This window comes from Peromyscus leucopus, chromosome 12 (assembly GCF_004664715.2).
Source record: "Peromyscus leucopus breed LL Stock chromosome 12, UCI_PerLeu_2.1, whole genome shotgun sequence".
NCBI lineage: Eukaryota > Metazoa > Chordata > Mammalia > Rodentia > Cricetidae > Peromyscus > Peromyscus leucopus.
The window spans coordinates 22,071,226-22,143,314 of NC_051073.1; positions in this window are offsets into that span (position 1 = coordinate 22,071,226).

Consider the following 72,089-nt stretch of genomic DNA (forward strand, 5'->3'; position numbering starts at 1 on the left):
GAAGACCATTTAATGGAACAAAGCATGCATTTCATGATGGACAAGGAGGCAGGGAGGGAGGGAGAGACAGAGACTGAGAGACGAATAATATGGAGGCAAGAGATCCCATTCTAGGGCACACCCCAGTGACCCACTTTCTCCAGTGAGCCCCTACCTCTGAGAGTTTTCCCTGCCTATGAAGAATATCCCACTTATATTAGGAATATCAGTAGCTCAGAGCCTTCCTGATCTAATGATCCTCCACCTCTTAACATTGCTGAATTGGAAACCCAGGGCCTCAACATGTGAGCCCCAAGGGGATATTCCAAACTCAAACCACAAGATTCATCATATCAGCTTTCTCTCTAGCTTTAAAGCTGGCACCGGAGCATCTTCAAACCCATCTTCCCCTCACCTCTCTCTCTTTCTCATATACCCATACACATTAAAAGATTTTTTTTTTTAAAAAAAAAAAGGAAAAGAGAGGGACGAAAAGTCTTCAGTGGGAAGGACCTATAGGTTTCTTTAGTGAAAAAATACATTACTAGGGGGAAGGAATTAAAGCTATGACCATTGATGATAACATTGATTTACAAAGCTGCAAAGAGTCTTTTTCCACATTCCCCAGAGCCATAAATCTCACTGAGGGAGAGGATTTAGGATAATTGAATTCTTCTGGGATTTTCCATTATTAGAAAGAAAGTTTTATTGTTTCCCGATTATCCCATCAGAGGCTGATCTCTGTGTTTCTCAGATGGGTAGCTGAGTGTCTGATATATCCCACTGGGCCAAGCCTACCTTTCACACTAGAGACGAGTCTCTCCAGTTAAACAGTTTTGCATTTCAGGAGGTGGCATGAATTGGGATAAGGCATATGCCAAAGTTGGACTTTATATGATAGGAACCGTTAGTCATTTAACAAGGGACTTTTTTTTTTTTTTTTTTTTTTTTTTTTTTTTTTTTTTGGTTTTTCAAGACAGGGTTTCTCTGTGTAGCTTTGCGCCTCTCCTGGGACTCACTTGGTAGTCCAGGCTGACCTCGAACTCACAGAGATCCGCCTGGCTCTGCCTCCCGAGTGCTGGATTAAAAGGCGTGCGCCACCACCGCCCGGCCAACAAGGGACATTTCTAAAGACAAAAAAGAAAAAGAAAGATTAGTGGTTGGAGCAGACTCTAAACCAGTCTATTTGTCGTACTGAGTCCCAGAAGGCAGCTGATTGAAGACAAGGGTAGATGTAGGTCCCTAGTGTACCTAGATAGCAGGGTGAGGATAGTAACAGTACAGCCACAACCGGAGTAAATTCTAGAATTAGAGAATAGAAGATACACACTGTGGTTAAGGTTCTGGGTGGCTACACTGTGGCGATCCTTCAATTATATCAAGCTGCCCAGTGTCAGCTGACCAAGTTTCAGGAGAAACTTGTAGTTGTAGCTCTCCATGATAAGTCAGAAGAGTGGGGGATAAACTGGGAATATTAGTATGTTTGTTACAATTTCCCATTATAAAAGATTTCTCTTTCACTCCCGTTTCAATAAAACTAATTAAAGTAATATTATCAATTTCATGACATAACCTGATGATTTATTAAAAATGCAACAAAATGGGTAATTGGCCAAACAGCTATTTTTGAGTTTGCTTTGTTGGAGTTTAATAAGGAATCTTGGATTGGACTTTTACAAGCTTTTTGTCAAAAAATTAGGACCAAGAATTTACTACCAGATTTTATTTCTTCCACCCAAATCTTGGGTAAATTTCCGCCTTCTTGACATCCTTCATATGTCTTACAGTTCACAGATCTGCTAGGAAGTAAATGTCTTTACTTATCTGTGATGTTGACACAACAGGTTGGAACTGAAACGTTCCTCATGGCCCTTACATTGAAGTTTTGACCCTTAGACCATGGTCCCTTGGGGTGGAGCCTTTATGTAAGTGTAAGAAGTGTAAGAAGGCTCTAAGTGTAAGAAGACATACTATATAGCTGTTTTCTCTGAATAGAAGCATTCCGTTCTAGGGGAAAGTTACTTAAAACTTAGAAAGTAAAATGAAATTTACAAGGTTCAGGAAGTGGATTAGCCAGCTTCAGTGGAAGAACAGAATTGACAGAGTATATATATAATATATAAAATATAATTTATATATTATATATAAATATACATATATTTATATTTCAAGGGAGTTTATTAGACTGACTGATAAGATGAGGTCTGGGCACTCTGTTATTAGAGAGCAGGTCCTTACTGAATTTATGCAAATAACTATGTTGTCATGAAGTAGGCTACATGCTAAGAGTTTCCAAATTCTCAAGGGATCAATCAGATAAGGAGTGGAGAGGAATGCCTCATCCTTGAGTATCAAGGATTAATCTATGGGATTGTGATTTCACATATGATAAGAGAGAAGAGAAAAGGCACTCTTTAAATTTAGAAACGGAACACTGAACCCCCAGCAGTATTCTGTGCTAGTCATAAAAGACACCAGCACCAGACATTCTTCATCAGCTCACTTATTCTCATGTAATTAATTCTTGTCTTGCTTGATCTCGGGTTAGTGGTTTTATGAACCTCTCACTGTCTCCATTAATTCTGAAGACTGTTACTTACTTCGGTAAGATGATCATAGGGTTCTTTTCCCAATGTCATCAGAAGCTCTTACCCCCGAGTGCCTGTTACAGTCATTCCCATGGTGTCTTAGGCAGTCCTTGCTGAAGACAAAGTGCTTGGTTAGCACCTCATAGAGGAGCTTGCAGGAAGCCATGGGACTGAGGCAGTGACTAGTTGTAAAAAATGAAGTGCTTACAACAACCCTGGTGAAGGATCTGGTGGGAAGGTACGAGCAGCAGTTGACAAGGAAATTTGTTTGCCTCTGGGTTCTGCAAGACAGATTGTACTTGGACACACACACACACACACACACACACACACACACACACACACACACACACCTGCTACCCCCTAGATAGGAATTACATGACAGACCAAAGTATGAATGGTGTCAAAGTCCAACTTAGAAAACCAATGAGTTTTATTGGAGTTATTTACTGGAAAATAGGTGAGGGGTTACTTACAGGAGCAGAAATGATTCAAAGACAGTTGCATGAACAAAGAAAAGCCACTCCAACATGGTGACAGCTCATACAAGCTGGAAATCTGGAGCATACTGCACAGCCTACAGGCAGCTCAACAGGTTAGAGAGTGTCCTTCCTGTTTCTTCCATGCATCTTGGTTGGTCTCTGTTTCTTTCTGGCAACTGGGCTTGTCTGAGAGTCTTCTTTGCAGCTTGGCTTGTCTGTGACCCTCAGTAATCTTTACTGCTTACATACTATTTGTGAGGAAGAGGCTTAGTGAATCTGGTCAGTTTCAGGGACTTCTTAAAGCTTTTTGAGTTGTTTGCTTCCTCTTTTAAATGGTTGCTGCAGATTGGAATGTTCCAATGTCAGGGGACATTGTTGCTCCATGACCACACAGCTGCTACACAGTACTGAGATATGTAGCATCTGAAGACAATAACAGGGAACACAGTTATTATGCCAGGACGCAATCATGTTTCTGAGAGCCTTCCATAATTTCTGAATATGGTGTGGGGCAGGTGGTTTTTTTTGGGTCTTTTAATGGGTTTTGTGTCTGGGATAATTTTCATTAATTAGGGGGGTTGGTTACAAGTTGTTGTCAAGGGTTAGGAAAAGGGCTAAGCAAAGGAGATTAGATTTAAGGTTCTTGTTTTTAAAAAAAAGAGAGAGAAAGAAAAGAAAAATGTAAATACTTTACCTTGGATTTAATTGTTTTATATTGTGTACAAATTATATATATTGAAATTGGTATTGTTAGAAAATGCTATATGTATGTTTCTAATTGTACTTATACCGTTCATTTAACAATGTAATGCAATTTTCTGATCCTTGAATGTTGTTATTACCAACTATTAGGATATAAAGAAATGAAAGTTAGTAGTTAGACATTATAATAGAACTTGTAGTCGTATTAGGTATGTTTTCAAGATTGAATAGATATATAGACAGGTTATCTTCAAACCCTTCAGAGATCTACAGAATATGCATTTAAAATGTTTTAATAACTTAGAAAATTTTTCTTTTTTTTTGTCATGACTATGAGACATGTCAGCTCCTGGCAGTACCAATCTACTGCAGAGAAAATATGGGCATTGAATAGTCTTATTTTTGTATATGCTCATAAAATACAAATTCGATCGGAAGAAGTATCTTCTCATTTGATTATGCTTCCTATGCAACTTAGCGACCAAAAGAACTCAGATTGGTAAACATCTCTCTTTTGACAAGGTAAGAGAAGTCTCTGAGATATTCCATTTACCCTCTCAGCCATCTCCAAGTGTTTTTAAGGTCAAGAAGATTTCATTTAGAATTTAACTTTAGGAAACTGTCAGAAATGGAGAAAGTATCAGAGCACCTGGTTAAACAAGACCATGCATCACTGTGGGGAAATACTTCTTCAGCCAAAGCACCAATAAAGACTTGAGGTTAATCTAGAACCTTCTGTCTTTTTCTTAGAGTTTTGAGATAGGGTCTCATTCTAGAGCTCAAGCTGGCCTTGGTACATGCTATAACTCAGGTCACCTTAAACTCAAGAGTCCTTCAGCCTCCGCCTGAAGTGGAGTGCCCACCACATCCCGATCTTTGAACATTGAGAAGATCCATTTCTCCTAGATTAGAATGATATCATAAAGACAACAAAAAGCACAAAAATTACTATGATCAGGGCACATGATCCTTATTTCCTAGGTGGATTACTCAAGCAGTAAAGAAAGACTTGAATTCCCTTTTGAAAAACAGACCAAAAATCTAAGCTACTCTCCTTTCTTCTTTCCTTCCTTCCTTTCTCTTTGTGAGTTTCTTGTTTATTTGTTGTTTGGTTGTATTGAGGATAGCATCAAACCTGTTAGTCTGTGCAGGCTTTAGACTCTTGACAACTCATTCCCCTGCCTCCGCCTCTGGAATGTGAGGATTACACACATGAGCAGCTGTGCCCAGCTTTCCAAACATTTCCTTCAACAGAGAAAGAAACCTGAGCTCTGGTTTTGCATTGGTGTCTTCTTGCTGTTGAGGTTCAATTTAAAACTTTCCGATAATCCATTCAGGCATGGTGGGCTTTTCTCTCTCTGCTTCCTCTGTGTCTGTCTCTTGTTTTCCATAGACCTTTTTGCAACTTTTTGTGTGCATTCAGGTTTTTGTCTTTCACTTTTTTCTTTTTTATTCTGGAAACTTTTAAATATTCTCAAACAGCATTATTTCAGAACATGACCATTTTCTGAACAAAATCACATCCTATACTCCTTACTGCTTTTTGGAGACATTCCTCTCTCCCCTGAATTATTCCCAGTAGTTTAATTAATGTGCATTCACATTCTTAACCCTTACTAAGCTTTAATATCTGCAAAAAAATTAAAAAGAGACTTGTCAACAGTATGTAAGAAAGCAGCATTTTATAATAGACAAGAAAATGTAGGAACACACTAAATCATAACATCTGGAAACATGGTTTTTAAAGGACAACTGAGCAATATGGGGGAATGTGCTTATCAGTGGACACAGACATCTCTATGAAAATGTAAAGTTGAAAGTAGTCTTCTGTTCAGTCATTAGTGTTTCAATATTTTATCTAACTCAGAAATGACATACATAATCGATTTCTACTTTTAATTTAGTATGACTTTAAGTTCCAACTTAACAAAGAAAATCATGAAGCTAACTCTAAGCAGATATGTTACAAAATGTAATCACTATAGAAAAAAAGCCCATGGTAATGATTTGATTTAGTTAAAATTGAACCCATAATAGGCCAAAGTTTACGTGTAAACTCAACTATTGCCTGCTTTTACCCCCTTTTGTTGATGTCTCTACCCATTTTTGTTTCTATTAAATTAGTAATACTGAATTAGTCTTATTGATCAAGAATTTTCTAAAGCCACATGAAGGTAAAACCACTTGCATTAGTTTCTATATTTTGGAGAGGTTCCGAGATACATAATTTACATGCATTTTCTTCCTTTTCTGTGTCTTTTTAAAAACTGGGTCTCACAATGGCCTCAAACTCACAGTCTTCCTGCTTCTACTTCCTGAGACCTGGGATTATGCATACCAGTGTGATTTATGTGCACTTTTTATTTTAACGTAGACATTGGATGGAGGAAAGAAGGAGTTGTATATGGTGGGATGTTGCACTTTTTTTAAAGTGTATGTTGGGGCCTAGGTGAGATGGAAGGTCTCTGATCAAACTCTTTGAGACTAATAGTTTGGAAAAATTGTTGTCTGAACATTTCTTTGACTGAGACATAGATAGTTTATCTTCTAATGTCCCGAGTTTCTACAATACGAGAAGTCTTTATGGTCGATAAGGAAAATGTGTGGTCCTTGAGTTATTCTTAGATACCCATTTCTGGTTCTTTGTTTTTGTTTTTGTTTTTGCAATGGTATTTGATATTGACATTTAAGGCAAGGATTATTGATTTTGAAGTCCTTCTTTTCTCCTTTCTTATAAGCTGTTTTCAAAGAGGTGGGGCAGCCTTAACAATGACATTGGCCCACTTCTCCTGCTATATTTCTTCAGGTGAAGAACATTTGGACAGCAAAGAGAATGCTGCCCCGACTGAGGCAGCCTCAGAGCAGAGGTCATGGAGTCTGACGGTAGGAATGCTGTCTTGGACAGCCTTCCTTTATCAGCTGTTACCTGGAAGGGCAGCCTCATCTTATCTCCATCGTCAAACTGATAAAGGGGAAAAATATTTCTTTTTTTTTTTCATTTTTTAAATTTATTTATTAAATTTAATTTTACATATCAGGAACCTGGGCCTTTTCCTCCAATTATGTTGACAGCTTCAGAGGTGAAAGGGAAAACAACAGAACAAAAACTGTATTATTTATATTAATATGGGGGCACATGAAAGAAGAGGTTCATTAAATGGGTAAGGCTAAAGGCCTATATATCTGACTTAAAACCAGAAAGAAAGGGAAGAGAAAAGATTTCCAGTCTTGACACAGTTGGACTAGTTGTGTTTGTGGTGATATATTGTATACCCCAATAAAGCTTACCTGGGGATCAGAAGACAGAGCCAGCCACTAAATTAGACATAGAGGTCAGGCAGTGGTGGCATACACCTTTAATCCCAGGAAACAATATGGCAGGACATAGAAAGGCATGAGGAAACAGGAACTCGCTGTCTTGAGACTGAGGATTTCATAGAGGTAAGCTAGTGGCTGCCTGTTCCGCATCTCTGATCTTTCAGCTTTCACCCCAGTATCTCGCTCTGGATTTTTTATTATAAGACCTTTTAAGATAGGTGTTACATGTGTTTTTTCCTCATGTTTGGTTATATCTTAAATGCTTATATGTTCTATGAGATTAAGAAATTTAAATTTAAATTTCAAATTCCCCCAAAGTTGAGTGACTTGAGCATTTTCCTTGAGACTTGATTTATTCTTACAGAATATGAGGTGTTAACAGCCATCTTGTAAGACTGATATTACACACACAAAATACAATTTTAAAGAAAAAAGGCCAGGAAATGGCTCAGTGGGGAAAATCACTAGCAGTGCAATTCTGTCATCCCGAATTCAATTGCTAGAATGGAGGCACACATCCAGATGTGGAGGCACACATCTGTAATCCCAGCACTCTTGTGCTGAGATGCGATGTAGAGATGGAAAGATTGGCTGGAATCTCTCTCCGGCCAATTGGCCCAGAGCGTGTAGCACAATGTTGACACCAGAGGAGCCCTACCCCCACAAGGTGGAAGACAAGAATCAACTCAAGAAATTTCTCTTCGGCTCTCTGCATGATGCTACGGCATGCACATGGACACCCTGGCCCAAAATAAACAAGTAATTTAAAAACCAGGTTGAAAGGATAAAAGGAGAAGAAGAATATACAGGGCTCCACAGATTGCCTGGCACGTAGCAGTGATTTAGCAAATCTCTGATGCATCTCCATGTGGTTGAACACAGCTTTTCAAGATGGGGATGACAATAATACGCTTACAGTCTTTCCTGGTTTCCTTTAATTTTTTTTTAATTTTAATATAGCTTAATCAAAATAGAGATGTAACAGTATATTTTGCCTCTCAGTGGGCATTATCTGGTGTATCTTTCCACTACATTAACACCGTGTTATCTCTTTTGAGGTCACTATGCCATGTTGTCACTAAAAACCACTCAAGGGGAATCACACAGTCATTTGCAAGCACTAGATATTTGTTTGGCAAGGTGGAAGCATGGACTTTGGGATCATAAATTAATGGCTAAGTTAATCTTCCTTTTTTAATTAAGAAAAGTCAACCAAGCATAAATGTTGATTAAACTGATGACGGAACCAGGAACCGAATATAGATAATATATGTTACAGAAATTATATAGCCTGTATCTCTCCATGGGATGTAAAGGAATCAAGGTGATTATCTGGAATATATAGGCATAAAATTGAACAAAACAGTTCTTACCCCATCAGTTTTATGATATGTGTCCACTTATTGCCTGATCACTATTCTCTTTGAAATTTTATTTACATATTTATTTTAACCACTTAAATGATTGCTTTTCTCTCCCACTTTGTCTATAAATATTGAGAAGTTAGCACACTGCACGCATTCATCCTTCAAAGAATAAAGGAAAAATACAAGTATAAAATTTCTAAATGTTCTTGTTTTTGTTTGATATTTTCCTGTTGCTTTTGAAGAGCATCTCTTAGTCCAAGGATAAATGTTAAGAATCCAGTCTTAATCATTTCTGTAGAAGGTAAGTCAATTGTTCTTCCCCCAAGTAAGTCAAGGTTAGAAACTGAAGTTAAAACTGTCCCTGGGTATGGGCGGGTGACCATCACTGGGAAAGGTGACCTCTTTTTTACTCATTGCCTCAATTCAAGCATCTGTGAACCTCTAATTTGTCCTTTCCCCCCTCCTCTGCCCTTCCTTTTTGCAAGGAGAAAAAGGATACAGGCAAAGAGGAAAGGATTCAAATCGAATCACTCAATGAGTTCAGTTCTAAAGAAAATAACGAAAACAGGCCTTTTGTTCCTCTCCAAGGGCTGAACACCTTCTGTGCCACGCTCTTGGCATTCCCCTACATTTGGCATGTCTGTTTCCCTGCTTTCCCTCCCTGTTTATGCTCAAACATCTAAACGCCTGTATCAGATTGCCTGTGAGCCTTGGGATTTGTATCCTCTTTCAACAGAGCGCAGCATCTTGTTAGAGAGAACGTTCTCACTGCTGAGCAAGGCTGCAGTCTACATCTAAACTAGCAAGTGTCCCTAGAAATCTGAGCTCTGAAACTAGAAAGGGGACATCTGGCCATGTCGCTTATGCTCTCTAAATCGTCCTGGTTTAGGAGCTTGCTGAGAATGTTCTTAGCCTGTGACCAAATGACTTCAAATAATATTAAAGTCTCAATTGTTTTATGTCCACTGGTTAAAAAAAAAAAAAAGGAAAACAACTGTAAAGGACTAAGGTTCAGTGGACTATCAACAATCATAACTATACAAATCTGAAGGGGTTTATAAAGGAGAAGCATGACATCTTTAAAGGTCTTTTTTTTGAAATTTCTAAGGTAATGAAATAATATGTAACAACTTAATGAATCCACAATTCTGACTTGTTCATTACTTGAATGTATACTTCTCCCTTCAAGATAGTCTAGATTAGAGTATTTTAAGGAAAGATTTTATTATATATTTTGCTGGAGATAATTTTCACAGACACTCATGTGATTTCTTTGTGTTCTTTTAAGTTTACACTCTAATGTTACTATGCTAGCATAGAATCCCACCATCCTGTGCCCTAGCAAGGCGCCCTCACCGTCCTGGGCACTAGCAAGGCGCTCTCACCGTCCTGGGCACTAGCATAGAATCCTCACCGTCCTGGGCACTAGCAAGGCGCCCTCACCGTCCTGTGCACTAGCACGGCGCCCTCACCGTCCTGAGCACTAGCACGGCGCCCTCACCGTCCTGAGCACTAGCACGGCGCCCTCACCGTCCTGGGCACTAGCATAGAATCCTCACTGTCCTGGGCACTAGCACGGCGCCCTCACCGTCCTGGGCACTAGCACAGCGCCCTCACCATCCTGGGCACTAGCATGCGCCTCACGTCTTGGCACTAGCATGGCGCCCTCACCGTCCTGGGCACTAGCACAGCGCCCTCACCATCCTGGGCACTAGCATGGCGCCCTCACCGTCTTGGGCACTAGCACGGCGCCCTCACCGTCCTGGGCACTAGCACGGCGCCCTCACCGTCCTGGGCACTAGCACGGCGCCCTCACCGTCCTGGGCACTAGCATGGCGCCCTCACCGTCTTGGGCACTAGCATAGAATCCTCACTGTCCTGGCACTAGCACGGCACCCTCACCGTCCTGGCACTAGCACGGCGCCCTCACCGTCCTGGGCACTAGCATAGAATCCTCACTGTCCTGGGCACTAGCACGGCGCCCTCACCGTCCTGGGCACTAGCATGGCGCCCTCACCGTCTTGGGCACTAGCACGGCGCCCTCACCGTCCTGGGCACTAGCACGGCGCCCTCACCGTCCTCAGGTGTGGTCTGCCCCGGTTTGCAGCTCTCACCCTCCTTGTTGTCTTTTTCCTCTCCAGCTCTCATCACCCTTTGGATGGTCTGTGCATTTCTTTGCTCACTCCAGTCTTCCATTAGTGTATAAACTTTAGGAAAGCAGGGGCCACAGCGCCTTTTATCTGTCTACCCCAACCCACACCTAGAACAGCTCCCGGCACACGAGAGGTACACAAGGGATGTTTGCAAAGTGAAGAGGAGAGTGGAATTGACTTGGTGCTGATGCAAAAAACGATCTCTCAGCAGGGAAAATAGGAAAGCTGATGAATGGTTGGTTGATTGTTAACACAATAGGGAAAGTGCCTTCCTTTTCATTTGTATGTCTCAATTCTATTTATTGTTTTGCTGTGCTCTGCTCAAAGGTGGGCTCAGGCAGGAGGCCGGGGGCTGACTAATGTGACAGAGATCTGGGGACCCAGCCCCGCAATATTCAGACATTTGATATACATTCATTTTTCTCGGATGACATTTTAATATATTTTGGTGAAGATATTCCCGAGATAATGAGGATATGTCGAGTGAACCTTAAAGTGATGAGTCTTTTTCCCATTATCAAAGACAAATACAGGTGTGTAATATGTGCAGAGCATTGAAAGTAGGGGAAGAAAATGAGAAAATCCCAATGAAAAGAAATTAAAGCTCTCCAGTAATTGAAAGAAAGGCCAAGTTGAACACATAAATCTCCAGCGTCGGCGAGGATTTACACTGATGTGGGATGAGTGGACCTATGGCGTTCTTTCACGATGTGATTCATTTTGAGAGAATCTCATTTTCATTGCCAAGAATAGTTCATGGTTTAGTGAAGATTTCATCTTCAGTGTAATCATATGAGCCAAATTCTGGCCCTGTATATTATGAAACGAAGAACGAACTACTCCTGACTTACTTTTGATATTCTAAACACAATATCAAGGAGGGTAATCATAGCTACATTTAAATCTTAGAACATTTGCATTAGGCCATATGCTTGATTCTGAAATTTGCTTACAAAGTACATTAAATACCATGAAGACCTTTCAGTACAAATTTGGACATTGTCCAAATGACTGGGTAAGAAATGAACCCAGAATAACGTCGTCTTGATGGCTGGATGAAGGATGTGTGCTAGTGATCTGTTTTCAGTGGACTGGCACATCAAAGTGAGGAGGGTATAGAAAAGTCAGAGTCATGTCTCAATCGACCTGCAGAGATAACATCACAATGAAGACTGGGCTTTAAAGGACAATGACCACTGATCAATTTATTATGAAATTGATTACGATGTAGTAAATTATACTAAAATATTTTCACTGATTACTGTCTACAATGGAGCAAGCAGTCTCCCCAGTTTGTACTAATGTGTTCTGTTGTTGTTGCTGTTATTTAATATAATGAGAACTGATGTCCAAATTCTCTGGTGGGAGTAGAGAAACACAAGCGTCGCCCCTTCTCGGCATCTTTTTATTTTGTGATTTTAATCCATCTTGATCTGATGAAATGAAATGAAAAAAAAATTCACAAATAAAACATTCATTAGTCTTAAATTGTACACTGTTCCAAATAATGTAATGAAACTTCACATAGTTCCTTTCTACTAGATCCAGGGTATGGTCACCACATTGTTGGACATCAGTACTGTAGATACTCCCCATCCATCAGTGGCTCAGTAGTCATCCTGCTTGTCAGAACAACTACTGTGTATGGTTCAAGTAATCCTTACTTGGTAGCCTAACACTGTATCATAAAAGTGTATTCTTCACCTCTCTTCATCTCATCACCTAAGGAAGGATGCTCTATGACCAGCTGCCTCAGGCTCCTGCCGTCATGATTTTCCCGCCATAGTGGACTGCATCCTGGAATTGTGAGCCAAAGTCAGCGTTTCCTTCCTTGAGTCGCTTTGGTTGGGATATTTTATCATAGTAACAGAAATGTAACTACTATATCACAGTATTCAAGAGGGATCTGTTTAAGCTGACCATGATATTGTTACAAGTTGTGATGACAAGTCCCTCAAAAGTGCTGCTCTTTATGTGACTTCATGCACATAGGTCAGTTGTTTTTGAAGATCTACTGAGGCTTTGTTTGCTTCCTTACAGAAGGACAGGGGTTCAAGTTGATATAGTAAAATGTCATTGTTTTCAAGTTCCAGCAAATTGTGCAATGCCATTGATTCTAGTCTGAATCCTCTCAAAGTGGTCAACTTCTAAAATGCAATTTAGCAAATAATAATATGAATTAAAATATACACTTGAAAAGCTTGCACAAATGTTAGAACTTTTACCAAGTTGTATAGAGTAGGTTTTTCTAGCATGACATCTAATCAATATATTTTCAGATAAAAATTAATCTAATTACAATGTTAATTTGAGTGAAACACTCAGAATACAGAATAAAAACAACATATAATTAGGTTGTAGTGAACTTGTAGTTTTCGCTAACCATCGCATATGAAGAGAGAAAAAAAAAGTCACATAAAGGCTTATTTTTCCAGAAAACCCATCTGTTGTTTTTGTTTGAAATAAGCTCAGTGACTTAAAGGTTACGAATACTGTATAGCATTTAACATCATTATGGGAAATGTGTTACTTTTATACCTTAGTTTTTCTTAACTCTAATACAGTATTTCATACAGACAAATTTTACAAAGGACAGAGTTTTATTTGAATTCAGGGTTCTGGAGATACAACGTGAAGGGACACATTTTGTGGTGCCCTTTTTGTTGCCCGTGTCCTGAGGTAGACCTGAATCTCACACAGAAGACACTTGAAGTGTGCACATGGGCATCAATCTGCTTGCCGGGTCTTTCATCCTCTTCTTAGGAAGGCCCCGGGATTCGATCAGGAGGCCTTCACACAATGTCTTGGTCTAATCCTAATCACTTCCCAGAGGACCCACTTCCAAACAGCATAGTTAAATTATGTTTTCACTGTCTCACTGTCTCACAAAAGCAAGTTCCCCTTTTAACATGTGACACCTTGGGGCACACTTAAACCATATTTAAACCCCATCAAATGACAAGAGTATTCTAAAACAACCTCTTTTTATCAGAATTGTGACTTACTTTGTTGCTTTCTCTGTCATGTAGGCAGTCAACCGCCACAGTAATTTGTTTGATCTGAAATGAAAATAAAGTTGGAAATTGTTTGGGATATTTTCCAAGTGTTTGTTTTCTTGCTATACAGACTTCAAAGAAAGCAGCTATCAAAATGTTATCAGATTCATAAATTCTGATAATTTTCCTAATGAAAATGAGATTTATTGTTAATTATAAGAGAATTACATTCCTTACCCTAAAGAGACCAACGAATTCAGTTTTTCACTTTGAAATTTTAATTTTGTATACAATATCAAGAAATTTTTACAATTATTTTTATCCCTGGGGAATAATGTTAAGATGCTCCTTAGGAATGATTGCGTAGAAATCTAATTGCATGGCATGTAGCTTTGGATATTTTAGAGTTACCTGCTTATTGTTTTTAATGTGTATGAGTGTTTTGCCAACATGTATTTGTGTGTTGCACATATGTGCCTGGTGCCCACAGAGGTCAGGAGGGGACATTATGTTCCCTGGAACTGGAGTTACAGATGGCTGTGAGCCACTATGCCGGAGCTGGGATTTGAACCCAAATCCTCTGCTAGAAGAACAAGTGATCTTAACTGCTGAGCCAATTCTCCACATCCTAGTTATCAATACTTCATATGGAAACTGTTAATTTACAATTATAAGGATACATTCAAGCTGAACATTTTTCAATTTCTTGAAACACTAAAAAAAAAATCACCCTTGAAACAAATCCAAAACAGAAAATTAACTGATATTTATACACAAACCAACACTATGCAAATTAGCATATTTATTCTGACTATATTCTGACACACTGGAGCAGAGTGTGTAAAAATCCACAAGACTGTACAGCACAGCAGTGCTCTGGCCATGAACTTCATGAGAGTCAGTACTGTCACTGGGCATGCTGATCAGTGTCAGGGATTGCCACCTGGTTAATTCATCTAGTGGTAATGATCATAATGACATTAGGTGTACACTCAGTATGTACTGAGTACTTTACATAAATTAACCCATTTCATTATGACAACAAACTCTTAATAGTGGGTACCATTATTATTTCCATTTCACAGGTGAAGATGTTGAAGATGCTTTGTGTTATAGGGCTAATAAGTGAAAGATTTATATAATACAGTACTGGTAGCTTAACTTATGATTAGCAGAAATCTATTGTCAGCAGTATAGTGTCCCCATATTATATTATATATTATATATATATAAATACATACATACATATATATATATATATATATAAATAAAAAAATTGGACACATTCTGGATTCTTCAAATCCAAGCCAGTCTGGACAAGAGTAAAGAATAACTTGAATTTTTTTGTTGAAAAAGTTTGGGATAAAATATGTAAAGTGTTTGCCACAGTTGAGTATTTTTACAAATCCATCCTCCACACAGAGTCTTATATTCATGATAATTTCTCACAGAAGTATTTGCCATCAGTCTATCTTGTATAAGTAGTTCAAGAAAAACCAAGAAGCAATCCACTGTCCTGACGTGGAAAAACACCTTCTCTTGCTGTAATTGTGGCTCAAATGAAACGGTGGGAGAAGTGTATCTTCTGCGCTAAGAATCTGGAGGAAGCTTTAAGGTTTATTCAGGTTCTCTCCTGTGGGCCCATTTTCAGTTCTATAATCTGTCCCAGACAATGATGGTAGAAATGAAATAGCAAGGGCAGAGTGACAACTCTAACTGCTTTCTGAGTTTCCCGTGGAGGGTAGACATGTGCCTGCATCAAGTATGAGCATTACGCCTAAGTGGCTATTTCTGGGACCTTTCAGACAGAATTGCCATCATACGATTTGAAACAAGTACAGTACACCTTTGGGGGGAAATCACATTTTTATAGACTGATAGGTTGTAGAAATAGCCATAGTTCCACACAAAATTCGGTGGTTGTGTTTCGAAGAATCGAATCAAAGTTAGGCTTTGCAAAATGTCATGGTAACTACACACCAGAGCTTCAGCCTATGACCTTTGTCAGGCTCTCTGGCTTCTCTGTGGACTTTTAGGCGACATATGCAAGTGTACATTATGGTCCCCTGAGAACTGCTATATACACCTTGTAGGTTAGTAACGTACGTGTGAAATGTTAGAGCGGAGCTATCAGTGGATTGCAGGCTTATTCAGTCTGGGAACAGATAGGGGTGGTGGTTAATCTCATGGGCACTTGATTAGGTCTCTGGGTGTTAAGATATTTGGTTAAATATTTTACTAGATATAATACCCTCCCTCTGGGAGGGTATTTCTGAATGAATGTTTAACACTTGACTCAGTTGACTAAAGTAGATTGCCTTCCCCCACATAGGCTGGCATCATTCCATTCAGTCAAAGGCCTAAATAATACAATGTTGTGGGATAATCATTTTTTACACTATGAAGATGTGTCTTTGCCAAGGTGCCTTCTGATTGGCCTAATCAGGAGTTGAATGGCCAATAGCTAGGCAGGAGAAAATAGGTGGGCCTTGTGGGGAAAGAGAGGAACTGAAAATGAATCTGGGCTTGTGAGAGACACCAGCAAGATACTGAAGAAGTCAGACATATGGTACAGAGGAACGGTAACTGCGCCACGTGGCAGAACATAGATGAATAGGAATAGGTTAAATTAAGTTATGAGCTAGTTGGGGAAAAGCCTAAGCTAAGGCTGAGCTTTCATAATTAATAAGAAGTCTCTGTGTTGTTATTTGTGAGCTGGTGGCCCAAAGGAGAGTCTGACCACAGTACAAAGAAGAAGTCCATGTCTCCCAAGTAACAGGGAACACTTCTCATTGGAAGGCTTTGAGTGAGAAACTGGTGTTTCCTGACTTTTAAATTTGTAGCCTTTGGGCTTCTAGACTGAAATGATATGTGGGGTATTCTGAGTCTGTGATATTGCCCACCACATCCTGCTCTTCCTTGTGTGAGGGCAGCACTTGGATCTTCCTGGACAAGTTCCTTGCATGCTGGCTGTAAGAAACATCCTTTACACTCTCCCAATATGGAGAAGGGGTAAGCACTGGTTTCTCCAGGAAAGGAAGACAGAGAAGTCTACGGGATTATGTTTAATATTGCCATGACAACGAGAGGAGTGCAATTTTAGCTTAGCGAAGAACTGCCCTAGTTGATCACGTGAGGAACTTCCACTCTCACCTCAGAGAGAGCACATCACCTCCCACTTAGTTCAGCCCTGACGGGTGAAATATTGCCACAATAGCAAACAAGAAAACTAGAGAAGAAATGGATAAGAGGAAGACTGAAGAAGCCCATAAAGGCAAGGAGAAACACAGCAGTCAACTTCCATGCCAGCAAGAAACTCAGGCGCCAGGAAGTATGAAGTTAGAATCCAGAGAGAGGCAGAAATCCTAACCACGTAGGGGCCATGGCACTTGCTACGGGGAAAGCTTGTGATTTCTGCAGAGCACAGAGAGACCTGGAGAGAAGGCCGAGGAAGGAGAAATGCAGGTTCTGAGCCCAGGCCTGAAGCAGGCATCCTCGGGAAGGAGAGTGGTGTTAGGAACAGAGGTAAGTTCATCTAAGCCAACCTGAAGCAAGACCAGTCACAGTCGCCATCCCAAGGGAGCACAGGCGGGATCCAGTAGCAGCCCACTCAGATCCCTGTGTTTGTGTGGTATTTAAATTGCTATGCTATGCACCTTGTGATAATTCCTGTTTGAGAAGTATCTGGAGGCAAAAGTCCCTCAAACGGGAACAGATTTTAGTGGTTTTGCTTTGTTGTTGTTGTTGTTATTGTTGTTTCTACAGCTCTTCAAAAGTCCAGTACTTGAAATTACCTAGCAAGATTTATACAGGTCTTTTGAGAAATCTTTGAGAAATCTGATGCCTAAGATTTTAAGAAGAAAGGCCTTTAGTGGTTCACCAAATAGTCATTCCTTTCCTGTAGCATCCTTAAATATGGCAATTTTCTCTGTAACAAGATGTGCAAAACGTTGGATGCAGGGCCAGACCAAGGTGATCTCTGTAGTCTTTTAGAGTTCTAAATGTCTTAGGCTTTGGTGGGGAAATTACATCAAGCCTAGTGAGAGCTTTTGTTATTCATTAAGCACCAAAAATATTTAGGACTCTGCTTCTGTATTGATTTTACTTTATTTTGTTTTTTTGAGACAGGGTTTCACTTTGTAGCCTTGGGTAGCCTAAAACTCACTATGTAGACCAGGCTGGCCTAGAAAAAAAATATATATATAATATATATAAATATACTGGGCTGGCATTGAAATTAACCAAAGTCTGATTGCCTCTACCTCTTCAGTGCTGGAATTAGAGATGTGCACCACTGTGTCTGGCCCTTCTATATTGTTTTAAGCATTAATGGTAACATTTTTTTTTGTCTTAGTATACTTGAGCTAATGATAAGGTCAAGGGCAGAAGAGATTCTTTTGGCAAATAATATCAGTCTAGTTAATGACTAATAATCATGAACTAAATATCAAATATGTACTATTCTTTATTTTGTACATAATACACACATGCATGCACACATCCACATACACTCACATATGCTTATGTATCAAGCCTAAGAATATATGACATTTTTTCCTTCTCTTATCAGAATTTTTATGTACTAGGGATCTTGAGACATGCAAAGTGACATGGCATATTAGAAATGCAAACCATTTTCAGTGTTCTGATAGCATTTGATGATTGATTGATAGGCATTTATTACCATTTGTAATTTCTGGCCCTGCATATGGACATCACAGTCTACGTGAGCTTGAAGAATGTGTGCCTTAGAATGCAAACCTTTGCTCACTTTTTGGAAATTTCCCATTCATTTTTAACAAGAAGAGAGAGAGAGAGAGAGAGAGAGAGAGAGAGAGAGAGAGAGAGAGAGAGAGAGAGATAGAAAACATCCAAAGTTTAATACTGTGATCAGTTGTGACTTGGGCGAAATATTCTTTACACAGGAGACCTGTCTAGGCTATTACTATTTTGGGGGTGGGGGTGGGGTAAGAGTTGTCTTCAAAATTTCTCCTGAAGAAAAAAAAAAGAACCAAATTCAATCTTCCACTAATGAGCAGTTATTTATCAGTAGGCATTTTCTATAGCATTTACTATGTGTTCTAAAGATCTTTCTCCCCGTTCCAAATAAACTAAAAATAGATAAATGTTTCTAATCCACTTGTATTTTCTCCTTCTCACCTCTTCCCACACGTATGCGTATCTGTCTCACCAAATTCATTTATCCATTTATTAGTTTATTTATTCAAATATTCAAGAAATCATTCTTAAATTCCACTAAGTATCAGGTACTGTAGTATTGTTGAAGATGCAAAGATAAATGTACCAAATTCCTGGGCCAGAGAGACTATAAGATAATGGAAGAAGAGAACTGCAAACTAAATCCAACCTATATGAAGTTTGCTCATGGTTTAAAAGAGACACAGGGGAATCAACGGAGCATTGAGGTGAGATGTTGCAGACCTGGATTCTGACAGTCATAAAAATCTAGAGGAGATGGTGGAAGAAATCAGCCAGGCCTGACCCTGCCCTGTTGGGGGCCCTGCCCTGGTCTGCGGCCCAACAAAGGCTGGGTGGTTATCTGTGGTCTGTGCTGCCTCCTGAACCCACGTTGATGTCTGTGGGCTGCGCATCTCCTGCTGGGGTCCATACTAATTTGAGTAGCCTGTGCTATACCACTCGAGGCCATGGTGATGTCCGAGGTCCAGGTAGCCTCTGAAGGCTCTATCTGGGTCCATGGTCCTACTACACCTGGGTACTGTGTTCGGGTCTGTGCTGTTGCCAGAGACTGCCTGGAGGCCCACGTTCTATGCTTCCACGGACCCAAGGATGCTACTTTTGCTGTGATAACAATGATTGCAGCTGCACAGTTGAGAGAGGGACATGAAAGGATTGTGTGACAACTCTTACCCCACCCCACCCCCAAAATAGTAATAGCCTAGACAGGAAGCCATTGAAGAGAACTCTTAAAAAGTGTGATGAAGATGCTGAAGTGTAGCTCTTCACAATGGATGGCTTCTGTGGGTGTGTGGGAGGGAAGGACTCAGTTCTGTGTAAGAGGGAGGCTACTGAGAGTTTGACCATGCTCCAGTGAGTATATAGATAACACAAAGTGGACTTGTGTAGTTTTATTTTTCTCTTGTTAATTATTTTATTCTTAGTTTTATAGAGGTCACATGGATGGGGTGGGCATATATGGAAGGACTGGCAAGTGAGTGTGATCGGGGCGCATGATGTGAGATTCCAAGAGAATCGATAAAGAATTTCATGGTAAAGGAATCTAGAATAGACACAAGCGGTTTGTAGCGACTGTGATCACGTGATCTCATGCATAAGAAGGCGTTGTTGAGGAAACAAAGGGTGCGAGCAAGCTCTTAAGACCTGTGCTAACCCTATGACCTTCGCTTCCGTGAAGCGAAGGCGACTTCATCAGAAACATGCTTCCGAATGGGTCCACAGCTGGAAGGGGGAGGGCGAATCAGGAAGCAGCGGAAAGCTTTATGCAAAGAGATCGGGTAAACACAGCAGCTTAAAGTTCTGAACTCAAGCAGCTTGGCTCAGGACACGGAGAGGAAGTCAGCCTCAGAACAGGTGTTTAGGAAAGTGTATAGAGAGAAAGAGAAGACGCAGAACACAGGAACGGCGGCAGGTGCATGCTATGGTTTCAGTGGCGGAAGCACAGAGGGTAAGAAGGTGGAGGACACATGCAGAGGAGATTAGTTTACCTCTCACAATACTTGGTTGACGTCAAGAAAAATAACAAGTCAACAGTGTCACAGGCTTGAGCAAGTAAGCAGCTGTTGGTGAAGACAAGTCACAAGTCACAAGAATGAGAGAGAACCTTGGTAACAATAATAGTGAACAGAGTGAGACAGCAAATTGAACTTTTCCTTTCTGTTTGTTTCACTGAACAGTACACAGCTTCCCATGCTTTTAAGAGCTATGCAAGATGCCATAAAGTGAGGATAACATGACTTAGCATGTGTGAAGCATTTTACTTTAAAAATTATCCCATGGGCATATTTAGGCATATTTTTAATGTTGGTTTTAAAATATAACTTCTGTAGAATGAATTCTTAGGAACTAGATCACTGGGGAGAACAATAGGAATGTATTTTGCCTCTGTTTCTTTTAAGCCATTTGTTATTATTTATACATGTGATATTAGGGAATGTATTTAATCTTAAACTTGGTGAGTAAAATAAGATGAGAGAATTCCCCACTGAAAGGCAAAGCCTTTGTGAATATGGCTGGCTATGCTGTCCAACTGTTTCGAGACTGATCCTTTACTTCTCACATGGTTCACTTGAGATGATGTTTCTTCTGGCGTGGGTGCGATTCCCAGCCATTGCTGTCTCTTGACTTCATAGTTCTGCTGCTTAAGTGGCACTTGCTGTTTTTGTCAATTATAATTCTCATAGAACAAGAAAGCCAAGTGATGATGCTAGGAAGCGTTGAGAAAGTTAGTCTTTATTCTTAGTTCTGTGAGTTGGACAATGTCTCCGATTGAAAGAAAAAGGAAGTTATAGTTTTGAAGCATAGCATTCATGTGGATAGGTTCATTCATTATCAAAAACGTGAAACTGAAGAACTGTAGTTTCTGAACTTAACTAAGTTATAAGTTGACTCACAATATCATTTATTTAATATGATCATTTTAGAAGAAATCCATAAGGAGGTAAATTCATTATCTAAAATTTAACGATTTGTGCTGAAATAATAAACTGCATTCAGTAGCCTCATGTTAGTTTGACTGTCTTTTCCTGCTAGTGTTTTAACTTTTCAGTTTCCAAGAGGAAGGAGACCCACATTTTGTGTTTGCCTCATGTGTCTGAATACAGTTCCACAGAGAAAATGATAAGTTTGCAGCTACTACTTTTTAGAGACCCTTTCCTTTGAGCAACCGCCTTAGGAGCCGGCATCTTGCATCACACGAAATACAAGTCCATGAAAGGAAGACAGAAAGGCAGGAAGGAGCAATGGTTTTTAAACTAAAACTTAAAATTGCAAACCCCAACTGGAGATGAATGTTTCTGATGAAGTATGTGATGTCTTCACCATTTTTAAATTCTAATTTCACAGTGTTATTCTCTGCTATAAACTATTGCCTTTCGGCTTAAGAATTTGAGCCTTTGTCCAGAGGCATCTCAAAGGACTCATTTACAAAAACAGACTTCAGGGCCAAAATTCTTCATTACCCCATTGCCTCTGATGCTACTGCATGCAAAAAAGAAAAAAAAAAGAGCCATACTTCATCAGCTTCAAATATTTTTATAATTCTGATGTAATATAATTATCATCATAATATAAATTGTTGGTGGAAATAGGTCTAAAATTTATTCTTGCTTAACCAAGGTATTAGAGTGAAAACACAGTTTATTTGTGAGATGAAGCAAGAAGTGGCTGTTAGCCTCAAGTAGCCAAGTCAGCTGGGATCATGGCTATCCACAGCATCGGCACCTTCCATGCGTTCTTTCTTGGTGCTTTTGAGTTTAGAAATTCTTGGGCTTTGCAAAAGTAATACCATACTAAAATTATACATAACAGCCTGAGTTGCATTTACATAATTGCAATGGATATGATTAATACAAATTATATTAATTGCTTGTTTTACTGCTTTCTGCTGATTGGTTGATTTACTAGTCGCTTTGGTATGTTCAAGAAATGATCTGAATTATCTTTTCATTTCAATTAAGGAACTAGTCACAGAGAACAAGCTTTGATATGTTGATGGCAGAAATTCACCCTTAAAGGGCGATTTCCTTGACTTCCTAAGTGAACACTTAAATAGAACTGCAAGATGTGTCTTGAGACTTTCACCTTATTTGATTTCTTTTTAGCATACATTCAGAGAAGATAAAAGCATAATACAAAAAGAGTTTGCTCTGTATCACTATCTTCTTATTTCACTTGACTTTATGTGTAATAAACAATATTGAGAGTAAAGATTTTTTATACTTTTAGGACCTTTATTTAATATTGTCATAGAAATGAGTATGGTTTTGTCCTTAGTATTATTATTATCTAGCAATGATCAGCAGATATCATGGTAATCGTTGAAGTATGTATATGCACATCACCAACACAACCTGTTCAATGCTAAGAAATTTATAATGCACAGAGTTCACATACTTATTGTAGTTTTACGTCAACAAGGCATTTGCACATTTCTATCATGTTCTTTCTTTTATACGTTTTGTTGGATTTTCTCAAACAATATTTTTCAAAGTTTATGTTGCAACTGACAGGAGTAATAGTTTATGGTTATTAACAGTAAAATGCAACTGAGATCTAAGGCAGTGGGCATTATTGTTTCCTATTTCCTTTATGATATGGTGTTTGTGATGGAGCATTCCTGAAACAGTAAGTACTCCTTGGAGAAATAAATTGAGTAAGTAATCAAATAATTTGTCACATAAAACAGACTAAGAGAGTGCCATCTGGCTAGGCCATTAACAATATCTATGTAGTTCTAACTGCCTATCATAGTGACCAGTCAAAGCCTATCCACTTTTATTCATGCTCATCTAATTGTACAGTTTCAGAGTAAAGAGAGAGATTTGCTTCATTTTTCTGTTGAATATGAGTGGAGGACATCAATTTCTTTCCTCACTTTTATCTTAATGGGTTGGAATAAAGACTCACATGCATGGCTTTTCAATTTCTTTTACAATTTTATTTTATTACTTGGTTATTTTAAGGTCAAAAGATTTCCATTTCCAAAATACGTTAACAGAAATAATAAAGCAATAAAATTTGGACTTAGATAATATGGACATTTTTCTTAAAAGTGTCAGCATGATTTACCAATTATAAAAAAGGCAGTAAAACTCGAACTTGTATAGCATACACTTTACCTTAAGCTGTCAGATGCATGATTTTATTTTATTAATGTCGCTAATATTTTTCTTATCAATGTAGAAAGTGAAGTAAAGCCCACTTATCTAAGAAATCATGAGACCTGCAAATGTTAGAAACTCCTATGTTATATAATTTATTTTCATTCATTCAATGTCTGCATTCATTTTGTCTATAAGTAAAGGTCAAGTCTATAGCAATAAGATGAAAAAATTTGAGGCTTTCCTAGTTGCATCAGACTCCAAGCATCATTTCTGTTTAAGATATCTGGACAGTTTGGATGGGGAGATACCTTAGTTGGCAGGGTGCTTGCCCCACAAGGAGGACCTAAGTTTGAGCCCCAGACCCATCTAGGCTGGGCCTGGTGAGACATCTTTGTAACGCCAGCAATGGGAAGTAGAGACAGACAGATCCTTTGGACTCAATGGCAAACAAGCCTTGCCCAGTGACTTTTCCACAAAAAAAGTGTGACAGTGACTTTACAACACCATCCTAAGTTGACCTCTGGCCTCCCCAGGCTCATGTACAGACATGTGCATGCACACTGGTGCCTTCACACACACACACACACACACACACATATCCAGAGACTTCTTTCAAGAGCTATCTATATGAGATGATGATGTCAATTTTCTATTCAGTTAACCTGTGCTGACCACAGGTTATCTGCTGAGAATACCTCTTCTAAGCGGGATGGCCAACTTCGTGCAAAATTTGAAACTGTTTTTCAGATAGATACTACAACATTTTTGCAGATATCCATTTGAAAAATAGTGCCTTCTGCATGTCTAAAACATTTTTTTATGAGAAGTGTATTCTATAAGAAAATGAATGGTCCATTACCTTAAGAAAATGCTATTGATACTATGATAGGAGAAATATATTTTTCTTATATCAGCTATTTCTCTAAACATATTTTTCAGAGAACTCTTCAAAGTAGAATATAATCAGAAATAAGGAGACATGGTTCTCTTGAGAACTGCTAAGTGAAAAGACAGCAAGTAAAACTCTTACCATTTCTGCAAGAATGGTTTGATTCCCAGAAGGCTTGGAACTTTTGATATGGCAGAAGTGATGCTGAAGGAAATGGATTTTCCCCAACTAATGGTCTCTAGTCATAGCATGCTTGGTATCTCAATTTGTATTCTCTAACACAGTGGTTCTCAACCTGTGGGTCACAACCCCTTGAGGGGGTCAAAACACCCTTTCACAGGGGTCACCTAAGACCATGGGAAAACACAGATTATATTTACATTACAATTCATAACAGTAACAAAATTACAGTTATGAAGTAGCAAGGAAGATAATTTTGTGGTTGAGGATCATGACAACATGAGGAATGTGTTAAAGAAGGAAGGTTGAGAACCACTGCTCTAACATGTAGCATTAGGTGTATATAAATAGTAACCAGATGTGATAAAGAAGAATTTACCTCCTAACACCTGCTGCCAATGGTCATTTCCATTGGAAAGATTGAAAAATCTTCCTTAAAATGCTGCCACTGTTTCACAATAACCTTGCACAGTGCATCCTTAGGAGTCCGTATGAAGCACAAATACTTGGGCAAAGTGCTTGAAACCTTAGGGCACCCCAAAGATGGTTTTGAAATACATATTTTTTTTGCTCAAAATATATTTGTTGCCAGGACATTCCTCCTTATCCATTTTACAGTCCATGACTGGGAAGCTTAAAGTGTTGTAAAACAGGTCTCCGACTCCACATTGGGCAATTTTCAAGCTCACGTGTCACTAGTAAATGAACTGCTAGGCAGAGTGGTAACCCCTCAGAATGCCCCTCTCCATTATTGACAATTGCTTTCTACGGCACAGCCAGTCCTACAGGCTGATCCTAAAAACACCGATGCCTGGTTCGTGAGATAGGCAACAGGAAAACGGGTAATGCAGCTATAGAAATATGCTCACACTAGGTTCCGTGCACCACTTACAGACAAATGCAGCTAGCCCTGTTTACGCAAACTAGTGATGCAGCAGCTTATGCATAGCCCTTCGTAGGCTACTACTGACCTTTGATCAGCACTTACTTCAGACAATTGGCATACCTACCTTTTATAATTAAATTTCAAAATTATTGTCATGGTATCTTTGAATATTATACATTTTTTGAAAAATTCAATTGAATATCAATTTTTACTCTGGGAGACACACTGGGTTTTTTTTTTTTTTTGGGGGGTGCTATATTGCGGTGATATATTGTGTACCCTAATAAGCTTGCCTGAGGATCAGAGGATAGAGCCAGCCACTAGATTAGACATAGAGGCCAGACAGTGGTGGCACACATCCTTAATCCTATCACTCCAGAGGCGGAGATCTGCCTGGATCTCTGTGAGTTCAAGGCCACACTGGAAACAGAGTCAGGCAGTGGTGGCACACACATTTAATCCCAGTACTGGGAAGCACACACACCTTTAATCCCAGTACTGGGAAGCACACACACCTTTAATCCCAGGAAGTGACATGGCCAGGCAGAGAAAGGTATATACAGCGTGAGGAAACAGGAAATACGGCAGTTCAGCCTAAACCAATTCAGGTGAGGACTCAGAGGCTTTCAGTCTGAGGATTCGTGGAAACAGGATCGGCTAAGGAGTTGGCGAGGTGAGGTTGGCTGTGGCTTCCTCTGCTTCTCTGATCTTTCAGCTTTCACCCCAATATCTGCCTCTGGGTTTTTTTTTTGTTTTTTTTTTTTTAATTAAAAGACCATTTAAGATCCAAACAACAATATATTACTTTTCTTGTGATAAAATACCTGAAAAAAGAAACATGAGGAAGAGCGTAGCTGGAAGTCTCTCGGTCCTGTCCAGCCCTGCAGTCCCACAGCCGCTTATAAAACAATCACTCAGAGGCTAATATTAATTACAAACTGTATGGCTTATGGCTTCATCTTCTTGCTAGCTAGCTCTTTCATCTTAAATTAACCTATTTCCATTAATCCATATGTTGCCACGTGGCCGTGGTGTTACCACAGGTCTGCTGGCATCTTGTTGCTCCTTGGTCAGTGGCTCACGTCTCTCTCGACTCCACCCTTCTTCTCCCTGTATCTCTGCTGGCTGTAAGCTTTCTTGTCATTGGCCCAAACAGCTTCATTTATTATTCAGTGGGAGACGCACATATTCAGAGCATACAGAAAGACATCCCCCAGCAGAAGAGTCTGTTTTGGCTCATGGTTTGCAGGTCCTTGGCAGAGGGGAGGGGAAGGGGGGGGAGAATGATGACAGTCATGTAAGGAAAGCATCGAGTTCACAGCCAGGAAGCAGAGAAAGATGAATGCTGGCGTCCACCCTCTGCTTTCTCATTTCTATTTGCTTAGGGATCTCTTCCTGAGGGATAGTACCACCCTCATTTAGGTAGAATTTTCACCCTCAATTCAACATCTCAGGAAATGTCCGTTTTTATTTTTTTGAGATAATAATTTAATTACATTTCTCCCTTAACTTTCCTCCCTCTAAACCCTCCCATATACCTTTCTCCACTCTCCTTCAAGTTCATAGCCCCTTTTCTCACTAGTTGTTATTGCATGCATCTATGTATATATGCATACGTAGTCCTAAATATAACCTGTTAAGTCTATATAATGCTACGTGTGTATGTATGTTTTCTAGGTGAAATGTTTGGCGCTGCACAATCCTTCCGTGTGCTCTTCCTAGGAGACCACCTCTCCCACTCCCAGCTTTCCTCAGTTGCCTATATTTCTTTGTGTAGGGTTGAGGCCTGTGGGCTTTTCATGGTTGGGTTTGGCATATGCATTGGTGTAATCCTTTTCCAGCTCCTATTTGGGCAGTCAGGTTGGTGAGACTTCATGGGTGTAGCTTATGATATTTGTAGGAGACAGGATCTCACGGTAAACTCCCTGAACCTCTGGCTGTAACAATCATTCCTGCCCCTCTTCCAGTGTTCCCTGAGCCATAGGTGCAGGATGGCTTTGTAGTTGTATCCATTGGGACTGGCTTCCACAAGTCTGCATTTTGATTGGTTGTGGTTTTGTACCAGTCTCCATGTGTTGCAAAAAGAAGTTTCTTTAAGACACTTCCTGCTATTTCTGGCCAGGTGGCGGTGGCAAAGACCTTTAATCCCAGCATTCTGGGGGCAGAGGCAAATGAATTTTTGAGTTCGAGGCCAGCCTGGTCTACAGAATGAGTTCCATGATAGCCAGGGCTGTACAGAGAAATCCTGTCTTGAGAAACAAAACAGAACAAAACCCACATTTGCAGAGGTATCTCATCTAGATGTTTCTAAATCCTGAGAAGGTGACAATGAATGCTAGTTATCAGAGAGAGGGTTCTATTGTGTCTCTAAGAAGAATGTACTACTGGAGTAAGTCTCATTCTATGGGAGACACAGGAAAGCATGCAGACACAGACATACATGAACTCACTTGGGTGTGCTTTAAGAAAATGCACCAGGTACAAGAAAGGTCATCAGTAACAATGATAAAGATGAATTCCCATGTGCATACTGCTATCATCAGGGATGTACATGTTTTAGTAAGGAGTCTTTTGAAGTAGGTACTGTGCTGATCCCCACTCGAGAGCTGAAAGAAAGGAAGGAAGAAGAGTTAAGCAAATCCCTAGTCTCTTGGTTGGAAGGCAGAAGCCTAGACTTGGCCCTGGGCAGTCGGACTTCAAAATCAATCCTCAGCCATGCCCTATCAGCAGTCCTGGATCATATTTTATCACAGGCTTCTAGCCATGCTGTCTTTCCTGCAGGATTTGTATTGGATTATTTTGTCTAACTTTGTTACTCTCTTTTTTATTTTTTCTGGAGGAGAGTGAACTAGTCTCCATGTGGGCTTTCATATTTTAATCTTTATTGAGTCTATAAAAACAATTTTGTAAATAGTAATAAAAAGTTGCAGTTACTACCAAATTCCCGGGTGAATCGAACTTTCGAGCAATTGTTCCAAGGCTTCATTTGTTTCTGGCCTCACCGAATGATCAGTCATGAAATCTGGATAAGGCTGATCTTATTGTCATTTTTAGGTCTTTAAAAATAGCTGTTGGAGGACATGACCTGCCCTTCTTATGGATTCTATTGAATGATGAGCTCAGCTGATTGTATAGATCATTCTATTTGCTTTCTCCTTTAATACTGCTTATTGGCAAATCAGTGAGCAGTATTTTCCCTTCTGGTAGTGTTTAAAATAAAGGAACTTTATATTAGCAAAATAGAGTGTTATATCTTAACGTACTGTCTATTACAAACAAAACCCCCTAATATTTGCCATATTGTCACTATATTTTAATTGGAATTATTTCACAAGTCAATGAATACTACTATATTATTAGTGTTATTTCACCAACATAATTTTCAATATTGAGTTAAAGGCACACAACTGAATTTAGAATTTACCAAATGGCTAAGGGGGGAAAATGACCTTTTGATTGTTAGATCAAATGCAGTTGAACTTTGACCTGTGTGTACTGGCCTTGCCCACACTCAGGGACTAAATTGAACTATTTTTTCCTTTTTGTTGATTTAGGGTTTTCTTTTTCGGTCTGCCTTAAAGATCAATTTTACTTTATTGCTCAGATTGTCGTGTAGTTTATTTGATTTTGTCATTGAAGAATAAAGGACAGCTCAATTGTTAGTCAAGTAATGTCTCAGCTAAAACGATAAAATGAATATCGGATTACTCAGTGGATCAAAACACTGACTTGAGGATACTAACTTTTTAGCATTTCACTTCATTAAATTGAATATTATATTTATTTCATGATAATTAATAAATGACTTTTGGTGTTCGGTGATGTTCTAAACTGTCTGCCAAGTCAGTTAAACAACATCATAGCTTTGGGGTTATGATGTGGCACAGAAAAGAAAGCATGATTTCAAATGCAAATTTAAATGATGGCATGCTGTGGTATGAAGGACCAGATAATAGTGTTGAACAAAGGGGGTTAAGATGAGGTCAACTTTCCTCCTGGCGACTCAGAAGTAGTTCATCAAGCAGTTAGAAAAAGAGGGAAATGCTTATTAGTTGGCTGTATTTTAGACAATGAAGGTCTTCTAGGAGTAGCCTACATCATGCAAGAGTACAGATGTGGAATGCTAGCACTGTAGGCCAAGGAAAATATGGACTGAGCATGGATTTAAGTAAATAGTAAGTACAGAGAGTGTGATCTTGCCTAAATTCTATAAGTGATAGTGTTGTGAAAACCCAGGCTACACCCAGAAAAAAATGCAAAGATTGTGTTCAGTTCAATTAAAACTTCATTACTGTTCTGAATTCATTACTAAGACTTTTTTTTTCCACCTGGAGTGTTTTGATAACCTGCGGTTGAAGTACCTGGAAAACTCATTGACATTTCATTTATACTTGGTGATAGGCAGATCATTCCCCAGAACATTGTCTAAATACTGCGGAGAGATGTAGCTGGACTAGTAAATTAATGTTTTCTGGCGATTTTAATGTTAACATAACATTTCGAGGCATTGCTCATCAGGGGTGCGATACTGTGCTTCTCAAGATGCACGAGACAAAGGCACTTAATGAGTTTGGGCTGTGCTGCACATATTGTGCACAGGCCTGTTCAAACTGTTCCAGGCTTCCTGCCAAGATGTGGAGGAGAAATTGCTTAAAAGCTGAGTAGAGAAATGGCCTTGTTCCCTGCTGTGTGTCTCTGTGAATGGTATGTCGACAGTTGTAGGAAATTTGGGTATAGCAAACAGTGTTGGTTCGAGAGAAGGCTAGTTGCCTCAAAATAACTTACAGAGAAGGGGTACAGGGCCTCCTTCCTTTATGGTGCATTTATGTTGAGATAATGTCATTGTAAACTGAAAATATTGTTGAGTCAAAAAAATTTAGGCAAGATATCCTTATTATACAAGAGTGATAATTGCATCTTGGGAGTAATCAACAGTTGTCTCATTAGATTTAAGGCCCACTCAGTGTGAATACCTTCATGCCTAATACTGCAAACCTGGCCAGCTACCCATGCTGGAGAAGTCAGTGACCCGAGAGGAAGATCCACAACTGCCCTTCTCCTAAACAAATGTAACTTCTCACTGCATCCTTTATCCACAGATCAATGTTGCTCCCAGTCTTGTGAGAAGCTTCTTACTGCAACAGCTGGTGACTGAAACAGAGATCCAGTCTAGGGAAAATTCAAAATTCAAAGTACAAATTTCTGTTGAGTATAACCACTTTCCCACAACTGTAAAAGTAAAACAAACAAACAAACAAAAAACCGACAAAAAAAAAAAAAAAAAAAAAAAAAAACCTGAAGTTCAGCCATGTAAGGTCAAGGACTGCTTTAGTGAGTCTACTGTAGCAGTCCTACTTCACAGTAAGCTATGACTCCCATAGGCAATGCCTCTGTTGTTGGTTGGTCTTTGGTCTTTTGGTAGGGGGCACCACCCAGCTCCCAAATAAATCACACACAGAGGCTTATTCTTACTTATCAATGGCCGGCCTTAGCTTGGCTTCTTTCTTGTCAGCTTTTCTTAACTTAAATTATCCCATCTACCTTTTGCCTCTGGGCTTTTCCTGTTCTCTTACTTTCGTAAATCTTACTCTTACTCTGTGGCTTTTTGTTGAGTAGCTGGGTGGCTGGCCCCTGGACTCCTCCTTCTTTTTTGGCTCCTAGATCTCCAATCTCTCTACCTAGATTTCTCTTTCTATTTATTCTCTCTGTCTCCAGTCCCGCCTATTCTTTTTCCTGCCTTGCTATTGGCCATTCAGTCTTTATGAGACCATCAGATATTTTGCACAGGCACAGTAACACAGCTTCACAGAGTTAAATAAATACAACATAAACAAAAGTAATACACCTTAAAATATTCTACTACAGGCCTCCTCTAATCATTGTTGGTGTTCATTCACACTCTGCACAAATAGTTCCTGAGATGATTTATTTGCTACACTTCTTGAAATTGGGATTGGCTAGCTACATTGCAATTTTAATATTGCATTTTTGTATGTATAGCAAAAAGTTAAATTATTCATATCTTCATTAAATTTTAAAAATAAATAACTATTAAATTTCTTACCCATTAATCATTTGCAAATGAATGCTAGCAAAGACTGATACCCTATGTGGCCATCTGCTTGGAGGACAGAAATGTGAAAGCTTTATTTCCATGTTGAAGCATCACTACAGGATGGAAAAATGAATCATCTGTAAAAACTTAAATACAGAGGGGATGATTTTATTTAAAATTAAAAAAACTCTTTTCAATATTTTTTCTAGATACAAACATTATTTTATATAGTTTTAAAAATAAAAATTCTTACTTTACCCATGTGTGCATGTCTGATATTATAAGTCAGTCATTATAACAATTATAATTTGTTACACAATTGTGAAAAAATTAGCTGATATTTATTAAATGTTTGTTAGAAGTCAGGAACTACTCAAAGTGCTTTATTTATAGACACACACACACATACACACACACACACACACACACACACACACACCCCCAAGCCATTTAAAATTCTTTAAGGTCCTATGATATAATTACCATTACGGGCAATATTTGATACATGGAAAAAGTAGGATCCTTAAAAAGTTGGGAATTTGTCCAGCTTTTACAGTTAGAGGTTGCTGAAGCGAGGGTTCAGTCCTCCCTATGTACTTACAGGCTTGTGTGCCCTTGTATGTACTCACCTTACATGGGGTGGGTAGAAGTGAACTGTTGCTTTTGTAAGTGTGGATATATTCTACTTTGGAAGACACCATACCTGGACTGAGCTTGGCGGCACCGTTTTGCATTTGGTGTTTTGCTTTAATGCTTTTAACCATCTCCACATGATGACTGTGTAGCATGGAGTAAGTCTCGCTCTCGTGCAGGTGGTAGCACTGTCCACCTCCGGACATCATTGCTGAATGAATGTAGAAGGAACAGACCTGGGAAACAGCAGCTCTGTCCCTTTCTCCCCCATTCTACTCAATTTCTCTCTGATACTACCTACTTTCTGCCGCAGTCATCTCTCTGTGATGTTATTAGGAAGTGCTCGGTTTACATTCATTTTATACGGACTGATATTTTAAACATACTTAACATTTCAATTCTCATTCAGAGCACAAAGTTGAAGTTCAGCTCAGCCTTTTGCTGGATTATCAAGAAGTCCTTATTAAGTGAATTTAGATTACTGAGGCTTTATTAAACATTTCAGTATGTTATCCTCCTACCATGATTGTTGCCTGTTAATTGAATATTGTTTATAATAACTCAGTGTTTGAGAATAAGATGCTTGTTGTAATATGACTTGTCTTTGACCTTCAGAAATACACCAGTCTTCCTGGTGAACACTTGCAAACTATTTTAGATTCTTTCCAATCCTCTTAGCCTTTTAGATTATCAGAAGCACAAGGATTACCCATCAAGAACCAAATGGCAGATGTCAGGGATTCTGCCTATCTCTCTTAGCATGCCCAGACCATCAATTTTTTTACATTATTGTTTTCAAGAATTGTGGGTTCGGAGGAATGGAGAAGAATGTTGATTTTGATGGAATAAAGCAGCAAGGTTATAACTTAGTGTCTCAGACAACCTAGAAAGAATATATTTATTCTATTTAAAGATGTAGTAGTAGAGCTTGGGGGATGGCTCAGTGTATAGAAGTGCTTCCTACTTAAGGATAAGGACAAGAGTTCAAGTCTCCAGCACCCCCTTAAAAAGCAGTGTAGCCACATGTACCTGTAATCCTAGTGCTGTAGGAAGGGGATGGAAACAAGAAGACTACTGGGGCTTGCTGGCCATTAGCCTGTCTGCAGTTTCAGTGAGACATCCTGTCTCAAGGGAAGAAGAAACAAAGTGAGAGATCAGTATACAGTATCCTCATGGGCACACACACATGAACATACAGATGTTTGTACATATACTATCACATATTTATATACACAGATACACACACACAGAGAAGGGGAGGTATAGTTGGAAAGAATGACTAGTATCAGCAAAATCCATCTCTCAGTGAGGAGGACATGATACAAGCTATAGTTTCAAGTTATTTGCCCATGGGTCCTCCACAACGTGTGTATGATTGAAAGGAAAGTGCCAACAAACTGGGTATCCCCACCTAATGCCTAAAACTGACTAAGAAACTGCACACACACACACACACACAGAAACAATTATGGGCAGACACTGGTTTGGAATGAATCTCCCTGGTGTCTTCCAGGGAACATTTCCCAGGATTGGGCTTTCTAAATCATCCAGGTAATGCCCTAGGAAGATCGCTCCACTCCACAGGAAACCAGCATGATCCATTGGACCTCACGCAGTAACTTGGGTATGTAATCTCGGATGTAAATGAGGAGGAATTGCAACAGAAAGGGAAAAAATTACTTTATGTTAGCCTGAGCATATCTGTAGAACATGCCTGGCAATATTCTTTCTTGAGAAAGAATAATGAATAAAGTTAGGTTTGGCATCATAGTTTTCTCAGACTACAAGGAAGGAATTGGATGGTTGAGTTTTTCTGAGGTGAGCAAACTACCATTTGAATTGCAGCTCTCTCATTGTTAATTTCTTCCTAAAGAAAAATGCAGTCGTGATACTGGTGTACACATGCACAGAACACACACACACACACACACACACACACACACACACACACACATGAGTGTGCGAGTGTACATGTGCAAGTAACATAGGAGAGACACAGAAGAATAGGGGAGGTGGCAAGAATGAAATAGATAATTGGTTCCTAAGATCATTTATGGGAGTATAGCATGTGTGTGTGTGTGTGTGTGTGTGTGTGTGTGTGTGTAGCTTGAACGTTGTGTTTGTGTGAACTAAAATCCACTTTGAGACTGTTTCAAGTTATCACTGACCCTTCCAACCACTTTTTCAGAAATTAAGCTAGAATCTCCAAGGGATGACAGCCTGTACCATTTACAAAAGTCCTTTGGTGATTATGTATCCCTTAGTGGTCCCCCCACAAACTCTAGACACTGACCTGACACTTTAGCATTCAGGCATACAGTGAGAACCACCACACTTGTCCTTTTTTTTTTTTTTTTTTTTTTTTTTTTTTTTTCAGATACACATATCTTTCTTAAAGAAAATTCTCTCTGAGGGAAGGGAAGAGGGAACAGGTGTGAGATCATGTTCTCATCTAATTAAAGATTAAATATTTCTTTTTCTAACACAAATATTTTGTATCATGCATTTCCCTTTAAGCTTTTTTAAAAATAGTACTTAAATACACATTTTGATACATTCTGTTTTCATTTTATAAAATTTAAAAGCTAATATTGGGCTGGAGATAGGGCTGACTAGTAGACTTGTTTAGTGCCTGACTTCAATTTAAAGCAATATGACAAAGTTCTCTGCTGTTTTAATTTGATCATCCGTCCATAAGATATTTCAAAATATAATGCTTGGTCTGCATATACCATTACTGATGTGCTGCTCAATTCTGTGGTGGTAAAGTGCTTAGGTGTTTGGATCTTCCTATTTGGTTGAAATTTCTTTCTTTTGTCTTCTTTTTTTTAGATTAAAAAAACTTATAGATACAAACAAATTAAATGTAAAGTATATATAAATATGCATATAAATAAAATAAATATAATTTAAACACATAATTATGTAAGTTATATATTTGTTTATAGAACATGTTATGTAATTACATAAATTAAGTACATGATGTGGTACCATCATATATTTACACCAGGTTAACCATTTTGTTGACTCCATGGTGAATATGCAGCTCACTTTCTCTAAGCTCTGGCAGGTGCATGATGTGACTGCTCCCTTTATTTGGCTCATGTGCAACAACACACCAGAGCTGCTTTCTTGTTCTTAATGGCTTACTCCTTTAATACTTTCTCATTCAACATAATAACATTTCCACGCTTCTAATAACTACAATTCTCCTCTCAACTTCTCTGAAATTTCTTAAGAGACGCTTAAGTGAGAATGTGTGATTCTTGTGTCTGTGTGCATGGTTTATTCAGTTCTATTGATGTCACACATGGCCGGATTTCAATTTTCATAGACAAATAGCATTCTGTTATGTACACACATCGTATTTTCATTATCTGTTAGTCAGTTAATCGACACTTATTGGCTGTTGTTCCTAGTACTGCAATAAACTTGGATGTGTAAAATCTCTTTGACACAGTGACTCATTTTCTCTAGATACACAACTTAGAAGTAGGATTGCTGAATGACATGGCAGTTAGATGTTTAGTTTTTAAGCTCCTTCATACCGAATTCCTATAATGGTTTTATTAGCTGACAACCTCATAAGCACTATACAGGATTTCCTTGCTAATGCTTACCTCTTATTGTCATTCTTACAGATTTCCTTATTAGAAGAAAGGAATAACTTTATATATATATATACATACTATATATATATATATATATATATACATCCTTGATGTGCTGTGGGATGTTCTGTATGTCCTGTGGGAGCCCTTCTTGGGTTCTTTGTGGCATTACCCAGCAGGTCCGCATAGAGGATGATTAGGACCATGGGCCTGAGTGCAGGTGTCTGAGATGGTCTGCATTTGGCTGTGCTGGGGGATGGTCTGTATGTCAAGTTGTTCTGATTGATCAATAAATAAAACCTGATCGACTGTGGCTAGGCAGGAATATTGGAGAAATTATTTTGGCCACTCCACGTAGTTAAAAGGATATTTATTTAATGGCGTAACTCACAAATTAAGTAATGGGTAGGTCGCAGGGTCTGGGGAAGGTGTAATGCAGTCCAGCGGTGTTCTCCGGAGCTCTACACAGTCAATCTGCACTGGTCAGCGTGCCGGCACCAAGCGAGCGCCCAGCGCGAGCGCTGGCCCATCCAGCTCTCGGGTCCCCCGGCGCCTCCCCTCGCCCCGCCTCGTAGGCGTGACAGTTGCCAGAGTCTCAATGGGGGTTGGAACTTCCAGATCCAAGCTGGAATGGCTACCCACTACATCTCCCCCTTTTTGTCTAAATAAGAAGGTTCTAAACTAATACAAGACTATATACAAAGGAATGGTTATCAAATATTGTCCAGAAATAATGAGAGATAATGACCTAGATAAGATGGAACTACAACCAATGCAAACAATATCAAGCAAGAAACACATACTAAAATCCAGAGAAGTATAGAGCATAGGTAAACAGCATGTTATAAAGATCATTCAAAGGTGTCCTATCCTAAAGAACCTGAATCTAATACTTAATATGTTCTATCTAAGATATTATATATACCAAGTTGTAACTATAACTGCTAATCTTCAATCCCATCAAAGACCTGAGAAGGAACATAATGGTACCTGAGAAATGGTAGATGGATGCAAGCAACTTTCGGGAATCTTGCAAGAGTAGACCAAGACAGCTGGCAGCCTGGACAGTCACCTAATGTTTCTCAGCATTGTTGGTGCATTCAAATTGGCTACAGGCCTAGAGTATCTGACAGACCATTTTCAGAAGCAGGATTTCTGAAAGACCATCTTACCCTGTCTTGGCAGAGTACAGTGGTCGCTTTCCTTGTGTCCCGCTTGTCCAGAAAGGAGAGCATTGCATTTGTACTGTCAGCCATCAAGGCAAGGGCAGTTCTTTGCCCAGTAGGCCATTTTGTGCCAAAAGACAAACTTCCAAATGGAAATGTCTTAGAAGCCCAACATTCTCTCAGGATCAATTGGTGCAGCCAGGAGCAATTGTGTCTCACGTCAACAGAATTCTAAGTTATTTAAATGCCATATTCTCCAGGTCTATGAAGTGTTTGAAGATTACCTGCCCATCTAACCTATGTATCTGTAAATCTGGATAACCTAACTAACGTAACTATAGAGATGACAAGCATAGGCGACTATAAATCTATAAATCTTATCTATCGAAATAACCTAAGGACTAAGGCTTCACGTAAATAAGGTAAACAGTCTATAAGCAAATGTATGGTGAAGAAGGATGACTTCAAAATTGTGACAATACACAAGATATTTATAACAGAGGTAGGAATATATAGTGCGATATGCAATATGACAATAATATTAAATATATATCAATATACCGAATATCCTAAACAGAAGTAGAACATATATAAAGTATGACAGATATAAATTTACATTTGTAAGGATAGGCGGGACTAACAGAGAGGAGAAATAAAAGGACAGGAAGGCAGAAGGACTGACTGCCAGATGCCGCCATGACCAGCAGCATGTGAAGATGCCGGTAGGCCACCAGCCACGTGGCAAGGTATAGATTTATGGAAATGGACTAATTTAAGCTATAAGCACAGTTAGCAAGAAGCCTGCCACGGCCATACAGTTTGTAAGCAATATAAGTCTCTGTGTTTACTTGGTTGGGTCTGAGCAGCTGTGGGACTGGCGGGTGACAAAGATTTGTCCTGACTGTGGGCAAGGCGGAAAACTCTAGCAACATTGATGTTTAGTATTTTTTTCATGTACCTGCTGTCCATTTGTATATCTTTTTAGAAATGTCTACTTATGTTTTCTGTATACCCAGAATTCCCTTTGCAGGGCCTCCAATGATGCCTGCTTCATGTGACATTTTTGATATCATTGTATTTGCCATGTTTCTCCAGAATGCATGTCAGACCCAGAAAGCACACATCACGGGCAGGAATGTGGAAAGCCATACCAGTGAACTTTTCATTCAGCTCCAGGGATAACCTTAAAGGAATGATGTTCTTAAAGGAATGATGTGGCAGTTCCGCAGCCATCCTGCCACAGATTCCTAGAAGCACTGTCGTTGGTCTTTCAGGTAGTGATGAGGACATGGACACTGGCTATGAGGGTCACAAAAATGCTGAAGTTGTCATGAATGGTGTTGGTCAGTGGGGCCTTATAGTTGGTGATACAGAGGGTGTTGCTGACAATCTTGGTAAAATTGTGATGTTTCTCATGGCATACACCTATCACAAATATGAGAGAATCAGCAGAAGATACACAGATGATGACCCTTTGGCTCAACCCCTCAAGTGGGCCCTCACCTTCTCCATAGTGCTGAAGACATCAGTAGACTCCATAGAATACTCATCGCCAGCATCATCCCATTTGATGATGGTGAGATCTCACACTTGGAAGATGGAGACGGCCTTCCCATAAATGACAAGTCTCCTATTCTCAGCCTTGATTGTATCATGGGTCCTGCTGTGGATGGAATCATAGTGGAACATGTATACCATGTAGTGGAACTCAATGAAGAGGTCACTGACCCCTTTGCCAGAGTTGAAGGCAGCCTAGTAATAAAGAGGCCAATAAGGCCAAATATATTTCCTCAGACGTCCCCATTCCTCAAGTAGGGATTGGCACTGCAGGAGAAGATGAAGTTTTCACTGGAACAAAGAGGAGCCAGGAAGGTGCAATCATATAGACCATCTAGGTCTTACCTTTCACTCGGTTACTTACATTTGTCTTTTTCTGAACAAAACCCTGTGTGGGTTCATTTTTACATTTTCATCTTATTGATTTTAAAGCTTACCAGATGCACGACCTAGAAGAAAGCTTGGGTGTTAGTAATTTGTTACTCTAAACTTCTGGACTTTTCATGTAGCCTTTGGTTTCCTCTCAGAGGCAAGGTAAGCCCCTATTTTTTAAGACATTTCACACTTAGGACAAAGGATTTGGTTTATCCAAGATTTTTCTAACCTGAAAGCCTCTGTCCTATAGTCCAGCTTCCACTATATTAGAAAATATGCAAGCTGTCAAGGGAGGGAAGCAATTAATAATCCTACTCTACTCAGTTTTAACACCTATAAATCACAGCAATGACCAGTATGACATAATATTTGTAAAGGTACAGTAAGTGGAACTCATGTGTTGGTGGTAACTAACAGCTGTCTATTGGACTTAAGGCTCACACAAAAGGAAAATAATCTTGTCTATTACTAGAAACCTAGCAAACATCTCAGGGCTAGTGATGTCATAGGTATTAGAAAGGAATCTACTACCAGCACTTTGTTAGATCAACATAATTCCTTACTACATTTAAATATCATCCTTATACCCACAGGTAAATGTACGTACCACACGTAAGGAAGCTTCCCTACAACAAATGGAGACTATCACAGAAAACATTGCCAAGACACCATGCAGAGATCAGTGGATTGCTGGTAGTACAACTCTTGTGGCTCTATCTACATTGCTGCTCCTGCATCGATGGTTCAAAAAATATAGAGGAAGAGGGGATGGGCAGATTGTAAGAGCCAGGACAGGAAGTCTGCTGTGAATCCATCTGTCCTAGAAATGGCTGCATAAAGAAGACTGGAATAACGGCAGTATCAATAGACAATGCTAACATGGACAATTCATAGGCTCTCACCCCAGACAAAGAACTGCAGGTAACTAATGACTAGAGAGCGGGGGGGGGGGGGGAATATATATGTTAGCCTCTCCCAGGGATGAGGTGGTCAGTTCTGAAACCATATATGCACAAACAACAAAAAAAAACTGGACCCAGAAGGTTGTATTTATGTTTGTGCATATATATATATATGTATATATATATATATATACATAACAATAATAGCTAAAAAAAAGATGTTATAAATTTGAGAATGGGAGGAAGATACAAAAGATAGTGGAGAAAGGCTACCTGGGAGGAGCTAGAGGGAAGAAAGGGAAGGGGGGGATGTGAAATAGTTCTATTTAATTAAAAGTATATTTTGAAAAGTACATATTTATCACTGAACTTCCCATAAATTTTGTATGTTGTGCTCCCATTTTCATTAGTCTAAAGATACTTTTATTTTTTTGATTCTTTTATTTTTTGGCTTTGATCCTTTTAATAATCTTTTTAAGCCTTTTGATTGGAAAATTTAATTCATTATATCTAATGCAGTTGTTTAGAAATAAAGCCTGCCGGATAGATGTGATATTCTTGGTTTGAAGGTGTCTGTTTCATTCAAAACTTTAACATCATCTTGTTCTCTCCTGACTAATAAAATTTCTGGTGATGAATCTGTTGATGGTTCTATAATTGTTTCATTGCACAGATTATCAATTTTTCCTTACTGTTTTTTCATAATTTTCTCTTTTACTTTAAGCCTTGACAACTTAATTATAATGTGTCTTCTTTGAATCCTCTTAGTGCTCAACCTATTTAGAGTTTTCATTTGGTTTTGTGAATTTGGATACTGTTTTTATTGCTTCCTTTTCCTCCTTCCTTCTTTTTCTATTTTCTTCTTTCTTGTTGTTGTTCTACTTACTAGAAATTTACAAATGATATCCCTTTCATTTGGTTTATTCTTTCTTCGGTGCAACTGAATCTTCTGTCAAAACTTTTAATAGAAATATTTTGTTAAGATGTTGAACTATCTACCACTATGATTTCCATTTGGTTCTTTTAATGACTACCATTTCTGTTATTTTTTAATATTTACTTATTCATGCACTCTGTGTATATGTGTGTATGTGTGAGTGTGTGTATGAAGTGGTATGGATTTATCCACATATGTGGAGGCCAGAATTGTGTGGTCTCCTCTATCACATTGACTATATTTCAGGGTACAATGTTTCTTGAGTCTGCAGCTTATGTTTGCTCAGATAGACTGGAAAGTAGTAATCACCAGTGATCCTCCTGTTTCTGCCCTTCTCGGAGCTGAGATTTTAAGTGTGTGCAGGATAACTGTCTCATTACATTGATACTGGGTTTTAAACTTTGGTCATCATGATTACATAGCATGTTCTCTTAATAATGTATCTGTCTATCCAGATTTTGCTGCTATTTTAAGGAAGGTTTAATCTCTAAGCAAGTGAACATTTAAGGTAAGCCATGTGGATGAACATTGAGTTGATGTTGCATGGCTCAAGGTATTTTTGGGAAAAAGATATAAAATAAGAATAAAACTTTAAATTGGAATGAATATGGGGTGTTTTGTGTAAAATGTTTGTAACAGTGTCTTAATATTCAACACAGTTTGGGTTAACATTTCTTGACTGAATGAGTGAGTAAATAAATAAACAATGTTATACATACCTAACTTTCAGCAACCAAGTAAAATAGTAACCATCAAAGATTATGATTTCCATTTTGGTACTAAGAGGATTTCTCATTGACGGAGGATTAACGTTGTGCTAGAAAACTCCCACTCTGCCAGCTATTTGCTGTGTATCTATGTAACTTGCAAGTAGTATTTGTATAATGTGTTAGATGGGGATAATTGTAATAGTAGTCTATGAGATTCTTTACAAAGTCAAATAAAATAATACATGGATTTGTTACTTTGCAGATATTTTGGAGGAATTTTAAAATGGTGAAAGTGAGTGAGATGCTGTAGGAGGTGCTCTCAAGTGAAAAGTGTTAGGATGCAGGTGATATGAAGGCAGAAAGGGCAGTAATGCAACAGGAAGGGTTAAGTGGAAAAAGGATGAAAGGGTCTCTTAAAAGAGGAAAACTGGGGGGATTACCAACACTACAAGATACTCTAAAGAGCCACATGGAAACCTACTCCTATAGAAAGTGTAGACACTCCTTAAAATACACACACACACACACACGCACACACACGAGAGAGAGAGAGAGAGAGAGAGAGAGAGAGAGAGAGAGAGAGAGAGAGAGAGAGAGAGAGAGAGGTTTTTCAAATGCTCTAACAGTGAGTCAATGCCTCACTTGGACACCAAAGACTATCCAACGAAAAGTTCTGTGCCAAGTATGTGGTACCTCTTCTCTAGTTGTTGGTCACTAGTGTCCCATAGACCCTCCAAGCATTACTAGTTAGTAGTATTACACTTGCTCTTGGTTATCCTCTAGAAATTGACAGTACTGAAGATCCCACATACGTGTGTCATAGGACATGGAGAAATCATGTGGTACCAGCCTGGAAGCTTCATCCCTCTCAGATAGTTTTCATAGCTCTGTATGATTCTAAACAAGCTACCGGGGGAGAAAGATACTCAACAGTCTTACACATCTGTGAACTGTGAAAGCTGCATTAACAACTGGCCTGTCAAGATACACTCAGTGGTACAATAGTGGAACAAATAACATAGGAATAACCAAACACTTTCTGATTGGACGTAAGGTCTGCCCCACAAGATGGAATTCTGTCTAAGTCATAAGGAAGGACCTAATTCTATTGTTCTCCTAAATGGACGGAGAAATAAGCTGCTCCCCTCCCCCCAAGTTCTTACTCTTATTTCCATAGGTTAGTGTAACTCTCAATCCTCTTCAGAGAAACAGCCTTTTGCAGTAGATAGTGATTAATACAAAGATTCATGATCAGTCAACAAGCAGAGAATAAGAGACTGTGGAAGGCTGATTTTTAAATGAAAGATCAGTATCATACTCCTTCCCTGGGATCTTCAGGGATCATTGTGAAGAGGGATCAGAAAGACTGTAAGAATCAGAGATAGTAGGTATCTGCAGCAATGCAGTATTTTGGGGGCATGACAGGCCCATAGTGTGTGTGAACTCCTTGTGGCTGTGACTACATGCTCAGAACTTAAGCAAAAATCAAATTAGCCAAAATTGAAGCATGGAAATGGGAAGGACTTATGAAGCCCCATGGCTTGCTGAAGATTCATTGGTAATTGGTGACTGCTGGTAGAGTAAAAGTTAGTTTTCCCCAAGGGTGTGTTCCAGGAGAGGTTACATACGCTCCAAGAGATGGTCACACACCCATGCCCATGCAGGAGCCCTAGATAGACTCAATGGGTTTTAAAACAAAGAACATAACATTGTGAAGGAAAAAGTGTTAGGGGAATATGGTAGGAATTGGGGGGAGGAGGTTGAGAGGTGGGTCAAAGTATATTATATGCACACATGAAATTATGAAATAATTCAAACATGAAATGCAAAATTGTGTTATCTTTAAGAAGGATATTCACAACTATCATTGCTCTGCCATTAAGAGTCTTTATAAATCATTTCATTAAATTTTCAAGATTATTGAGGTCTTTCAATAAACATGGGTACTATAAGGATATTCTATAACAGTATATATGAAACATTCTTTGAACTTGGCTTTGATAGCTTAGGTGAATACCTCTCTGAAAAATAATCTATAAGTAATTTTTTTTACTCTTGTTATAAATGATTTACACTTGAAAATTATAATCATTCTTTGCCGTGTTGGGTGACCTTGGCTTGTTTACGTCTTTGTCAAAACTCCATCACTACTGTATAGATTTGTGTTGTTGACACCTATCTAGAGACTGCCTGAGTCCTCTTATTTCCAATGCATTTGTGTCTGGAAGAATGAGCCTCTCCCTAATTAACTTTAACTGCTAGGAAATGATTATGCTGGGGGTTGACACCGCCACTCTATTTTATGACACTGTTTATTTGGTGCTTAAAGAATGCACTTCATCATTTAGTCTAATAAACTATCAGATGATAGATCGTTCTGGAAGACAGAATTGGCTTTGACAGTTTAAAACAGACTGCTTTACATGAAAGTCTGGAAATAATCTTGAAAATCATCACATGTCTGGAAATTGAAATCCATTTAAATGACATTCAGAAACAGTTTTATAAATAGCAATAAATTAGTAGAAAAGTTGCATTTTGGTGGTGAAGGATAGATTGCCTGTATGGGCAGGGATATTGTAGTTGACATTTACATGTTCAAGATCATGAGGCACAGGAGTAACATGAGAAAGGACAGATTAGAGCTTTGGATGTGGAGATCAGCATTTTGGTTCTTGAGGTTTTTTTTTTTTTTAACACATAAATCCTGCATACTTATGAAACGGCTCATACTGGTAATGAGAGAGCAGACACAGTGAACAGAATCTAAGAAGTCAAAGAGCTTGCAATAGGACGAGACACAAGTACAGGGTGGTAAATATAGTAACAAACTCCTACTTAACCACTGCACTTTGGAAATAAGAAAATTGCATGCTATTTTAGTAAGTCATAGAGATGATTCAATTTTTATTTTAAAGCTTAAAATAAAAAAACCTTGAAAGTTGTTCTTCATACATTCAATAATAAAGCATTGCTGTGTGCTATTTTCCCCTTCTGTGAAATGGACATTATCATGAATTGCATATTTTGTCATAGTCGCTGTGAGAATTACCTAAGAAAGAACTAAGTGTTAATGGTTCAGTAAGTAAAGCTATCATCATTAGTTATTAGCATTTCTACAGTCACCTTCATTACTTTATTTTAAGACTTAAAGTCTCTTAGTCTGTTCAGGGTACCACAAAATTGGTAACTATGAAGAATAGAAATTTCTTTCTTATAACTATAGAGACTGAAAAGCTGAGCACAAAGTGGCAGTAGATTCTGTGTGTGGTCACAGTGTACTTTTTGGGAGCATAAGGAAAGGTTGTAATTGTATTATAATCACACAAAAACTATATCAGTGTGATCATACTGAAACAATGCTGAAAATCCCATATGCGATATATCACACTAGATATTCTGTATTTTATTTCTTTGAAAGTGGAGAAGTGTGTGGTGTGGTGGTATTGTGTTCCCCAAAATATTGTGCATGCTAATAAACCTATCTGGGGTCAGAGAATGGAACAGCCACAATAATAAACATAGAGGATAGGCAGTGGTAGCACATGCCTTTAATCCTAGCATTCCAGAGGCAGAAATCCATCTGGATCTCTATGTGTTCCAGGATACAGCCAAGCATAGTGACTCACGCCTTTAATCCCAGAAAGCCAGCCTTTAATCCCAGGGAGTGATGGCAGAAAGCAGAAAGGTATATAAGGCATGAAGACCCGAAGCTAGAAGCTTTTGGCTGGTTAAGCTTTTAGGCTTTGAGCAGCACAGTTCAGCAGAGAGGCATCCAGTCTGAGGGAACAGGATCACCTGAGGAATTGGTGAGGTGAGGAAGCTGTGGCTTGTTCTGCTTCTCTGATCTTCCAGCATTCACCCCAATACCTGGTCCAGGTTTGTTTTTATTAATAAGACCTTCTAAGATTCCTGCTACAGTGTGGCCTCTTTTTTGATCTGACAGAAACAGTAGGGCCACGATCTTACCACAGCATATGACATTACTCATCATAGCAAAATGAATTATTAAAAGTAGAGGTTAAAGAGAGTGAAATTTTTATTGGTAGGCATTGACCCTGGTATTTTAATGTGCATATTTATAGACCTAACTTGTTATTGTTGGTTCTCATAAAAATTAGAAGACCTATAAAATACTGATATTAATTTAATGCTTAGTAAAAGTTTTGAAAGAATAAGGAAAATGGGTTTGTAGTTTTTTTTTTTTTTTATATCATTTGAAGATTAAGGTCCAATAGAGGACATATCACACACTCATCACTACAAAAAAAATCACTATAGCACCTTAAAACAAACATTTATTATTTTGTGTGTTTTGGGGGTGAGAGTTGCTTAGCTGAATTGTTCTGGCTCACAGTCTCTCTTCCTTTCAGTCACTGTTGATCAGAATGACACTCTCCTCTGAAGGCTCAACCAAGGAACATCTCACGTGGTAGTTGGCAGTTCTCAGCTCTTCCCAGACTGTTGCACTAAAAACAGTGCTTTGCTGTTGGCCAAAGTCTGCTCACTTGCAGTCTTGTGCCTCTCGCAGTCTACAAGCTGGCCACCCGTAAAATGAATGATGGAAGAAAGAAATGTACAAAAGCGTGGGGCAGAGAGATTATTACCAACTCTTGGAAATGGCATCTGATCCCTTATGGAACATCCTGTGTCCACGGAGACCAGCTCTGGTACAAAATAAGAGAGAGAGTCTTGTACAGATGTGTAAACAGCTGGAGGGAAACGCTGGGAGACTGTCATCCTCCCAGGTTTTCCTTAGTTTGTAACCCCTGAGAAGAGCTGCTTACTTTTTTCAGAAGACTCTCCAGGCTTTAGCATATCTTAGCAAAGGCACGAGGTGCTTGTCCACACAGACATTGCTTCTCTTTTCTTCATTGACTTTCTCCATGGAGGTCTTAGCCTGCTTGGCCAGCCTTGCAAAGATCTGAACTTCTCTACATAGCAAACTGGCATGGTGCTTTATTGAGGCATGTATATAAGGTACCAACGCACTGTCTACAGGATTCCATCGCTGGAGATCCTTCAGAAAGCTCTTTGTATTGAAGGCTTCAAAATATCTCTTTGGAATTTAAGAGCAATTTTTTTCTTATGTACAAAAGAAGAGTGACCAAACCTGTCACATCTTCAATAGATCCTATTCAGGAGGTCACAGTAAATTATTTTCATGACAAATTGTCATAGAGAACAAGTTTTGATGAAAATAATAATTCATATATATGTATATAATAATGGCTTATGAGTACAGTCATAATTGGCTGGGCTTGGAGAAGTTTATTAACATTATGTATGCTTTTCCTTCAGAGCAGATAAGTTGAGGCATATTTACACTCTCCTTCTAACTCAATCTGGTTCTCCTTTGATCTCCAGTTATCTTTTCAACATACAGACTTCATCATACTTGCTGAGTAATTGATTCTAAGCATTTGATACATGACAGGCAAGTCACAACCCAGGGTCTATTTTCAGGACCACCACAGCACTTTACATATCTATCTATCCTGTGTTTTATAGTAGAATGTAAAGAATTATATAATTACACCAAGGGAGTGATAGCTTCTTTTCTATTTCCTTAAGCTGTGAATGGCTTAAGAATGATGGCGAGGGAGAGAACAGCCTCAGCTTGAAGAATGATGCTTCTCTTTCAGCTTATTAACCACATGTAGTGGATGATATTATTGTTCCCAATGGTGTGCTCGTCACACAAGACAGGCATCCATCCCCTTTGCCATCTGAATTCCAGTGTCTTCTACCTGGAGTAATATACTTCCCATGCCATGTGACTTCATCTGTACAATAGGATATAAATCACAACTCATACACTGTTGCCTAGTAGGAAAGAAATCTCTATCAGCTTGAGCCCCAAAGAAACATGCAGCAGGAACAAGCAAAAGTTTCAGTTACTCTCACATCTGTGGGAGGAGAATACATGCATGCTGTTACAAGCTATAGCGATTTTAAGGTTGCTTGTGTGCCTAATCAAACATGGAGTACTGCTGAGCTGTGCAAGGATCATGTGCTGCCGTAGACCATGCAGACAGCTATGAAGGCTGTCAATCATAAGATGTCTTGTTGCATTTCCTATAAAGAAAGAGCTGCTGTCTCCATCCATCACTTCACACACCATAAAATAACAAGCGGCAGCACATTCAACTGTCAAGGATATTCATGGTTGTGCATTTCCTATTGCTCTATAAAAGGTAATCAATAGGCAAGGCAGTGGAGTTGCAGTGTTTGTGTTGTGACGCTAAGGGGTTTAGCCAGCAGAGGGCGCTGCATGTCTTCACTGCTTCTTGTCCTTAGTGACTCCAGGTGCCATGTGACCAGCTCCTGTGGCTGTGACTTCTTGTGTTTCTCCTCATCTATGATGATGGTGAAGTTTTGAGATGCTTCCAGAAGCTTCAATGAAATCTTGGTGCTGAGTTTGCAGGGGAATTATCTCAACGTAAAGCTTGATAACAGCTGTTCTCCACAGCTTATGGATAAATAAAAGTTACCAGAAAATGGTAATGTTTTATATGAAATAAGTACATTAATAGAACTTGTAACGTTATTTAAATACTGAGGGTTTTTTCCAAGAGGTTTGTTAGTATGTTGTGGTTGAATTTTCATTCTTGGTTATGATTTGATTTTGTTATTATTTATGGTATGTATGTGTTTCTATGTGAATGTATATCACATGTGTCCATTCTTGAAGAAAACAGAAAACAATCCCCTGGAGCTGGAGATTCAGGTAGTTGTGAGTTGCCTGACTGGGGTGCTGGAACCCAAACTTCAGTCCTCTGGAAGAATGGCAAGCATTCCTGACTTGACATCAGGCTTCCTTTTCAGCACCCGAATCTTCATTCTCGAGAGATAAGTGAGCTAGGTATGCTCTCAGGGCATGAGACACGCCTGCTTGCTCTCCAAGACGCAGCTTGATGCTGATGCTTTTCTCTGGAAAAATGCTTATGCCTGTGCAATAGGATCTCAGAGGTAAATAGACATAGCCTGTGTCTATTCATAGTAATTTGCACCTGGATTCTAGGAGAGCTTGGCCTTTGGTCTGAAGATTATTTTCTATCACTAATTTCATTTTCATATGTGAATTTGATGCTTTATTTATAGGCACTTTCAATTTTATATGAAATAGAATAACACTTCTCATATTTAAAAATGTTTCACATATATAGGAACCCAAACTTTGTAACGATGGGCTGATGATTAGAATTCATGTTACATAGAAATGCAGAAATCGTAATGAATTATTCCTTGCAGATATATTTTTCATCAAATATGAGAACTCATGATGATATTACTTTTTTTCATTGTACGATAGCTCTTTTGCCTATCACATTCTGAAAATAATCACAATTAGGGAGGTAATAGGGACACACATTGGTAAGCCTGGCTCCCCCTAATACTGGTTGTGTTGATCTGTGTGAGGTGTCAGACCTCTATAAAGCTAAGATCCCTCTTCTGGAACACCTAGATAACCATTTCACTCAGGGATTGTCAGTGTAAGTTTATTGAGGTAGCGTGTATAAATGACTCAGCACGGTGTCTGTCACACTGTGAGTCAAGTGTTATTCAAGGTTTTATTTTGATGAGCTTCTGTGTTTCAGAGAAGGAAGTCTGTAAAATTACATAAAAATCATCTCTGTTCCATGGCTTCTTAATATGAGCAAATTCCTACTAACAGTGATGTGTAACAGGATGCCTGTGACCTCTTGAGATCTTTCTGTTGTAAACTAGGACTGACGGTATAGTACAGGAGAAGGACTGCTTGCTTTCTCATAACTAGTACTTCTTACTTTTTGCAAATCAATGTATTATCTTCCCTGGTAACTTGTGGGAGAGGACCCTCTGCTGGTGGTCCTTTATAAGTTTACCAAAGCACCTGCCCCGCTTTCTGGGAGGGCCACTGGCAGGACAGGGCAGGTTGTACTCCTGAGCCTTGCATCCTCGATGGTTGAATTATGCTCCATCCTGTGATGGTCAGTTTGACTTGTCAACTTAACAGATTCTTTAAGCATCCAGGAGATGGTCTTCTGAGTATTTCTGTGGGGAGAATTATTATTTCAATTGCCTGAATGGAGGTGAAGAACTATTTCAACTGTGGCCAAGAGCTTTCCCTAGGCAGGGGATCCTGGACCAGAAGCACAACATCCCTCCTTCTCTGGTTCTCATGCTTCCTGACTCAGGATGCCCTGTGGCCAGCTCCTCCATTCTCCTTTTGCTGTGACTTTCTAGCCATTGATGTATTGTTACCTGTGCAACTGTGAGTCCAATGAGCCTTTCTTCTTTAAGTTGCTTCTTTCAGGGTATTATCATAGCCACAGGGAAAGAAACTAAGACATACCCAAATCCATATGTTAGGAGTCTTATCCCCCTCCACTAGTAATTCAGCAGGTGACTATATTTCTTCAAAGAAGAAAGTAAAGTAAAATGAAGTTATTGAGGTGACCCTCGATTTCACATGACTAGTGTGTCTCTATAGAAGATTAGAAGATTAGTATACACCCCTGCACAGAGGGAATGCCCTGAAGACACAGGAGAGGGGCTTTCTATAAGCCAAGGAGTTAGACCTGCAGACCTAAGCAATAGCTAATGAACCCTTAGTCCTTTAGTTATGAACTTTCGGCATCAAGAACCATGAGAAGTACATTTGTATTGTTTACAGCGACATGTTATAGAAACCTGACTTGCCGGCTTCCCAGCCTTTGCTCCCAGGCTCTTTCTCAGCATGACTTCTTTGAATGATTGGGGAACTAGGATATGCAGTGTTTATAAACTTGGGAGGAACTGCCTTTATCTTGCCCTTTTATAAAAAAGAACTAAATGCATCAGTTTTACTTACTAAGCAGTACATATTCAGAAGACCCCATTTTCCTATAGGCGTTGTGCTCACACAATAAGTCACATATTCAAATCCTCCAAGATCTGGGCATAGGGTACCCTGTGCCTCTTATTTAAACTGTTCATAGTCATTTTCATCTACACAGAGAGACTCTCTGAAACTGTGGAACAAAGAGAACAGGCCGGCACCTCTTTCTAGTTGCCAGCTGCTGCCGCTTGACAGTTAGATGCTCTGACTAACCTACCAAAGACAATGTGCATGCCCTCAAGACAAATGTGCTTAGCAGTGCTTGTTTTTAGGAAGCTCAGAGAGCAGTCCGGATCTTTTTGAAGGTTACAAACACTCACCAGCGAAGCCCTCATGTTCTGAATGAGAAATCACCGAGGAGCTCCTCCGCTGCCAAAGAGAGCAAGTTCATTTCCAAAGCGAGGTGAGTGAAGCAGCTTTTTACCTTCCAACTAGGCTTGCTTGCAACTGCTGATGCCCACTGAGTGCGTGTGTGCATGTGTGTGTGTGTGTGTGTGTGTGTGTGTGTGTGTGTGTCTTGTGAAAAAGGGAGCTTCCTTGGGAACATAGAATCTGGACACACAGGGGAAGCCAGATGCTAAGTTGTGGTCGAAGGAAGGAGTTACAGATTACAGCTGTGGACTACACCCAAACAGCACTCATACACCACATTAGAGGTTGACTGAGCCATCCAGGGCAATCAATTTACAAGCATAGATATATTTTCCAATTCACATATGATGGCATGTGGGTCTGTGTTATGAGGCAGACGGTCCTGGAACAGGCCTTCACAGCCTTCCTTATGAGACTGTTCATACATGAAGTGATAGAATTCCTGTCTACCTCAGGCTCACTCCAATGTGAAGGTTGTTCTATTTGAGGAGAATGGGCTCTTTCTTATCTTCTAAAGGACTCAGGAAAAGACAAAGGTGACTTGAGACAACAAACTATGCTTTGGGTTTGTATAATTTAATCAAGAAGAAGTACAGCCATATTCTGCATGCACCATAACACCTAGTACTGAGAAGGAAGAAGGAATAGAGCTGGGTACCCATGACGAGCCAGGCAGTAGGGTGAGGCACATTTTGTGGTAACACTAAGCAATCTGGAAAACTGAGATGCAGAAAGGTCATGATGGGCTGTAAGGCTGAATGTATCTTGCTGTGGGATGTTAATGTATGTCCTGTGGGAGCCCTTCTTGGGTTCCTTGTGGCGTTACCCAGCAGGTCCGTATAGAGGATGATTAGGACCATGGGCCTGAGTGCAGGTGTTTGAGATGGTCTACACTTGGCTGTGCTGGGGGATGGTCTGTATGTCAAGTTGTTCTGATTGGTTAATAAATAAAACCTGATCGGCTGTGGCTAGGCAGGAAGGATAGGCGGGACTAACAGAGAGGAGAAATAAAAGGACAGGAAGGCAGAAGGACTGGCTGCAGCCGCCGCCATGACCAGCAGCATGTGAAGACGCCGATAAGCCACCAGCCACGTGGCAAGGTATAGATTTGTAGAAATGCGTTACTTTAAGATATAAGAAAAGTTAGCAAGAAGCCTGCCACGGCCATACAGTTTGTAAGCAATATAAGTCTCTGTGTTTATTTGGTTGGGTCTGAGCGGCTGTGGGACTGGCGGGTGACAGAGATTTGTCCTGACTGTGGGCAAGGCAGGAAAACTCAGGCTACAGTATCTCGTCAAAAATCCATTTTCCTTACCAACCTGTTCCCATGATCTAGATACATTGGCCAGTCAGTGACTCATAAATCAGCCACAGTGACTCAAAAATTTCTCACGTGCAAAACAGCAAGCTCTCTGAAGTTTGAGTCTGAAAAGTTGTTGGCTTCCCAGGTCACAAACACAGTATCACAGGGGCGCTGGCAGAGTCTTCAACACTTCTTCCAAGCTAAGAAGTCATTTCCCCCAACTTTCTGAAAGCCATCATAGCCATTTAATTTCGGTTTATGCAAAGTCCTTTGGGTGGAAATAAATGAGATGTTTTAACAAGGCAATTTCTTGCAGAAAGTAGGTAGCATAACAAATAACAGAACAATTGACTCCAGGAATAACTTTCTTGCTTTTCCTTCTTCTAGATTGGCTAATTTATTTTCAGTCCTTAAGAAGAGTAAGGTACATTGAGCATGAATCTAATTAAAGTGCTGTCACAAGTGTCCTGGTAATTTAGACCTGCTTGGAAGTGGGGATGCCTGTTGCAGGCTCAAACAGATTTGGTTCCTCCACTTTCTAGTTCGTTCCCGACAGCTCATTTGAAGTATCGCCGTCCTTGCTGTGTTTCCGACACTCCAGGCTTCGCTGCCCCGAGACCTTCCTCTGCTCCCTTTAGGTATCTCTCCTGTTTATTCCATAGCTTTGTCTAGGTCTGGACACCGAAGGTTCCGCACCACAGTGGAGGACTGCCCTTTTCCTTTTCTGTCTTCTCATCCCACCCAGGTTTCTTCAGAGCCTTTGTGACAACACTGTAGAACATCTCACCTTGTACTGATGTGCGCCTTCTCTCTGTGTCCAGACTCGAGACTTCCAGGGGTCAAGGAATATGATTATTTTGTTTGATCTATCTATTACAGCCCCAACACTGCATAGTCAATGCTGCATTTGGTGAATGACATGGCAGAATGGACTACTTTAAGTGACCTTTCTTCAATTGTGTTTGATCTGAATTAAGCTCATTGGCGAAATCAGAGTTCAAGCAATAGGATTAATCAAAATGTTTTTTTCCTCTGGTGTTTTTTTTTTTTTTGTTTGGTTTTTGCCTTTGCCTTAAGTAACAGTATATATATATATTTGGGGGGATTGGGACCGACAGCTCTCCAATAAACTCACAGAGATTTAATATTAATTATAAATGTTCAGCTGATAGCTCAGACTGGTTACTAGCTAACAATGACATTTCAAATTAACCCATATTTCTTATCTACCCTCTGCCACGTAGCTGTAACGCTGCACCTTATAACATGCCATGCTCATCTTGCTGCTCTCGGCATCTGCCCTTCTTCTTCCCAGCATTCTCTCTGCCATGAAAATCCTGCCTAGCTATTAACCAATCAACGTTTTATTATCAATGAGATGAACACATTTTCACAGTGTACCGAAGGATTATTCCACAGCCTAACAGACTGAAAATTCCTAGGACAGGGTGAAACAGAGAAGCCAGCATTAATTTAATTAAAGAGGAGCCATTTAAAATAGCAGAGTCATTTTGACCCAGTGTTAATGAGGGAAAGTCGACATCACAGCTGGGCCCCTCTCCTGGCTGTGCTTGCGCTGATTAGCAAATATGGAGCATGTTCTGCGGTGTCCAGGCGCTCCTGCCGTGGCAGCTGCTGCTACTTGTCTGGGCAGTTGGGGCATTTCCTGTGAGAAGGTCAGCCACCCGGGGCTCTGAGAACAAGAAGGAGGTCTTTCCCCCACAGCAAGTCTTCAGGAGAAAAAATATGAGCGCCTATCATAGCCCAGAATTCAGATGGAAGCTTCCCAGAAAGTTCCCAGACACGCAGTGGCTAAATTTCCAATCAACAAACAGACACAGACAGGAAATCAAGGGTGAGACGGGGTGATTGCTCATTGATCTGCCCGCCCTTCATACTCCTGTCCTCCAGGAGAAAAGCATTCCTGTTAGCCTCCAAGAGACCTTCAATTCACTCCCAGCTCACAGGTCTAGCCTTCAAGTTTTCAGTGCACCTTGAAGACAACATTCTTTCATGTGAATGACATTCTTTTTCAAAATGGACCGTGCGTCTAACCTTCTTTAAGGAAGGTCTGCTGCATGACATACTTGGCAGCCGAAATGGTGACCACAGTGTGTAATAAAGCATGATTCCTCTCTATGGTGATGACATGTAAATGATGTTATACATCCCAGGGATGGGGTGTGATCAGCTAGTTAGGGACTCCCTAGGGACCACATGTCAACAACTGAGGGAGTTAAGAAGGCCTCAGTTGGAAGGTGATATCTGAATCTGAAAGACGGAGAGGACATTTTCTCAGACAGAAATGTCAGGGAAAGGGCACACTATGGAGAAGAAACAACATGTTTCAAGCAGATGGGATTCTGGTAAAGGCAGGATTTTGGGTTGTGTATGTGTCCATTCACCTGTCCACGCGATCCTATACACAGTATGTTGGAAGATATACAGTATTGAAGTCCAGGGGTTACATCTGTTGGAGCTCTGTGTTTGCAATTCCGATTCTGAAGTGCTGATGTAGGGAATTAGACCCCACTCACTGCGAAGCTTTGCAAGAACTGAAGACCATCTCAGTGCAGAGCATCTAGAAAGGCATTCTCAGCTGCCCACTTCGGAGTGCTTTCACTGTCGTGACCACCAGAGAATCTGCTCACGGACATCTTGGGAACAACATCCTCTAAAACGCGTGTGATATCACTCAGGGGTGGGTTCGTACAGACACACAGGAAATGGTATTACCAGCTTTCCTTCACTCAGGAAACAGACCGTGGAGCAGTGATTCTCAATCTGTGGGTCGTGGGCCCTTTGGGGTTGATAACACTTTCACAGGGGTTGTGTAACAGATATCCTGCATGTCAGACATTTACATTATAACGCATAACAATAGAAACATTACAGTTATGAAGTAGCGATGAAAATAATTTTATGGATGGGGTCACCATAACACGAGGAACTATATTAAAGGGTCACAGCAACAGGAGGGTTGGGAACCACTGCCTTAGAGTGATGAGTGTGGTACACGCCTGATGGTCACGTTCTTGTATGGGTTTCACGGAAAAGCCTATGCTTGTACTTTGCCCAGTAATCATCAGGGAAACGACTGTGCTAACTCAGGGAAGGAAATATTAAGTGAATTTTACAAGACTTGAGTAATATTCTATTATTTTTTATTGCCAGGAAAAGAACTTTGTCAACTTAAAGGAGAAAAATATAAGGTAGAAAAGAGAGCCGCATTTAAGTCTGTGGTAGTTACATGACATTTAGGTTAAGGAATATCATAACAGAAAGCAGAGCCAGGTCCTTCCTAGCATCCTTTTCCCAAGACCACTTAAGTTTGGGTTCTTCGAACATAACCAGTGTTATACTTCAGGAGGTGGGGGGTGTGAGTGAGGATGGTGTTGGGTGCTCTGAATAGAACCAGTGTTGTGTTTCAGGAGGAGTAGGGAGGGTGTCTCCCTGATAGTTTTCACCTTTTTCTTTTTTAAAACCACTATTTGGCTGTAAACAAAATTCTATTTTTGCACGTGTCACTAGTAGATTCCAGGATAGACAGCCAACTATTGGCTAACGATCTATACTGTCCTTGCCCAATATGGTGGATACTGTGAAGACATCTCTGTGCTAGAGACTGTCTGCCCCAACCCTGTTGTCTCTAGGTGGGACCTTATCACTGAATTCTGTTGCAACAGTAGTGAAAGTCCAGACCTGGTCCCCCTCAGGCTCCAAACCCTTCTGATACGCTCACTAGATGAAACTTCCCAGATGACCTTAGCAGCCACTCAGTAGGAAAGGTAGTGGTTCTACAACTTGGTTTCAGTAACATCTTCATCTCTGCACCAGTGCTACCACCATGGGCAACTAGACTTTATAAAAACAAGAAAAAACTTCAGCTTTATTAAGTCACTGAGAATTTTTTTAGTTCATGGCTAATTGTATCTTTTTAAAAATAAAAAATGCCACTTTTTAGCATGTGATGCTTGTAAGCATTTAAATGAAAATGTCTTTCTAAAAATATTACTACTGTTGTGTATTTGTGTGTGTGCACGTGTGTGTGCACGTGTGTGTGTGTGTGTGTGTGTAAGAATAGGCAAAGATGCCCTACAGTGTGGAAAAGTCAGAGAACATTTTTTTTTTGGAGTCTGTTCTCTCCTTTCTGCATGGGTTCTTGGATTCACCCTAAGATTGTCAGGTTAATCCATCTCATTAGCTCAAGAAAGGTCTTTTGTATTTGAAAATATAGATGAAGAATCTAGGGGAGTTTAATAGGTATTAGAAGAAACAGTTTCAGATTTTTAAAGCTAAATAGCAGGTACCCCTAATTTGTCTTTTGGTAAATGTAGTAGACATCGCCGTGAGACTGCAGAATGTCTGCGGTTAGGAGTTGCATGCTTGCAACAAATCAGAGCATTGCACGGGAGCTTCAGCTTTCATACCAAGCAACACCTAAGAATTACTAAAGGCTCACAGAAGAATGACCTTAATATTTTCTGTAGTAGCACCTTCAGAGAACACTGGACCTCCTTCTTCAATGTCATGTACCATCTTTGACGGCCATATCAAGGACCAAACTCCTCACATAAACATATTCAGGGGACATTCCAATCTTTCCACACATACCTTTGTGGGACACTCAAATCATAGCAGAAGGTCACAGAAGGATCTTGGGAAGGTGGGCAGCAAAGATACAGACGAGAAAAAGGAAGTAGCAAAAAGCATAGTCAATAGAATGAACTATATTTGGTTCTAGAATTTATGGAATTTAGGGAAAAGCTAAGAATAAATAACATTTCAGTAGAATTAGAGAACAAAATTAAAGTGCCATGTTTGTTGGTTTTGGGTTTTTTTTTTGTTAGTTTTTTTGTCAACTTGATATAAACTAGAATCATCAGGGAGGAGGGACTCTCAACTGGGAAATGACTTCATCAGACTGGCCTTTGGGCATGTCTGTGGGGGTACTTTCTTGATTAATTACGGAGGTAAGAGCATCCAACCCACTGTGGGTGTTCCCATCCCTGGGCATGCAGGGCTCACCTATGGTAAAAAAGCAAGCCGAGGAAGCCAGGGAGCTGTAGTCCATCAGTAGCACTTCTTCATGGTCTCACTTCCAGGTTCCTACCTTGAGTTCTTGTTTTGGATGAACTGCAACATGTAAGATGTAACACTCCCTTTCCTTTCTGAGTTGCTTTGGCCATGGTATTTATTACAGAAAGCAAATTAGAAAACCGTGCATTAAATGAAAGGAACAATGAGAGAGAAACAAAAATCATAGCCAGTATTGGAAGAACAGTGGTCAGCAAAGGAGATATATGCCTTCAAAGTTGAAAAATGAGCAGATGAGTGAGTATGAAATTGAAGATGTTTGTTCATTTAAAGAGATGAGTCATTGAGAGAGGATATATTAAACATATTTTAAAGGGCAGTGAACACCAAATAAGCCTTGGGCAGACACAACAGAATGGAAGTCTGTGAGAAAACAGACTCTGTTGGTCTTATTTCATATACTATACCCCAATTTTAGAATATCCTCAGAAGGCACTCAGTAAGCATTTATCAAAGGAATGAGTTGAGAGAGGGAGAAAGAGAAGAGAGAATATAGAATCAGGAGTACAGGTGAAATGTTACCTTTGGAAGAGAGGCAAGCTACAATCTGGGACAGAATGGAAGGAGGGATCTGGGGTTTAGCAGATGATCAAGGAAGTGGGTTTTGCTTCTGATGGCTGCTGTTTTCTCAGTGAGGTAGGAGGTTCACCATCTGTTACAAATAAGTCTGGCTGTGTGCTTTAAGAAGAACAGTAAAGGCTTATATCCGATCCTGGAATGGATATTATTATTTTCTGGAAACAAAGGTGTTAGGCAATGTAGTAATGCACCCACTATGAAAATGCATACAGAGATACAGAAATCAAAACAATAGCTGCATTGAATTTTTATAATACTAGAGGGTAAATTTAGGCTCTGAATTTGAATTTGTTTTCAGTTTATCGAGAGCAAAGTTGATGATTTTTAATAAGCCTGTTTATTTTGATAAACCTATTGTGTTCAATATTGGACATTAAGATAGTATTTCTTCATGGCTTTATTTTCTTCATGTCATTTTAGTAGCCATAACATTGCATACTGAGAACTTCATTCCTTTGGTGAGATTATGGAGAAAGACAATTGTCCTTATTTCTCTGATTCAGGCAGCAAATATAAAATAAGGCCTTTTTTGAAGACAACATAAAGGAAAACATCTTATGAATAATAAAGTTTACAGGTTGAATATAGCTCTGAATAGATAGATATCAAAAAATGTTGAAGATCATAAAGAGCTCTATGGAGATACAGTGCTGTCTGTCTCACACTTAAAAACACTGTCAGACATCTGCTTTTACTTCATTACCCCTTTCCAATCTGAGTCCAGACAGCGCTGGACATTCCTTCATTTCTTCCTACGCAGAATTTTTATTGAACCCTTTCAGTGTTGGAAGTACAATGAGGTAATAGTGGCATGATTCCCCTGTCTTCCCGAAGATGATTCAGTGAAGACAGTGAGAACAAAGTCCTTCCCATTGTATTCCCCCTGAATCCCAGGCTCCTTCCTTGGTGCTTTCATTAAACAGTCCTTAGCAACAGTCCACAGCTCACTCATGCTCTTCCCACACTGGATTCTAGAGGGTCTGGTGGCGGAACACAGCGAGGTGAACAGTCACAGTTTGGTGTGGCTGGAGGCTTCTACTGATACTGTTGAGAACGAAGGAGTTACCTTCTTCAGAAGACAGTGAAGAAAAGTGGACAATAGTACATAGGCACATTGGATGACCCAGGAGCTGCATTTAAGGATATTAGAGAAGCATGTTTAGTCCTTTCATTTTAACTACCTGCCTTGGATGCAAAGTTGGGGCTTCTGTCCTCTAGGCTGCAGCAACCTGGAGGCAGTACTGTGAACATCATTGCCTGTGAAAGTCCCTTCAATTATTACTGTCTTATGTTCCAATGTGCTCTCTTTGAGGGCAGATGCTGTCACTAAAGGATGGTGAAACATGAATCTTTGCTTTACAAACACACTCTTTCCTCTTAATATGCAGTGATATAAAACTCCTGCTTCACATGGGAAATGAAGCTTTTTATGTGCAATTTTATTTGAAAAAGACATGGAGATTAGACAAATCTACTTCTTCCTTCCTTCCTTCCTTCCTTCCTTCCTTCCTTCCTTCCTTCCTTCCTTCCTTCCTTCCTTCCTTTCTTTCTTTCTTTCCTTTTGGTTAGAATGACCTGGTCACAGTTTCTTCTTTCAAACAGCCATATTAATCAAACTGATTTTATTTTGCCATGATTACTTTTACTCTGCTCGAGTCGTGAATATACACAAAGCATACGTCTTTAAAATATGTTTTTTTTTTCTGTTTTACTTTGTTATTCTAGCTAAACTTCCATTAATTGGCTGATTTTTTAAAAAGCAAATTCAAATCTTAATTTAATGATGATCTCCAATTGTGTTCCTATTCTCTGGTTTATTTACTTTCACTCCACATTTATTTATTCCCTTTTTTCTGCTAACTTTGAACTTGGTTTGGTCTTTTCTGAGTTTCTTGGGGAGTGAGTTGAGTTGCTGGAGATCTTTCTTCCTGCTAATAATATTTCCCCACTAAAACCTCCTTAGTAACCTTGCTTTTGTGTCATCCCCTAAGTTTTTGTGTGGTACATGCCCATTTTTAATGGTCTCAAAACGATTTTTTTTCTCAACATGCAATTTGGTTTTGAGACAGTGTTTCTCTGTGTAACAATCCTTGCTGTCCTGGAACTCACTTTGTAGACCAGGCAGGCCTTGAATTCACAGAGATGCCCCTTCCTCTGCTTCCTGAGTGCTGAGATTAAAGGCATGGGCCACCACTGCACACTTTCCTTGTGATTTTTAAGAAATATTGTTCCATCATTTCCCCCACTTTTCTCTCCAATAGTGTTCATGTCCCTTTCTGTACTTCCTCTCAAATTCATGGCCGCCTTGTCTTTATTATTATTTTTACGTATGTATGGCTAATGGAAATGCACGATGCTGTGTCTCTTTAGTGTTGCTTGCATGTATATGTTTTCAGAGTCATGCTGTAGATGAGTGGCTGGGTCTGGATACCCTACCATCACTTGCTCTCTCCATTTCGACCAGTAGCCGTCTCCATACACTGTGAAGAGAAACTTCTTTGAAGAGTGTAAAAGTGTTTAGAATGCAGGTAGGAAATATACTGACTTTGTAAAGTGACAGTAGTAGATTCTCCTCTCAGGTCGCTGACATCAATAGCCTCCGAATGTTCACTAGGTTTCTAGTACCAGGCATGATTTCCCTCCTATTGAACAGGCCATAAAGCCTAGGTAGACAGCTGTTGGTTATCGCCATGATATGTGTGCCATATTGCACCTGTAGGAATATCTTGTCATGATGGTCATTGTTGTGGTTCATAGGCAACACAGCTGGCCAGAACTATTTAATGATTTCTTCCCCTCCCTTGGCAGCTTGCATGGCACCTTCTGGTACTATGAAAGCTAGACCTCGAGACGATTGTCTAAAGATGCTTTTTGTTTTGTATTTTTATTTACTCCTGGTCCCAACTATTATTCAATAGTATGTTCTTTAATATCCCCATAGCTATGAACTTCCAGTTTTATTTCTATAATGAGTTTCTGGTATCAATCTACTTTGGTTGGACATATACCGGGTATAATTTCATCATGTGAAATTTGTTAAGACTTGTTTCAGAAACTAATGTGTAATCTGTCATAGAGACTGTTCCATGTGGACCCGAGGGGGGAGAGCAATGTGTGTTTCTTCTGTTGTGTTGACTGGGATGAACTGCTTGTGTCTGCTATATGCAGGTGGCCTGTAGTGTTTCTCAGTGATCTTCCACCTAGTTGTTCTTTCCGTGATTCTGAGGGGATATAAACATAGATCATTTTTATGTCTGTGCTTGCTGTGATGAGTTCTGTCAATGTTTGTATGGTATATTTGGATGATTCTCATGTTAGAAACATAGGCACACTCAATCACGGAGATCCTTGTTAGATGAACGCTGTCCTTATAGAATGTCCTTTGTATCTTTTGGTAGTTGACCACTCAAGCTCTGCCTTGTCTGACGTGAGGAAGGCTCCTCCTCTTCTCTTTTCACTACAATTTGCAAAGCGTCTTCAATCCACTCTTAGACTGTGTGCGTCTTTAACTCTGCAGTAATTCCTTCAACACCTCATGCAGTCGGGGCTGGTTTTATCATTTACTCAGCCTCTTTATGTATTTTGATTGGAGAGTTTAATCTATTTATATGTAGTTGTTGTTAGTGAATGACTCTTCTATTACCATTTAAATTTTATTTATCTTGAAACTTTTTTGATGGACTTTTTCCAGTGTTCTATATGTTTTGTTGATTTTCATAGTGCCATATTTTGATTCACAGTGGCATATTTTGATTCTTTTCTTGCTGTCTTTCACTGTCTTCTGTAAGTTATTTCCTTTATAGTTACTATAAGATTTATATAAAGTATTATATTATTATAGTAATTTATTCACTGACAACAGTGTTATTACATATTATGAAACTCACTCCACGCTTTTGCTGTTGTCAGAACTCATATTTTTAAAATTGTATTTAATATACATAGGATTTTTAATACAAGTTTTGTTTTTTAGCTTTCAGGTTTGAATTTGAAGTGATTTACATACCATTAACATGATATGCATTGCTTTGAATTTCTTCATACCTCCTTGTTTGTTAGAAGTTACTGGGTATCTCAAATCTAGATGTCCATTTTCCTTCTTCAGATTTAGCAAGTCTGGACCACTATTTTCCTGCGTAAGGCTTTGCTCTATTCTGTCTCTGAAACATCCCGAGTGCCTCCTGACTCCCATGAGTGTTCATCACTCTTTATTTTCTGTTCCTCTGCCTGAAAAGACTGAATGACCTATTTTTAAGTTTGACAATTCTTTCTTCTCCCTGAGTTATCCACTGGACATCTCTATTCAATTTTAAGTTCATGAATCTTTTTATTATTCTTCAGCCTTCAAATTCTGCTTGGTTCTTTTAAATAGTCTCTGTCTTTGTCGACCCTCTATTTTGTTCATATAGAATTTCTTGTGTTTATTCATCATGTGTATGATAGTTGGAATTCTTTTAAAAGTAAATTTTTAAGTTTTAAGTTTTAAGTTTTAAAAGTAGGCTATATACCATTTTGCTAGGGTAGCTTTTAGAGACTGACGTCTCGGTTTTCTTGCCCATACTTCCCTTGCTTTATGTGGTTCATAACTTTGTGTTTATGAACCATCTCCAAGTCTATGTAATGACTTAATACAGGAACTATTCCCACTGGTCACCCCAGGTAGAGATTCTGTGTGCTGTTGCCAATAAAATTCTTCTCATGCATGCTGATTCTCAGTTAAAGAGACTGCTTTCTTTTGGAAGATCTGGAAGTTCTCTGGCCCTATCTCAGCCAGCTTCTGAGAGCTTCATCCTTACCAGAGTCAACACACATATAGAGAGGCCAGGTCTCCAGAGCACCCTGAGTCAACAGGCATATATTAATTCTTTGGCAATCCTCTGGACTTGATCTGTTCCTCTCCTTGCTTGGAAGAGAAGCCTCGAGTTGCACACATTCTCATGAGTGTACTGAGCTGGGCTGGCTGCAGTAAAGGGCTCATAGCTCCCCTAGAACAGTCAAACAATGCAATTTTGTCTAATGTTTCAATTAAGGCAAGATGGAAAGTGTTGCCTGGAGGCTCATGCATTTGAACACATGGACTCACAGGTAGTACCATCGTTGGTTGTTGGGGAACCCTTAGGTTGTGGCTTTTTTCCTTCCGGTCCGCTGTCTGCTTTTTTAGCCAATAGAGATGTGAGCAGCAGCCTTATGCACTTGCTGCTACAGTCTCAAGCTGTTGCCTGGCCCTGCCTTCCCTGCCATCAGGAATGTATGGTCAAACTGTGAGCCAAAATACATATTTTCCCCTTCAAGTTGCTTCTGTCTACGCATTTGGTCATGGTGATAAGAAAAGCACACAGAATTTGTATTGAAGTATGAGTGTGAGGTCACTGCTATTATTACCTGACCACGTGGTTCATTGGCCTTTGGGACTGGGCCATGGGAGGAATGTGGAACTCTGGGTTAGAGCTATCCTACACTGCTGTAAGCAGAACTTAAGAGGCTGCTCTGGGTGGCCAAAGACCATTAATATTGTATCTGGAAGAAGATCTGGCACTGTTCTGCCCATTTCCTGAAATCTGACTAAGTTGTCTGGCAGAGACAATTTCAAGACAGCTTAGACTTCAGTCTGATGTGGAGAGGGCTATTCCTCTTTGTCATATTTATGCTGAGAAAGTGGGGTAGAAAGATCTGAAAATATGCAATTTGGTTAGAACTGGAATACGGATTTGGTTACTTTATAGACAAAGCAGATTAAGAAGTACGGGAACCAGGCATGTTGATTGGTAAAAAGTTTAGTGATACTGGAGCGAACGTTTACACTCTGTACTTAGACTATCAGAAAAAGTTCTTGAGGGCAAGACACAACTCACTGAGAACTGGAGGGGGCAACCATGGAAATGTTTGAAACCATTTCCAAGGAGAGTACCTAGACAAAGTCTTCAGGGCATCTGGCCTCGGCAGAGCAGTCTCAGGAACTGTTTCCAGGTTGAGCCAGGCAGGATCCAGAGTATGCTGCCCTTGTGAATGAAGGCCAGACTCTACCTTGAGCTGCTGGAAGAAAACTCCTCCTCATTCATATGGTGACGATTTTGCACTTGTGCAAGATGTAAAGCTCAAGTGTAGTGGGGAGCATGAAGACTTGGATTATGGTTCCAGAAAGCCATTTAGGCAGGCAATGTGTATCAGAGCCCAGTTCCCTCCAGGGAGCTGCTGAGTGGACCAGAAATGAAGCTGGAGCTGCTGAGTGGACCGGAAATGAAGCTGGGAGCGGAAGCCTAGGCTGTCATGGATGTTAGAACTACCCAAAATGTAAAACGTTCATCAGAGAAAGCTGCTCAATGTAGCCAGCTGAAGAGAGTGTTTGTGCTACGGGCAAGGAGCCTGAGGGTGGGGCTGCCAGGAGCCTTGGAGCTCAGATGAGATCACTGGGAGCCTTGGAGGTCATAGCTAGAACTTCAGATTCAGCGTTTGCCTGGATAGGTTACTGGTTTGCTTTGGTTCAGGATTTCCTCGCTGCACCCCCATTCCTCCCGTTTACCCCGTGCCCATGCACGGTGGAGTTTTGTAGTTTAGTTTTTGATTGCATGAGGCTAATGTATACCCCAAGTCTCAGAATTTGAACTCAGAATTTCCTTCCTGACTGTGGTGGATACAACGGGATCAGATGTTTCATGACCTCATGGACAATGGGATCAGATGTCTCATGGCCATGCTGTCTCTTCCAAGAGCCAGACTAGATCCTTCCTCCCTTTAATTTCTCCCTGTCAGGAATTTGACCACAGCAACTGTAATTACCACAGCAACTCAGGCAGCTTGCTGAAGAACTGGAATTCCAAGCATGCTCCATCCCTCTCAGTCCACGTGAAGGAAGCATGCTCCAGCTGTGTACCTTTCCCTGACAGCCATATGGTCGTGACCATTGCAAGCATTCTGCCCCTTCCTTTCCTTCCTAGGGAACCCCTTAAGCATAGGAACTGTGCCAGTTTTATTGGTGTACCAATCAAAGCAACAATAACAACAAACAAACAAACAAACAAAACAACAACAACAAAACAGCTCCTGGGTGGTCATCTAAGAAGCAGGGATGCTGGAGGAACAGCTGACTTTTCATTTTCTTCCAGATGGAGAAGACAGGAGCTGAAGCATTCCTTCCCAGTGCTGCATTGGAGACATCTGACACAGTGACAGGGAAATCACTTTTGCTGGCTTCAGTGTGACCGTTGTCCTTGGCTTTCCTTCAACTCTGTACATCTTAGATGGGTGTTCTATAAGGATGTTCTTTCTATAAGGATGCTAACTCAGGATATCACCATGACATCAGTGTTTTTGTATGGCAACCAGGGCCAAGACTTTCGTTATTTGTTAATCTTGCTTCTGTACTATGCTTATTAGAAATTACTTTGAAATGTTTTGATTTGTGAATAATTACTATTCATGCCATCAAGAAACTGTATACTTAAGACTGTCACAGACATGGGCATAGCTCTTGGAGTTGACTTTTAAGAATCCACTCCTTTTGAAAAAAATAACACTTTTACTTTGCTTACTAATGCCTAGGTAAATAACTTCAGTTGATAGGAATACAGTGTTCTTTATATTTCATCCCAGATATCTGAATTGTCTCTTCTAAAACATCTCTCCCCATGAGAAGCTGGTGGGGACTAGGGGATAGTGAAGACCTGTTCTTAAAATGGGGCACATTTCATAAGAGATGGTGGGGATAAATATTTTAGAAACATGGATCTACCCTTCTCTCATTCTACTATTGGGTTTTTGGCTTTTATGTTTGTCAGCTTTCTATTACTGTAACAAGCACATGAGCCAATCAACTTTCAGAGAGAGAAGGTTCGGTTTGCTTCATAGTTGCAGATTTGACGTGATCACTTGGCCTTCCTGCTTTGGGTCTATAACCAAGCAGCACACAGTGGGAGAGCAAACTCATTTACAGGGTGGACAGGAAGAGAGAACAAGAGGAGGAGCTAGGGAGGCAGCACTCCATTCAAGGCTGTGTCTTTAATGACCAATTACCTAAAGTTCCCACCTCTCAAAAGTCTGATTATGTCCTGGTAGCACCACCCAGGGGATCTTAAAACATGAGCCTCTGATAAACAATCATCCAAATCAGAGCATCATTTTTCCTCAGAAGAACTACCCCTACCTATAAAGAGAAATCAATGATGTATTTATTAACCTGTTTAAACTCAATGTGTTTTCTAATGTTTGAGGATTTCATACATGTATATAATGTGTTTTTGCTCAACTCCACTCCCCATTCCATCCCTTACTCCTCACCTTACCCTTAGCTGAGGAGTTACTTCCCATTGAGAGCTTTTAGCTGGGGGAAGAGTCAGTTTTCTTCATAGCATCATTTAATGGAAGAAATGGTTTTTATATCCAAATAGGCAAGAAAATGTTTATGTTTTCAATTTATGTTTGTTTTTCTCTTTCCTTCTTTCCATCCTGCTTCCTGGCAGTGCCTGTTTCTCTTTTCCTTCATGTAAGTCAACCCGTGGCTGTGTCTTCCTCCAAGCACTTTATGCGTTTTATATCCCTCCCATTGATAGTCACACATGCACTAATTAATTCTGGTTTAATCTTTCTTTACTAATGACTTGTTTTCTTTTCCTCGTTTATCTGTTCTTTTCTTTCCCATCTTTAAAGTTATAGCTGACTGCTTTTGCAAAGGGTGCCTGGAATGCTGGAGTTGTAATTCAGGAACCGATTTTTAAAACAGACTCCAAAGGTTGCATTTGAGGTTGGCCTGACTGTGGATCTGCCATATGCCACTGAAATAATCTATTGTTTATCACTGTTTTATGGTGCTCTTCTTCAGTTTTATACTGTTTGGGTGTGATCTGGCACTGTTAGCTTTATCCATTTCAGAATTAACCAAGCCAGCTGGAGGAGTGTAATTTAGAGGACTAGCACATGGGTTTGTGAATGTTGACATCTTGATTGTACTCTGAGGGTGTTTCAGGAGTCTTTCTACCCGACTCTCACCCAAATAAAGTATGGAGATTGAACACACATTCACACTTATTTTTCCACATATGTACAAAAATCTTTGCACTGTTTTGATTTTTCTAAAATATCAAGCAAATGAAGATGGCAGCCTATGGTGTATTTGAAAGCCACACAAGTGTGCGGTGTTCTCACATATTCAAGATGCTGTGGCATTTAAATAAAGGCTTCATATTTTTCCAGTAGACATTCCCATTTTCTTATATTCTCTTCTAGACTTCTATTTATATTCTCCATTTTCTTTTCACAGTACTTGATTGCTTTCTGTTTGCTTCTTCATTTTATTTCTTTCCTCTCAAGGCATCCATTGTGACCTGGGGTATGAGACTATAGAGATGAATATGAGAGGCAAGGATAAATCTCGTAGGAGGAACACACAACATACAAATCCACACATAATGACCAAGGCAGAACTTCCACACTGGGACGTTTTGTAAAGCAAAATAGTCACAGCTATGTGATAGACAAGGAGATGGGGGAGTGGACATTTTCTAGTAGACAGGAAAGCGGCATCAAATAACAACTGTCAAGCACAAGAGGACACGGAGCTCACTGTGTGTAGCTCATACATAGCAAATGTGAGCCTCGCAATGTCTCAGAAACACAAAGCAAACCAAGATCAGTGAATGGAGGCAAGGTGGGGGTGTGGCTCCAGGGACAGGAGTAGGTTTCTCTGTGTAGGGTGCTGAGGGTTATGGGGAAGGGGCTAGATTTTATTCCACTTGAAATGAGAAAACGTTAGAGGGTTTAGGCAGAGATGTGATATGAGGTGATTTGTTTTTAAAAGATCACTATGCCTCCTGCATAGTGAATTAGGGAGGCAAAGCCAGAATTGGGAAACACAAGCACAGATATATTATTTTGTCCTAGACTATAGTGTAAGTCACAGAAGAAGTCCCCTTGTCTCTTGACTCCAATTCTCTTTATCATTTTACCCTGTGACCTCATCATCTTCTATTTATTTTTCCATCATTTTGTCCTCCAGACATGATCTTCCTTCGTATCTTCTCTGATGATTCTATCAGTTACTCAATTATCTTTTTATTTATTCTTCTCATGGACTGACCTTGCTGGGTTATAGAAACATGTCGTATTATCTTTATTAAGGAATGCCCTCTATTCAGAGTTTGCTGAGTGTAAATGTTGCATATATAATTAAAAATTAAAATGTGGTTCTGGGATAAAACCAAACAGATTAATGTTGTTCACACTGAGAGGAAATTGAGAAAAAAAGGCAATAGTGGAGAGCAAAATGAATTCTTAGTGTGTGCAAATGCTTACATTGATGATTTTTCCTGATTCTATTTAATTTTTCAGGAGAAATTATTCACCTTCATAAAAATTATTCTCATCTTGGAAAATTTAATTGTGGGGGATAATTAACTCATAATTTTAAAAATGAAAGATTTACGTGATGAATGAGTATTAGGTAGCCATCTTAATTCAGAAAGCAATACCACTCTTCCATTTCTTATTTTTCTATCATTTTATTCATTAATTTGCTTACCAAATAATCCCTTGTGGATAATGTCTGTGTATCAGTATTGGAGGTTCTCTTGTAATTTGATCTATGTACTATAGGAATTTAGACATCTATCTTGCATATTCTTGTCCGATGGTGCATATTCACCATTCTTTCCTCTTATCCAAGTCTCCCTACATCTGCTTGGCTCCTCAGGCCCACGTTCTCCTTTCCTGTTGGAGTCAATTGGTCTTTGCCTGCATCTTCAAGCCCATACCTTCTCAGCACCTTCTCCTGTCCTCAGACCAGAGGACTGTGAGGGTCTTTCAGGAGTAGGCTCACAGGACAGGCTAGCCAAAGCCCAGCTTCCAGCTGCTCTTGCCTGCCTTCTTCTTTCTGCTTCTAGGGACTTCCATTTTTTAAATGACCAGTTCCTCTTTTGAAATCCTGTATTGCCCCAGGAAGACACTTCGTTATGCTGAGATTTCCACTATTGTGTCATAACCTTCCATCTGAGCAAGGTGCCTCTGACCAGTCTGTGGACTTGCTTACTTAAAAAACACGTCTCTCTTTGTAAGGCCTCGCATGCTTCCCCAGACTAGCTGAAAAAGATGCCAAGGTCTTCTCAGAGACCCATGTCCTATCATAAAAGTCACTACAATTTATTCTGTTTCTCAATCCTCTCACCGTTTGTAAGCTGTTATTTAAAAGGTCACACATTACCCTCTGGCATAGCCGTTGTTTGATAATGCTGTGTGTATATGGTCTCTTGTGTAATCCATCTGTGAGTTCCTCTCTTTCAAGCGTCATGCAACTTCGACTTACTCCCAACATTCTCCATTCATTGAACCACAGTTTTTGAACCATGCATCATCATACTGATTCTAACACCTTAAAAACTAAATTGCAAATCTCTGCTTAAATTTTTGTTGAATAATCTACCACTTACAGTTTCATACCTACCTAACCACATATTATGATATTTATTTACTTATTTTTAATGAACTAATTGTGTGTGTGTTTGTTGGTCTGAGATGCCCATAGACCACAGTGCACTTGTGGAGGTCAGAGGTCAGCTTTCTGGCATCAGTTCTCACCTTGCATCTGGTGAAGGCAGGATTTTCCTTGTTATTTCTTGTCTGTGAACATGTTCTAACTGACTGACTTGCAAGCTTCTGAGCAATCCCTCTGTCTGGGATTACTGATGGACAAGACATAATCCAGCTTTCCATGTGAGCTCTGGGGATTGAACTCAGACCATGAGGTTTGAACAGCAAGTGCTTTTGCTCTTGGAGTCATCTTCCCATCACCCAATCTGAGAATTTTTCTGCTTTTATAATCTCTTGACATCTCCTGCCACTTTTCTTGTGTCTCCATTACGACCTTTCTGGCTGCCTCATCATAGCACCTCTTCATTCGTCTATCTGCCCTGCTTTTCATAGCAATCACTCAGCTCACTGCCAGAGGCAGTCTGCTGCAGGACCTCCAGTCCTGGAACACTAACAGTTCTCTACTATCAGCGGTGAATGCTGTGTTTTCAGATCAACTCAAGAGGACATTTCTGCATGTTCTCTTCCTCCAGATGTGGACAACTGTGTCATTCAGTGACATCTACTTCCAAGTTCCTTTACTGAGAAGGTGTTCTAGATGCAATGGCACAAAGGACAGTCAAGAGACAAGACCTACCCCTTTCCCCTCTGAGTCTAGTGATAAATTTGAATTCTCTTTTTATGGGAGAAGGACAAATATATTGGCCTTAAAAGTTTGAGAATGCTGTTTCATGCTTCTGAGCCCCACCTAGTAAAGATGGTTTATAAAGCCTTTTAAATGTGATCTTTTCAGGGGCCATATAAAGGTGAGTATCTTACCCCTTGCTTGCTTATCTACAAAATGTTCATAAGAAGTATAAAAGTGCTTTTTAGTTTCAATCTATGTGATGATGTTGCTTATATGAATCAGTGTTCAGACTCTCTGTTAATGTCTAGCATTTTAAATTCACAAATTTAATGCTATTTCAATGTAGATTGTTGTTTCTAAATACTTATTTTTATTACTTTTGTTTATGTGTGTGTGTATGTGTGTGTGTGTGTGTGTGTGTGTGTGTGTGTGTGTGCATGTGTGTGTGTGTGTATGTGTATACATACATGTCTGTGTGGGTCCCAGCTGAAGACAGAAGAAGTAATCAGATGCCCTGGTACTGTTGCAGGAGGTTGTAAGCTGCCCACATGCATGCTAGGTATTAAACTCAGGTCCTCTTGAAGAGTAGCAGTCACTCCTAATTGTGAAACCATCTTTCCAGCCCCTGATGTAGCTTTTGGAAGGAGGGCAAGAAAGCAAAGAATTAAATATAAAAAATGAAAGGAAATAATAGCAGTTGAAGATAAATAGAGCCTGAGAGCAAGATGTTTAATAGGAAGTTACAGTAGTCTGACTCTGAAGATGCATGTCTGTGCTTCTTATACGTAAAGAAAATCTGAAAACAAAGCGAGAAAATATATGTAGAGAAAATAGTCTGCACACTAGCACTATTTTAATAAAACATATTTTTATTAATTCCTTGAGAGTGTCATAGATTATATTCTGATCATGACTATTCCCTTCTCTCTCCTCCCCGATCTACCTCCCCATTCTCTACCCACTCAACTTTGTGTCCTCATTAAAGCAAAAATCTAGTCCCATTAGTACTGTTTATATCGTCTCAGGTGTGTGATCATCCACCGGACCATGTTAGATCCACCAGGGGCCATACCTTGAAAGAAAACTAACTCTTACACTCCCATAGACTGTCAATTACCAAAGCCTCCTCTGCTAGGTGGGGACTTCATCCCCATCTCCCATATTCAAAATTCTCTGCTGGAATTTTGTCTGAGTTAAACTTGCACAGGTCTTGTGCACAATGTCACCACCACTGTGAGTTCATATGTGCAAATTTATTATTGTCTCCAGAGAAAGTTAAATATTTCCTTGCAGTCTTCTATCTTGTCTGGTTCTTACAGTCTTTCTGTTTCCTTTTCTGCAGTGATCACTGAGCCTCGGGAGGAGGGATGTGTGATATGCATGTCCCATTATAGTGTCTCAGTCACTCATTCTGTGCACCTCAGCCAGTTGTAGGTTTCTGTATTAATTGCTGTTTACTACAAAGAGACGCTCCTGTGCTGGGGTCTTGGAGATGCGCTAATCTATGGGTTTAATGAGAAATAATTAGGAGTCAGTTTGATGACATGTACCATTATCAGAGTAATAGCTATAGGTTCTCCTCTGGGGCCTAGGGCCTATTAGCCAAGGTTATTGTTCTCCATGTCTGCATAAGGTATGAGTTTCATCCCATGTTGTGGGTCTTAAATCCAATTAGAAAGTACTTGGTTATTACCATGACATTCACACCATTATTGGAACAGTGGGCATATCTTGTCAGGCAGGTTGTTATTGTAGTTTGCAGGACTTATAACTGTGTAAGACTAATGATTACTTTCTCCTCCAGCACTATGCAAGCTAGTCAGTAGGGATGAAACTTCCAAGTCCATATCACCTTAATTTCTCCATGTTCTTTGATTCAAGCATATAGTGTCTTCAGTTACAGGGTATTACTTTCAAATTTTGGAGGATAACCAGTTACATTGGCAATAGCCTATAACATTTGGGGACCTAATAGACCTCACAGGCCAACAACTCCAGGAGAGGTAACCTGATGCTGACCCTGGACTTTTTGCTTGGCTGTAGTGTCTGGTAGTGGCATTGCTAATCTACTATAGTGCAGCTCCATTGAAGTTCTTTCTCTCCATGTATATATTTATATTTTAGGAAACTTTTTCAGTAGTGGTTTTTATAAAGCTTAAAGGTCTTTACCATTATTTATTCCTCTCCATATTCCCTCATTTACTTATAAAATTATAATCATAACTTTTATAAATAATCTAAAGAAAAAGTTAAGTGCCTAAAGAGAAAGTTATGAAATAATCCAATCAGTTTAGGTCTCATATATTCTGGAGTTTCTATCTATCTATCTATCTATCTATCTATCTATCTATCTATCTATCATCTATCTACCTATTTTTATATCCCAACCAGAGTCCTCTGCCTCCCCCCTGCTCCATCCAATCCTC